Source organism: Thermobia domestica, chromosome 7 (genome assembly GCF_964235325.1).
Source record: "Thermobia domestica chromosome 7, izTheDome1.hap1.1, whole genome shotgun sequence".
NCBI classification, from domain to species: Eukaryota; Metazoa; Arthropoda; class Insecta; order Zygentoma; family Lepismatidae; genus Thermobia; species Thermobia domestica.
In genome coordinates this window covers 274,652,182-274,722,061 of record NC_137460.1, presented here as the reverse complement: position 1 = coordinate 274,722,061, position 69,880 = coordinate 274,652,182, and the positions used below count along the sequence as shown (strand labels likewise).

The following is a 69,880-nucleotide window of genomic DNA, read 5'->3' as shown; positions in this document are numbered from 1 at the left end:
TATCTTTCTGCTCTGAGACATTGAATGTAACTTCATTTTAATCGCAATGTTGCTGTTGTAGTGCTACTAAAGGAGAATAAGATTAGGATTTGATTTTTATTGACTGCATAGGATTGCTTAATTTTCAGGACCTGCATGTCAGAAGAAACACACAGTAGGTACTATGTTTAAACGCTTATTTAGTTCTACATTATCGTCTCTTAAACAAGGTACTAAAGCTGTAGGTTGTCAAGTATTTTAAATGAAAATTCAAGTTGCAAGTGGTGTGTGAGATTATCATACATGTAAAGAATCTGTTCTTGGACTTGTTAAGAGACGCTGGTGATAGTTTTCAAAAAAGCTATTAATTACGTGAAACAGCTGCTATTTGGTAGCGGTAAGAGACGGTCACGGAAATTGAAGCTTCTGCTGATGTTGTGATTGTTTACTTTAGACCATTAACGGACTGCAAACGTATAAGAAAGATATTTTCATAGTGGCTTTAGTGAATTCAAACAGTTCAGAACGTTTTATCAATGACTGATTTTTCTATACCGACAACATAATCTGCCATTGAAGTAACTACAAATGCTAAATATCGTCCAATTTTCGTATCGACTTTAAAATGACCAGTTGAATTTGTCATTTTTTGGAGAAACGGATGAATTTATTCATCCTGAATATCTTTATGTAACACAGGAAAAATATTCTTCAAATGACAAATTCTTTTCCCAATAACTCGGGAAAAAATAATCTGGATCTTTCTGTCGTTATCCTTAGAATAGTTATAATTCGATAACTTACCAAAATCGTTATCATAATAGTTTAATTTATACTTGAGTTATTAGCAAAAGAAATTTTGTCAACTGAAGAATACTTTCTTTCGTGACTGTACTGAGTTAATTTATGAAACTGATCATACAAGTTTGGTAATTATGTTGCACTGGTAAACAATTTCTTACGTGCACTATTTAGTGAAATTGATTTCAGTAAATGATAAAGTAAGTTTTAGTCAGCAGGATCTCATAGCACATACACTAAAATATTATTAAAGTGTTCTTATGATCCTTCTCAAATTATATTTACCGTGTGCCATGTGAATAAAGACACTGCGAATAAATTTAATACATAGATTATAATAATGTTTTAAACCGCAAGAATATGGTAAAAATAGTAAATCTCTTTAAATGTATGGACGTCTTCATGCTGATATTGTATGTTTAAATCGTATGCTACTCAATAAATTTGCTTATAATATTACACCGTAGTACACGTATTATGTTTAACTAACTCTATGGTCTATGAAACCCGGAGATTGAATGCCGCGTTCACAAAAGCTCTCCATTAACTCCTGTCCTTAGCCAACTGGATTAAGTGTCTACTTGTATCCCTATGGAACGTCTGATAAAAATACTACCTATAAAGGTGCACTTGAGGAAGTGATTCTTCATTCACGCTACATTGATGTTGCTGCAGATTTAGCTATACAATTAATTATTTAAATGGTGACTGAAATGGCTCGTATTTCGATTGCTGCGGCGCGAATTTCCGATACACCGGAAGTTGGCCGTACCAGGCAGTCTGTTATTAACCGATGTCACTTGTGCAATGCTGCTCATGGAGGAAAGTTTCAACACACACGCTGAATGTCTCGATGAATCTTTCTACGCATGCGCACAGAACATTGAGAGGCACATGACATATTCTACATATGCATCTGAAATATTTAGGGAGGTCATTGTACTTTGATGTAGGTCCATTTGAGACAACAGGTAGCTAGTACAATGCTGGTAGTAACGATGCTAATACTAACACTAATACTAAATACTAATACAATAATACATTTTTATTCGTATTCCTCACCATCTTCTTCTTCTTCTTCTTATTATTATTATTATTATTATTATCATTAGTAGTAGTAGTAGTAAATGCTTATCGAATTGCCCTTTCACTCTCCATGTGCAGAATCACACGTTGAATCTTGGATGCCAGTTCAAACTTTTGCTGTGCCTCGGCCTCGTGCAGTATTGTGTGAATCTCTTTACTCAGTTTTTCATTATTTTTGTTTGTATTGCAATTGTAGTAACCAGCTGCAGCTTGTCTTCTACGAGTACTATCACCGGAACCGGTTTCGGTTCCTCTATCGTGAACGTTGCACCACCTCCCCATTAGCACTTTTTAATTACACAACTGTCGACCCTATGTAGAGTGCTGTATGTCCCTATCCCACTGCCGGACTGCCGTTTGTGCTGCTCTGAGTAAACCTGTCGAAATTTTGCTTCTTTCCTGTACGATTATGCAACCACGCACTTTCCCCACCATCTTGAATACGCATACACACTTCAGCTATTCATTTCTATATGCATGGACACTTCACACACAACCTCTCACCTCACTTTGGCCTGACAACGTCCGAGGCATGCTTCACATCATTTGGGGAATCCCTTGCGCTCGCCTTATACACATCTAATCTTAGTATCTTTGGATAGTCCATGTTGAGAGTCTGTGTGGGCCGCCTAACACCGCCCTTCTATCTCTTGTCGTTTTGCCAGAATTAGACTTCATAGTTCATTTTCCTAATCTTTGATGACCTCCGTCATACACTAATACATATAATATGACATTACATATTGTGAACACTATCATAGTAAATCAATATTAATCGCTACCACTTAAAACTAAATTTATCATTCATTCCCTCACACGCACATACATATAGGACAGCGTATTGACATGGGTGAAAAGTTTAAAGAAACTATCTAACTACAATCTGGTGATAATTTATTACATCTATGAAGAAACCAAACACAGAATTTTATAAATATGCAATAAACATATGTCTAAATGTATCAATTCAGAAACAAAATTGAATAACAGCAATGTAATCGTGTATATTTATTAAGAGACAAATGAAAGGAAAGAAAAAATAATTATTTAACTGTTTCGTAAAATGATATGCAAATACGAGAATATCATTACGTTCCAAAATATTGCAAAAAAACTTGAGATAAAGGTTAGAATGATTCTGTATCTCATATATGCAAAGAAAATTAAATTAATTCCATGAGTTCTCTCTCGTACTTTCAGACGAGCTATAATATCACACGTGTTAGGGACGCACCTTCTTGGTGCCCCTGTACTTACCTTCCTTTTGTTTCAATGTACACACATGCGATCATGTTTATAGATCGTAGAAAACATATATTCAGTTTGTCGACACATTTGTTTATACATTTTCCCATTTCCTGGATTAAACGAACAAAGTTTTTTCACTCATAACACGGTGACTACGTCACTTATCGGTTCGTTTCGATTATTAACTAGTTCATTGACCACCTTTAAATCACTATCACCTTATATTCCAAGACGCACACATTTGCAGTTATATTCATACTACGTATAAAGAAAAAAATTCAAGGTCCAAAGGGATTTTTTTTTTATCGAAAGCACGATTACTGAGGTGGAGACACTGTTCAGATTTGCGGATTCCCACAAGAGGTATGGAATTGAAATGTAATTTCACAGAAGGATTTCAGTTTACTAACTTGAGGGTAGATTTAATACCACATTAGGGTTACGATGACCCGCCTTAATACCATGCTACATGCAGTTAATGTAATACAGATGATGTTAGGTGTTACATATGTTACTTAATAATATCACAAAGATTGAAGAGAATATCTAACATACGGCGGTATCTTCTAACATTAAAATTTTACATTTATGGGATATTTCGGTACTATGGCAACCGAAGACCGTTCGGGGTAAGGTACCAAGACCCTTTAGACATATTTATCGACTCAATTAAACATTATAAAAATCACTTTAATATCATATTTATATTCAATTAGCATTAGTATCTCAAATTACATATACACAATAAACATTTAAGCTTTCAAATTAATAACCCCGACAAATTAAATTTTTAGGTTGCAACACTTTACATAGGAAAAATCTGACATATCACAAGTTCGACTAATTCCCCACTCATAACAACACTATTCATATTGTCAAACATCATGGTTAGGAAAGTGAACATTTGATGTGCAAAACAGGCACGTAAACACAGAATATGTTTAAATATATGATTCTAAAATTGTTAATACTACTTTTGGGCCCAAACTACTATGAAATTACGTCTATGGTTAAAAATGGAAACAAAAGTAGAAATAACTGATAGTCTAATGCGGAATTCTGAACGGATAATGATAAAAAGAAACAAAGTAAAATTTAATTTGTACAGGACCATCTCTCGCTATTGCAGTGGGTCAAAATATGATGGGAAACGGTCCCTTGATATTCAACATCGACGAATACCTCCACGAATCGTGTTTCGCTACATCTCAGTTTTTAATTCAGGTTCAAACGATATATGTTGAATGGTTGATATACGTCAAGTTCAAAACTTGGGGGGGGGAAGGTTAAAAATAAAAAAAAAATATTGAAGAAGAGAATAAAGGAATAGAAAAAGAAGACAAAAGAAAAGGAAAAGCAAAAGCGTCGCCAAATTAATAAGCTAGGACACTTAAACTACAAAGATAAATAGTAGAATTTAGACATTGCCAATCCTCAGCAAAATATACTTTCATATGCAGGAAAAGGTGGCCTACTATAATGTGTGGTCCAACGGGGTCTCTGATTGCCTAAGTACGAGTCCGTGCCTTCTAGGCAACCATCTTACAAGGAACAAGCCTTGTGGAATGATTGACTATTAACTGTTTCCGGTACCAATTCACTCAGATTACGGCCGGTCTAGTCGGAAGTCAGTATGGTCTCTAATTTGGAAGTTCTGAAAAAATATCTGACCCCTCACAAACTGAAAGAAGTTTCGAGTAAAGTGTAAAAAAACTAAATAACCAAAAATCTAACAGGGATTTGCAAAATTTCAAAAAATAAATAAAATAAATTTTGTACTAGTAAGTTGTTTTGCCAGATCTTACTAGTAGCTCCCAAATCCGCAAGGGCGCAAACCTTGAGGCGTCAACTAATTTCAAACACTATATACTAGAAATAAAAAAGCGAAATTCATGGCTATTGGGGTTTAGACACACCTTTACGGTAATACAAGATTCTACTGTAATAAATCTACTATGTTATTCAATCCTATCCACTCGGTCACCTCTGCGGACAACAGTGAACTTACCTTGATCGGGTAATGTGGAAAAGTCATGGTTTCAGAGTAGTATCGCAAATGTAAGCTGAACGCTATATTTAAATTGTACCAATTCTACGAACGGTTATACTGTTTTGTGATTGACTGGAAAATATCCGGAATCATTTGCTATATGGCTACCGTTTGTCATCAGGCTGGATCATTAGTTACTATCTAATGTCAAGCCACGAATTGAAAATACAATCCATCACTTTTACTTGACACACTATCTTCACAAAATTTCTGACGTAATGGCCAGTGCACCAAATATTTATTATTAATATTATACATATACATAATCAATATATTGTGGCAAAACTCCAACTGGGCACATATATGCGCAAGCGTCCTATTATTTGCTTACACTTATTATCATATACTATACACACACACACACACACACACACACACACACACACATATATATATATATATATATATATATATATATATATATATATATATATATATATATATATATATATATATATATGTATATTAAATCACCAAGCCACCGCATAATCGTTTGTACATTGATCAACACGCGAGAATTTGTATGAACTGAGACTAGATTCTTTCAGTACAAACCAAAGGATATTTCACTTCACGGCTTTATATTATTTTTATATGCGATGAGAATGTAATATCATTAACTATCCTCTTAGTTAAATGCAATTATTTTTTACAAGTGACAACAATCCAGTCGTTCACAGAAAGCAACGGAGATAGAGAATTTATAACCGCAGCCTGACAACAAAAATAATGGCATATAAACAAACTTCAAGTTAAAAAGAGCAAAGTTCACTATCATTAATAATTTAATTACCGGACTATATAAATGATTATGCTTTTCAGTAACGTTCATTTATAATGTAAATCGTCTAAATACTTATTCATATGGGCCAGAACTAATATTTACAAATAATTAATAACAAAAGAAGGGGCATTTTCATGTTGAACAGTTCACTAATTATAGGAGTAAAAAAACTAGCAGCGAATAGTTCCTAACCGAGCGAGAAATGGTGTTGGTAGAATGAAAACAACCTTTGCACCACTAGTCACGTTTTGCACCGTCATCGTTAAATATAAGCAATCTAATGAGTAATTACGGTACACTATTACTATGAATTGGAGTTGCGAATTGGTTTATCCGTTTCAACTGATTACAAGAGATGACTAGTTAAAAATACACTGTCCATAAAGAAATAAACCACATTTTCACTCACATATCACTAGGGTCAAAATACTAAAATTACACTCACATGCATGCTATTTCCCACATACAACTAGGAAAACAAATATTAATACATATCACTACACATGTAAATACATAATATTATACAACTCACATATATGTGAATCAAACAAATCACCAAATTTCACCATATTGAACGGGCTCTATAAACTAGGGGAAAGGAAACGGAATAATCAGGGCCCAATGGCCCTACTACTAATTAAATCATGGCTTTCCTATTACAAAAAACGCTTTCAATGCCCCAGAAAGGACATATTGAAACTACTAATGGTAAGAATTCCTTTACTAAAGGGAAAAGAACCTTGCCAAATATATCATTCAACCCATTTCTGTTTTAAGCTTTGGTCAATTTAGGAATAAATGAGAGTACCTGTGCTAACTTACACTGACATTATGAGAATCAACTTATCTACAAAGAAGCCTACGAATACCGCCATGTTAATAATAAAAAAATCACATTACTACATACACAAATATATACACTACCCAGACATATAAATGGACAGGCTGCCACAACCCTAAACTGACTTTGAGAGGGGTGAAATTGAGATTTTAAATGTTTTAAATCACTAAATCTTAGTTCGCAGGATCACACAAAGTCAGAAAACTAGTACATTATTTCTTCCTGCCTGTCCTTGGACGATTTCAGCACCAGACATGGTGATCCTAACATGAACCTTCATATTCCACAGATTTTCTCACTGTTTTAGCTGGCAATTCTATATTCTTAGGACTCTGTCTACTCCCAACGGATTTATTTCTTAAGCCCGTCTCACATGGATCTGAACTAAGGCCTCAGCCCAGGCTACAACTTAACAGTGGAAGTTAACTCAAACTTCCATGCAATTTCTTTTATTTTGAGGTGATGTAGGGGTCTCAGACGATCCTTAAAACTAATAGCTTAACCAGCATAGCCGCTCGTGGTCGCTGTATTAAACAGACGAAAAACCTGTTACGCACAGAGCAATCAACTGTCGTACTAAAAAAAAATCTACAGAATGGATTATTCAGAATTTCATATGCTATTGAAATTAGTAGCTCCGAAAATTCAGCAGCGAGATACGAACATGCGAGAGTTTGTATCAGCTCAAAAGTGGTCTGTAGACCCTTTGGGTCCACCAGATTGTAGAACTGAAAATCAAATGACGTCCAAATATGTAAATGAGGACAGTTATCAGCCGGGGAAACCTAAAATAAAGAAGAAAGCAATTTTCTAGTATAGGTACTGAGTGCATCCGCTCAGCTCAGTACCCACAAAAAATGACCACATAGCCCATAAAATAAACTTATACCGCGCCGGGAACCTATCTCATGCACTACACTTGGAATTTTAGTATTGTGCCACCATTGTGGAACTGTTCCCTAAAATTTCACGAAAGCCACATAACACTGGTGACAATTAATTCCCATTGTTCGTTTTTGGCGCTGCTTTACTTTTGGCGCATCACAGGTGTAGGATTACTAGTCTAAAATTATTACAATTGCTTTACGACGGATAAAATAAGTGAGTTGATATGAAAAATGCCTGTATAGAAACTATTTTCCACCAGAGGTGAATTTTTGCACAGAAGTTGTATTTTGTTTATAATGGAACGCTACTAGTAATGAACCATGACAAATGCTATTGAAACTAGTATCATTGTCAAAACCCAGTTGTTTTCACTATCAGCGCTTATGCGGATACTCACCTTCTTTGACGCGCCTGTTCCCTTCAGACGCAACCACTTGCTAACGCTCTGGCCCTACAGCTTCGCTCTGCTATGACTCGGTTAGATAGCATTCGTGCTTTTTAGTGGTGACCTAGCGCAGGTTCTTTTGTGTTTTTTTGGGCTGTAATTTTTATGCATGCACCTGGACGCTGTATTTATACGCAAATCGTAAAAGAATTATAAATATTCAACAATTGCTTATGATACCCCCTTGAGTTTTAAATATACCATATGGATATTTTCATGTAGCGCAGTATAAATCATGTAGAAAACAATCAGAAGGTAATTACTGAAAGAAGTCTAATTTTTGAACAATTATTTCGAGTGGTGCGCAAAAAGTAAACATGCACGCTTTGTTAAACATGTTACATTTTTGGGTATACAAATTGCATAATATACTTAAATCACCTATTGCTATTCTTTTAAAAGATGTAATTACATTTGTTCACACCTGTAGTGTTCGGGCGGATACCTTCACTGCATACCTTCTCTAAGGTCTTTATTCTTGCATTTTTAAATAATATAAAACCTACTTCATGTTATACAAAAAAATCCTATTTTTCGTATGACCCTATTAATATTATTAATGCTTCTCTTGTCCAGGCAGCATTGTTTTGAAATTACATCGAGAAATAAAGTTGAATGTCATCAGGCGCTACTCTTTTCTTATTCGTAGTTGTATGGAAGTCAAGAAGAAAATAGAAACTGCTTCTATTTCATTCAAGTCAGGATCCAAGTAAAGATAGCAGAAAATTTCGACCTGAACTAAGCGCAAGTTACTTCTCACACGATCGTTAAGTAAGGTCGTGAATTTTAGATCGTGAATCGCAGCCTTACTTCAGTCCTGTCTGAGACAGGCTTTAAATGCTACAATTAATTTTTATCTGTTTTCACTGTTTTTTTCGTACAGATCAAAATATTTATCCGAAGCCAACTAGTACGTTGTTGCTCGCTGCTTTCCAGGTAGAGAATGACAAAAATCGCGCCTTAATACTAGCGTTTCGGAAATAGTTCAGATTGGTGTATAATTTCAAGAATTTCTGTCCAATTGCGGGCCTATGTTTTCGTATAGCATTAAAGTGTATAATTTTAATACTCATCCATTTTAAATGCCCATATACAGGATTTACATTCAGATAATGTATAAATAAAGATATTGTTCTTCGAAATATAATCCCTACTGAGTTATTCAAAGCTTCCACGTTAATTTTGGTTTGAATAAGGAACACGTGAATATACTACATGGACCGAAGAATATATATATTGAAAAATCTATAGTACATAGTACGTTCAAAAAATATTGGACCCCTCCAAACAAAAATTTCATTACCTCACCTGCAATGGTACATTACATGATACCAAATCTATGATACGGACGATTCATTCGTTATGAACTTTTTTAAGAAGAAGACATTCCTCATCTCTTTGTAATGAACTGCCTCGGTTACTCATTTGCATTGTATGCATCGTATGCGTATCTGAAACTTCCACGTGGCATTGAAGATCATGGGAGAGATGTACATATTTTTTTTCAATGCAGCCCAAACGTCTAGGACAACTTGCAGAATTTCAGACTTTCGTTAATGTAAAAACACAATTTACCAGAAGTGAGTCAAACACCCTGACTTTCCTTGTCTGTAGTTCTTCATGGGCTTCTGGAACAATATGAGGTATTGAGTTTATATTTTACAAATGCTGTTCTCAACAAACATCTTTCAGCGTATGAAAATATTTTGACCAAATTAAATGACCCTGTGACAAAATTATGCTCTTTTAGAGTACCCTTTCCTTTGTTTAATAAATGTGATTCACAAATGCAGTCAGAATTGTCTAAAATAGATTTACTGTACTCGGAAATTGAATCAACACTAAAAATGACTAAAAGCGATTCTACATTGTTACATTCAAAATGACCACTTATCATTTACGCCCCTGAAAGATATTCAGTACAGAAACCCAAATAAATTTAAACCATGGGATGAAATATATTTAGATGGAAAAGTGGAAATGACTATTTTGAGAAGTGAACAGATAAATCCATCCCACATCAAGGATTTTAAGGTACGACGTTTGGAGTTTCTGATTGAAAGTGTGAACCAAACCAAATTTACAACATTTTTAGTTTAAAGACGATACAATGAGATATCTTGCAGCACTTAACACAACAGTTGTGAAAAACAAATCATTTGGCTCAATCGCGTCTCTCGCGCCCGCCTTCCCGCTGAATATCATATGCAGGAATTAGACACAGAGTGGCGAGTATTAAGAAACAATGCTAGTGTAATTACTGATACATCTCCAAATGAAATTTTGCTTTCAGTAGGAACTTTACAAATGGGCGAAGGATCACAAATGTTCCCCAGACTTTCGACTTTCATAATGCAACATTTGTGCATGTGACATTTCTCGGTTTGTGGAATGAAGATTAAGCAAAGAGATCGAATTTGATTAAATTGTGGCACTCTGAAAGACTTTGGGGATTCATGTTACGATTTCCCCATTACGAAAATTTGGAGCAGAAGATAAATAACAAAATATACAATCATGAATCATTCGACAATGATTAAATTACCACCTCTCACTGATGTGTATAATAAATCCATATATATATATATATATATATATATATATATATATATATATATATATATATATATATATATATATATATATATATATTAGCATCGTGTTGTATATCACAAGCAGCCATATAAACTTAAACTCTCAGATATATAAGAACATTGCTTTGTGTTAGTTAGTTTTGTAATGCCTTTTAATGCTATTATAGAAATCTTTTCACTTGTTTCGTTTGAACATTGTCTATTAAATACCCAAGCTGTGTTGAAGGTGTAGCAGTAAACTGAGGTAAGTACAAAAATTATTGGAGATATTCTATAGAGTAGCTAGAGTTCTCTTTTAGTTTGAACTAGTGAGGAAGCAACTAAATGTTTGAGAACACAGAGAAAAAAGTAAAAAAAAAATAATTAAAGCTGACACTGTATGTATACACCAGCTAATTGCGCCGAAGTATTAGAGCGGAAAATACTTTACGTTTTTCCTCCTGCACTTTGCATACACAATTCATCTGAAATCGAAATATTGCACGAAATTTGAATACATCGTATAAGCAACCTAGTGAACCACCCACACAACTTTGCCTTCCCTTCTAGACTAAATATCAAAAAGCACCGAAAGACTTGTTTAATTACTTCAAATGAAGAGTACAATTAACAAATTTCATGTAACCCTTTCGGGTACCTGGGTTTTGGGGGTATTGTTTACACTTTCAGTCAAGCAGCTACTGCATCGTCACTATTTATCCTAGATCATGGTTCATACCTCATTCTGTTCAGAATTGAGCTCGCTTTCAAATGGTACTACTTGCATGCCAATACCATATATCAGGAGAGGGAAAAGTGATGTTAAAGGGAAAATTCCGGGGGGGGGGGTTCACACTTTGGGCCCCTCTGGAACGGCCCTGTGTGAACGTAGAGATCTCAAAAAAATCTGATAAATAGTACTTCGTAGATTGAATGTTTGTGCCGAATTTCAAGTTTCTATCTTGAATACTAAGGGCGGGAGAAATTTGATCAAGAATCCTTACAATGCCCCAAATTACCGCAAAAGACCATGATCTCAGGTAAAAAATTTTCTGAGACATCTCTATTTATCCTAAGACTATAATCCGCCAATCATTCTCTTCAAAATAGAACTGCTTTTCAGGCGGTACCATTCACATGTCTCCATCATGTATCTAAGGCGAAAAAATCCCGAAAAAATGATTTTTTGGTCAAAATACCCCTTTTTAAAACTTTTTGCCCATTTGGACCCCCCTGTTTTAACGCAGAGATCTGAAGAAATCTGTTAAATACTATTCCGCGAACTGAAAGTTTGTACACAATTTCAATCCTCTAGGTGCAAAAATAAGCCCGCAAAAAAATACCGAAAATGTCCAATATATCCCTATACAGAAGTATATTTTGATAAAAATTCCCTAAGACATCCCTAATTACCCTAGGGTTATGTTTCGCCCATCATTCTCTTCAGAATAGAACTGCCTTTCAGACGGTATGACTCACGTGTCTCCATCATGTATTTAAGGCGGGAAAATCCTAAAGAAAAGGATTTTTTAGTCAAAATATCCCTTCTTTAACTTTTAACCCCTCTGGATCCCCCTGTTTTAACGCAGAGATCTGAAAGAAATCTGTTAAATACTACTGGGTAGCTGAATGTTTATGCACAATTTCTATCTTCTAGGTGCAAAAGTAAGCCCGCCAAAAAATATATACCGACAATGTCCATATTCCCGTATAGGAAAGGGGGGCAAGAGTACGCAAATTTTAATTAAACTTATATATTTTGGTAAAAAATAGTTACAACGGAAAACTTTTACATGGAAAACAAAACTTGAACTCTCCTTTACAAAATGTGAACTCAACTTTTAAATACCTTTATCCTTGGAGGAACTACAATTCGTAAAATGAAAACATTCAAATTCGTACTCTTGCCCCTATATGTGGGGCAAGAGTACGAAATCAAAGGGGCAAGAGTACGCGCCCAAAAGAGCATTAACAATTATCACAGATGAAGGTGCCTACTCCTTTATATGATGTGCATTGTTCATGTCACCATTCATGGCATCTTGCGCACTTGATCCAGTCTTCTATTGGTGGATAACTGTAGATGATATTGCATAATGGACACTCGTACACTACTTCATCACTGACCTGAGGAGTTGTACTTACAACTTCGGTTGTAGCTTTCTTGGTGCAAGATGATGTTTGCCTTTGCTCTTTGGAGGACGCCGTTTCGGAAGTAAGTTCTGCTTAAAAGGAGAGGATGTCAGAATCTCTGATTGGCCTCGAGAAGATCAAGATTTTTTGGTTGAGTCGGAGGAGGACTGACAACCACAAAAGGAGTGCATGATGTGGACGGTCAACATGGGCCCCTGCTTACCTCCAGTGAAGATCCAGCTTTACTGGTTGGAGGTTTGGTAACCGATGAACGAGCAGCCGGCAGATAAGTGTTTGATGTGGGCAGTCCGCATGAGTTCTTGCTTGTTTTTAGTGAGGATCTAGCGTTACTGGTTGAAGGTTTGGTAACAGATGAATGAAAACGAGCAACCGGCAGAAGAGTGTTTGAAGTGGAAAGTCCGCATGAGATCTTGCTTGCTTCTAGTGAGGATTTAGCGTTACTGGTTGAAGATTTGGTAACAGATGGATGAGAACGAGCAACCGGCAGAAAAGTGTTTGAAGTGGACAGTCCGCATGAGCTCTTACTTGCTTCTAGTGAGGATCTAGCGTTTGTTTAAAGGTTTGGTAACATATGGAGGAGGCGAGCCACTGGTAAAGGAGTGTTTAATCTGGATGCGCCGCATCGGTCCCTTTTTACTTCCAGTGAATCATCCGATGAACGATTTTGGGCTCTATTCAGGTCTGATGCTTGATTTGTTGCTTCAGGAATGCTTTCGTCTTCAGACCTGGCTTCTACATTTAAGTCTACCACATCCACAATAGAAGAATGAAAATCTTCTTCAGTGAACACATCTGGATTCAGTGGGACAACTTTAGATTCTTGAAGGCTGGATACTAATGGTTGCAGCTTTGTAGTAAGCCTCAGTAAACAAACTCGCAACTTGGAATTAGGCGGTATGGATGATTCCTCATCCATTTATCACACACTGTTGAATACCAGGATTTCAGCGGGTCAAAAAAGGAGCGATCTAATGGTTTCAAATTATGACTGGGATTTGGTGGTAAACTCAACATCACTATCCCATTTTTCCTGCAGAAATCAATCACTTCGATTGAAATGTGAGAGGTCTGATTATCAACAAGTAACAATGCCTTTTTTCGTAACCGAATTTGATCGCACATATTGGTGTAAATAATATAACCATTCTACGAAAAGTTGTGAGTTAATGAACCAGAATTAGATATTCCCACAGAACCCGGCGGCGAGCCATCGAATAATTCTTGTTTCATTTGTTTTGTGGGAAACATCTGGAGCATAAAGAAACCAGATGCACTCACCAGGAAACAGCTGTTATGTTAACTCCAAAATCACTAGATGCAGTTTTATTCAGAACTGATTTTTAGTCGACTTTTGTAACTTTATGAGGAACCGTATTTATCCGTTTCGTACATGTAGATATCCCATGGAGGAAAGCCGTTTTGTCTTACAAGATCTTTTAGACAATTAAAAAAGCATTCAACTTGTGGCTTGCTAAAATCACGAGCTCTCCCCAGACCAGTCTTTGAAGGCTGTCGCAAAGCAATTGTTAAATGTCTACGACGGAAAGACTCTGTCCAATCTCTTCCTGCCATTCGATTCACGTGGGTAAAGGATATAAGCAACTAGTTACGTTCAGCAAAATTGTATGCCATTCTTCTTAGATCTTTTAGAGTTAATTAGAAGAATTGATCCAGCAATGTGATATATTCCACTAATTCGTTCTCCATTTGTTCGGTTAATAGGCCTACTGGCTTTATTGTACCTAAAGACGTTGCAGATTCTCATTTAAAAAAAGAAAAGAAAAATCCCTAATTCTCCTTATATCGGTAATGGGAATGCATAGGATACCAAAAAAATCAGATAATATTTAGACCCTTTATTAAAATATATTTCCAAATTCAGCTTATTCCATCAGTTACAGAATGCTTGTCACCTACGAGGGTAACTTGAAAACTTCTCGACCTATCCTTGATGAAGTTACATATTGTCAAATGATAGGTTAGGTTAGCTTCATATATTTATAGGATCCCATACCAATCATTGGACTGATACCGCTCTATACAGAGTCGTTTTGACGTATGATTAGCGTCATAATAAAGGCCTGACTACTACAGGAAACATACGGTAGTCGAACTTTTTAGTATGGCACTATTCACGCGTCAGAACAACTCTGCATAAGGTCCATTGAAATTTATTACTGAAGACTACTGACATTTAAAATAAAATAGGACAAAGCGTAGTATTTCTGAAACCTGAATAAAATAAGCAAGCGTAACGTTATTCAATAACGGCAGATGTAACTATCTCACACGTTTATCTGTTTCGAAAACTCAAACACCACGTTAGATACTGTTATGTATGGAGTGGTATTTAGAATAAAAATTTATCCCTCGTACATAGGGATGCGCACGAGACGAGTCGAGACAGGATTTTCCTGACAAAATTCGAGTCGAGCCACGGTTCTTACAACAGAAAAATATACATTTTTTGAGTCGAGACATCACTTTTGCAGCTCATTTTCGAGACGAGACAGCCACAAATCTTGTCTCGTGCGCATCCCTACTCGTACATAAGAAAATATCAGGATTCTTCAGAATTCTTAACGTTAGAGGCTACATATGGGAAGCAGTATTCGTAAAGTTTGCCGTCACTCTCTATTACAACGGAATTTACATTCTTTTTGATTGTTAGATCTAAATCAAATTGGATTCATTTTTATAGAACAGAAGGGGCAAGAGTACGCACGCGTACCCTTGCCCCGTTGGTATCTGCGTACCCTTGCCCCCTCACTACACAATTGACTTTCCCGTGCTGTTGTACAGCCAACTGTTGGAAGAAAGTCAATTTATTCCATCCTGTCAAACAATGGGTATGTTGGAAACTAACGCTTTATAGTACTTTGAAATCGTTATAAAATTGTGTAAGTTATTCATTAACTACTTATGTCCCAATATTATATCAAACTATTAGAAAAAGAAATACTTATCTAGATAGCTTGTAGTTTGCCGCAGCACACTCAAACTTGTTTAGGTTCTAGACGCCATTAACATCAAACTCCACGTGACGCATTATTGCCATACGCGAATATATTCACCTGATTTTAGGGAATCGTATCCTTACCCCCACGTACTCTTGCCCCCCCTCTACTCTATATAGAAGGATATTTTTTAAAAAATCTTCTGAGACATCCCTAATTACCCTAGGATTATGGGTTGCACACCATTCTCTTTAGAATAGAACTGCCGTTCAGGCGGTACCATTCACATGTCTCCATCATGTATGTAAGGCGGGAAAATTCCGAAGAAACGGATTTTTTGGTTAAAATATCCCTTTTTTCAAATTTTTGCCCCTCTTGATCCCCTGTTTTAACACAGAAATCTGAAAAAATGTGGTAAATACTACTTAGTGGACTGAATGTTTGTGCAAAATTTCAATCTTCTACGTGCAACAGTAAGTCCGCCAAAAAATAATGAACATAGGCTTAATAAAAGAAAATATATATTTTAAAATTATGACGTCATCACCTTCAATATCTCGACGCAGGAAGTTGTGAAACCATATGTAAGGTCTTCTACAATGCCTCTGGACTTGAAAAACAAACAAAAAACCCGGATGGAAAAGCTCAAATAGGAGAGTTATAACGGAATGTACCATGAAACACCCGTATGGTACAAACCATGAGTTCCCCAAAGGGGTAATCAACTTCAAGGTATTCTGAAACATCAATATATGATTATAATAGTTGCTGTCCATATTATGCCCTTCCAACCACTAATTACGTATGAATTGATTACATATGTATTATTGTAATGATTTTGCAAAGTTTTGCCATTATTTTAATGTATTCATCCACAGCAATCTTTAATGCGTGACTTTTTCTCCAAAATATTAATTGGAAAAAAATTCCCTCGTCCCATGCTGAAATAACACTCGTTTAGTTATTAATACTGTACATACGCTGTAAAAAGTGAGCTGTTGGAGCAACACAAAATGACTACCACTTTAGCGTGTTACTTGTGTGTTTATTCAGCACCAAGCGCATCTCCTTCTGAGCATATGAGGAATAACTCGTCACTACCTGAGAGAATTTGCATTTGTATTTATCGTTTAATATGAGCAAAGCTTTGCGAAATATGTTTAGCACTTGTGCCAAGTAACGAATAATGTTCTATGTTTTCTGTTATCGATCACAATAATGTTGTAAACCTGTCAATCGTCTGACAACAGTTAAATAAGTAATAGTTCTGCCATCTTCTGTTCATACGTGCTAAGACGCAAGAATAATAAATAAAGAAAATAGATGGAAGCATTGCTACCTGTGTAACTGATTCAAGGTTTACAACAATATTATTGTGACTGATTACAGCAAAAATAGAATGTTATTAGTTATTACAAATGCGAAATATATTTCGCAAAGCTTTGCTCATACCAAACAGTAAAAACGATGCAAATACTCACAGCCAGTAACAAGGTATTTTTGATATGCTCTGAAGGCGATGTTTGGTGTTAAATTGACACACAAGTAACACGCTAAAATGACAGTCATTTTTTGTGGATTCAACACGTCATTTTTTTGCTGTGTAGTTGCAATTTCATTATTTTAACATTCTAACCCTGTTGTTAACGTTAATTGTTGTAATATTATTTGATCTCTTAATCACTGCTCCTGCCCCTTCCTCGCTACGTTATTGGCTCTGAATATCATAGGAAAATTATTCATTGATTTAATTGTCTTCCAGAAATCCTGTTTTACAATTTACAAATATTCTGTATCTTTCTGTTTTGTCTTTTTTAATGTTGCCTAATTTTAATAACCGTCTCAATGAATTTACGTGAATATAAGTATACTTATTCATTTAAAAGTATTTAAAAATATATTTAAAAAGTATTTGATTTATATCTATCTCTTCATTTCTATAAACTTTTTGACTCTACCCTTCTAACTTCCGTCCGTTGATACACTCCTTGCAGAGTAGCACTAGTATATTGTCACATTTTTTCTTATTGAGGAGAAGGTAGGTGAATGACCGCTCAAGACGTGGCCAATTTCAGTCATCTGCATCTGTCCATCAATCTCTTTTTTCGGAAACGATCGCGGAGCCCAGGAGAGTAGGTATAAGATCGGCTGTTTTGTCAGTTGTTTTGATCGAAACAGCGCCCGAAACAATGAGGTCATGTGGTCCTCGAAGCAGTACATGAGAACGAGATGACTTCATATTTTGAAGTGAAATAAATAAATAAGAATATTGCCTTTTTTCCTAAACGCTAAACGTTTTTTAACTTGATGTAATAAATAACCGATATGATACAGATTGATACAATTGGATTTGGGGGGATATTCCTTTTCCATCCAGGGGTCTGTGTAAAGAAATTTGGACGGTGTTAGTGGGGTGTTGGGGGTGTAGATTACTCCCTGTTTTCAAGTCCATTCTTATATTTGATTTTGGTTTAGCGTCTCTTTAGATTAACGTGGTATTCGAGCAACCACTCGGGATTGAACCAGATCCAAAGAGGTATACGCTAACCATTTAGCATAGTTTTGAAAAGAATGCATGTGAAATTTTGAAAACTACGCATGAGAATAATATTGCTAACTACCGAAAACTTTTGACAGCTCCCCGACGTGGAAAGCAAACCCACCAAGGATTGAACCAAAATCTTTCATATCAGATGCCCGTACGCTATCCGCCTTGCTATGAGGAAAAAGAGTGCTTGAATATTTGGTTTGAAAGTTTTACACTATACAGATTTTGTTTTGACAATTACATATGTGTAACGTTAATGTTTGATGGGTCACTTAAGCTTGCAAGCATCATTTTAAATTTCATTGTGAGCGGAAAAAATGCTTACGCGTACTCTTTCGCATCTAACAGCAGTGGAAAGATTCATTCATTCATGCATTCTTTTTGTCACTACAGAATCGCAGATCAGTTACATGCTGACGTAATGTTTATCACTTGGTCTCGAGTTTGATTTCCAGTACGGCAATAATAAAATGTTCATTTCAGCAACGGGATTATTTAAAACAAGGAGTTAAAAACATGTTTCAGGTTTGATTTCTACTACGTGTGCTTTAATAATGGGAATCTGAGCACCCCGCTGGGAATCAATCTCATGACCTTCTCATGAATTGCTTAATTAAGAATTTATCATGAATGTTATAATTTCCTGTTTATCACGATATCAGGTGATTAAGATTTTTCTTTCTTCTTTGTTTGCAGAAAAAATTACGCTGCTCAATTACTTTTCACGCCTACATATTTTTATTTCAATTGTACCTGTTCGTTTGCTTTTCCTTTTCTCAGCCATGGCCGAATCGGGTTTCGCCATTCGCAATGAAGTCACTCGTCATTATAGGAGATTTAATATAGAGGGCAGAATCACGGAAATTCAATTTAACGCACCACCCGCAGCAACGGATATTATTCAATACGTACGCAACAGTTTTGAATCAATGCTGAATCATTTATCAGCTAATGTCCACGATGAGTCGATGGTTGGTTTATCGGTAACATCTTCACGAAATACCAATAAGTCATTTTGGATAAGCTGTCGCAGACACAAAATCTGACACTGGAGACGATGTGCGCCTCGTTCAAAAGAGTTTTGCAGAGCAGCAATTCGTTTCTCCTTCACGAGCCATTCACCGTTTATTTTCATCGTGTGGATATATCACGTGGCTATGGTCGTCTGCGGCAAGGAGTACTAGAGAATGAAGAATAGCTATGAAGCAAACGAGGGATTGCACTCGCAAAAAAATCAAGATTCAAGATGTCTGGCGTACGCCCTTTTCATTTGCTATTGGCCTTAAGAAATACAAGAATGTAAATATGAAACGATATACACAGTATCAACATCAGGGAAAATGTGTCGTAGACCAAGAAGTTAATCCCTTATGTACAAAAGCAGAAGTGAATTTGAACCATGGTACCCGTGTATATAAAATTCGACAATTTAAGTCTTACCTGAAAGAATATAAAAGTACAGTATATATTAGTTTCTCAGGTCATGATATCATATTCGAATGACCCAACAATGAAAATCGCACCCCCATAAATTTGATTTGTTTCGCTGGACATTTTAATACTATTCAATCTTTAACTGCTTGTTTTGCCTCCAATTTTTACTGTGGAGCATGCCACAAAAAGTAACAAGCACGTGAAAAATTGTCCTGTAACGTGTTCGAAATATTTACAAAGACCTCTATGTGACAAGAAGTAAACGCTGATATTGTGCAACGAGTGTAATCGGCAATTTTACGGCGAAGAATGATTCAATAATAATCGGAATGCTATATATCATCAATGGGCACTGTAAAATGATGAAACAATGTACTAGATGTTACAGAGTATATTCTTTTGTACGAGGTTGACAACGCATTCATGAGTGCAATGAGATCTTTTGTAATGTTTGTAAGAAGATTGTTCTAGGATCGCATCAATGCTTCATACTCCCTGATCGACAATGTTTGAAACCTGTGTTTCTTCACTCATGCATGCAAAGAAAGAAAGCCTTATTGATTTTCTCGATATAGAATTCATGCATGACAAGAACATTGACGATAACATGTAAGTGCACGTTCCAAATTTATTGGTTGCAAAACAGGTATGTTCTGCATGATTTGAAAATGATATTATCTAGCAGTCTTGCAGTACGTGTGGTCAGCGCTAGCTTATTTTTCAAGGAGAGGATACAATTTATGATTTTCTTCAGTATTTACGGGAAAGTCGACCCAACATAAATAAGGTTTTCTGCCTCGCTCACAATTTGAAGGGTTCCGATGGATATTTTAATCTAAACACTATGGTAGAGCAATGTCAATGGAGATCTGACGTCATATTAAATGGAACCAAGATACTGAGTTTAACGCTAAATAACCTACATTCATTGACTCTTTGTACTTCCAGCCTATGACATTAAGCAAATTATCGAAAGTATTCAATTTACGAACAACCAAAAACTACTTTCCACACTTTTTCAACACCAAGGAAAGTCAATCGTATATTGGACCACTTGCTTAAACGAAGTATTATGGTGCAAATGAAATGTCCGTTGAAAACAGGTACAAGTTGATGTAGTAGTACAACGACCAGCGTAATGACACGTTCCATTTCCAGAATGAAATTATAAACTATTGCATTCAAGATGTCAATGTACTGCGACAAGCATGTGTTTCGTTTATGACGTCTTATGAAGCAGAACCCAAAGTGAACCCTTTCTTGGAGACGAAATCAATTGCAATTGCTTCCAATTTAGTATTCCGTCGAAAGTTCTTCGAGCCCAATACCATTGGAATTCTACCGGCACATAGTTATCAGTGGGCAAGTACGTAATCAATCGCTGCAATGCAATGGCTGGCCTACGTTGAAAAACCGAAGGAAAACCAGTCTTACATGCGACTCGACAAAAAGAAGTGTTTGTTGCGAGATTCCGAGTTGATGGTTATTACCAAGATCCTGAGACATTAGAAGAGCACGTCTATGAGCATGCCGGATGTTTGTATCATTGTTGCAAAGTGTGTGTTATTACAGGCCGTAATCAGCCCCTTTACGGCAATCCGGAAGACACCATGGAATTCCGTTATGAGGGCACGCAACAAAAAATGCAAGACTGCATGAATTGGGGTACATTGTACATGAATTGTGGAAGTGCGAATTTAAACAGTTCTTGAAACAAAATCCAGCAATGGCGACATATCTCAAGAATCACCCATACATGAACCACAGTCCCTTAAATCCAAGATATAGCCTTTTTGGAGGCACGACCAATTGTGTGAAATTGTACCACCAACTCGACGAAAAAGCAGGAGAAAAATCAATATATTTGGATATTGTTTCTTTGTTTTCGTACATCAATAAGTGCGCTAAATACCCTGTAGGACACCCTATAATTTATCTACAGGGAGATGAAAATATACCACAAACAAGTAAAGTCAATAGTCTGATCAAAATGATGATAATGCCATGTCACCACCTTTATCATGGTCTCCTCTCATATCGATGCAATAAGAAATTACAGTTTCACTGTGTGCTGCATGTGCCGAAGAAATGAATACTGACCTTATAGCAACGTGTACGGACAACGATCAGGAGCGAAACCTCACCGGAACATGGGTATCGTACGAAATACAAAAGGCAATAGAATTGGGATATCAACCGGTGGAAATCTTTGAAATATAGGATTTTGACATTGAACAATATGACCCCATCACGAAAACAGGAGGTTTGTTCACTGAATACATCAACACGTTTTTAAAATCGAAAATGGAAGCTTCTGCATGACCAAATTCATGTGTCACCAAAGAAGAGGAAACGGAATTTATACAAGACGTCCTGGAGCGTGGAGGTATTCCTTTGGGTCCTACCAAAATTGAAAATAATTCTGCAGGAAGAAGTTTATCTAAGCTATGTCTTAACTCTCTATGGGGAATCTATCGCAACGTACAAACTTTAGCCAGACCACTATTATTGATATGCCTGAAGAATTTTATGAAAAACTCACTTCTCCCGACATTGAACTTCATCAAATTGTACCGATCAATCATATCATGTTGTATGCGTTCTGGGAGTTCAATAAACATATTCCTGTTCAAAATCGAAACAGAAATGTTGTTTTAGGAGCCTTTACAACATGTCAGGCAAGTCTGGAGTTGTACAAGTACCTGGAAATGTTGCCGGAACATGTTTTATATTTTGGTATAGATTCTGTGGTATGCACAGAAAAGCCAGGGAAGCCAATCATTGAACCCTCCACTTATTTGGGATGTTTATGAGACTTGTCAGATTCTTATGGACAACGAGCATCGATCAACACATATGTTAGTGGAGGGTCGAAAAATTACAGTTTAGAAATATACAATTCAGACACCAACGTCACCAGCTATATATGCAAGACTATAGGATTTACCTTAAACTACGATGCAGAACAACGTTCAAATTCAACACTTTAAAAGAAATGACTTCGAATCAATGCCATGGACAAGTCACCATTACCATCTCCCATAAAATATGCTGGACCAAAGATCATACCAGGGTCACTCCCAAAGAACAAAAAATATACAGCATCCAGTACACAAACCGACGACTCAGAGTACTCAATTCATATGATACGGTTCCGTACGGGTACGTTAAAAAACGAAAACTGGAGCAAGAAAAAGAAGGTGAAGAAAAACTGTAAATACCTGATGGGGCCATTGTAACAAAGTCTTATTTCCTTTCTCCCGTTGATCATAAAGTAGCAGCACCAAGAAAAATGCAGTCATCTTGTACGCAGAGGAGTTCATAAAGCAGCAACACCATCAGCGGAAGAAATGCATTTTTTCTCATACCCAGATAGGGAGGGAACTAAACAGAGGCCGTGTCCAAAAGATACAAGTGCACATTTGAAGTACGCTTATTTCCGGAAGTGACGTCACCTAGTGTGCGTCAAAAGGTCCAAGTTCACAAGTGTGCGAGTGCATAGTGCGTAGTGTGCGAGGATGTACACTACGTTAGTATACTTGTGTGCTTAATATGGCGATTTCTCGTAGAATGACCTAATAAAATTTTAATAGGCATATTCTTAATATTTTTGTTTAAGTAAATATATTTGTGGACTGATTTTATAATAATTTACTTGATAAACATACAAGTTAGTGATTTTACAAGTCGAATATAAAAATATTACGCAAATAACAAATGTATTTACATTATGTTCTTTGAGTATGCAATAGAATTTAAAATAGTATAGGGAAAACAAACAAATAGTTTCTTTAATAATGCTATAAAGACATTTGTGCTTAAATATTACATGGTTTATGTAGCTTAATTGAAATAGTTGCACTATCGGTAATGCGGCTATTTGTACGTAAATGACAAATTTTAATGGTGTATGAATATATTAAGTTCTAGCATAGTATACATAGATTATTCATTTCTCTATAGCTACAGCTACAGCCGCAGCCGCAAATGTTAATTCATAGACACATAAGCCTAATTTTATAGTTTTGATTCTAAACGAATTCCTTTCAACGATACCATATTTCCTTGCACTTGAGAGAGACTGTAATATACCAATTACCATACATTGTGTATTTTTGACAGGTACCGAAAAGTGAAATACAGATCAAAAATTCCTTTCTCCACATTTATCAAAGATTTCACAAATTACTCCTGGTAAGTCTTTACTATTGCCATTTCAATTTTTTTATTCTTCGATTTAGCGATTTGATCTCTTGGTTCCGGTTTTAACAACTTGCCTCTTCACCCATATACTGTATATAAGGTAGTAGGTAGGTTGGTTCCTTTTTGTACCAAAGTATAATATTTAATTCACATAATATTGACGAGCGAGTGTTAGCGAGTGAAGGCTGGTTGGAACCCCGCAGAGCACTTTCTTTTCCGTCTTCGTTACGAATCGGATCATTGAACGATTCATTGAAAGAAATGTCCAAAGTAAAGACTTGCCTTCCTCTTAATTCATATAATCCCATTACTGTACCCAGTACTAAAAGATTATGAACAATAATTTCTTCCGTATAGTTGAACAATGAGAGCCATTACATTACATACTGTATTTTTTCATAAAACCGTCTCTTAATTTTCATAAAATTCTTATATTTTTAGTAGTTTATTTTACGTTTATATTTGGACGAGGGGATTTGTTTCGTTAATGAATAACCATTTTCGCAGTGGGAAGCATGTAGGAGAGTATATTTCAAGAGAGATGTAGGGCGCCGAAAGCGTAGTAAAATGCACGTAAATGTTGAAGTGTATACAATATACAGAACTCCATTCAAGCAGGCTTATAAGATAGTAATCTCACTTTTTTTTTTGTTATTTTTACCATACTACTTTCATTAGGGTTATTCGCCTTGAGTATGCATTATCCTTATAAATTGGTATTTCATAGCGACATAATAGCTTTTTTCTGTAATTTTGGTCCTCATGTTGTTCAACTTTACCATTTCTTTCCTTGTCATCCTTCTATGTGTTAACTTTTGCTGTAGATTAAGAATACGGAGACACTATTTCGATGATTTCCAGGTAAAATCAATAAATTCACAGTGAAAGAATAACATCTAAGGAACTTCAATATTAGCGCAATATGGTAGAAAGAGTTCAATCAGTATGCCTGAACTGAAAGAATACAGTAGAACTACAACAATTATACTGTCATTGTTGTGAAATCTACCGTACAGGAAGCAATTATACTCAGTATCAACCCTCTCCCAAAGTAGTTTTGTGCCACATTATTGTAAAAACCGCTCCCCTCGGTGTCCTAACGCTCTTGCACGTTGCCTACTTTCAGTTGCAATAAGATTCCTAAACTAATTCGCAAAAGTGTCTTCAGCGCCCTAATCACCAGTGCTACTCTTCTTTCGGGAGATTATTAAATATTCCCTCCGCAAGCATGCCTAATAAAGTAGAATATCCCCAATAGTTTAGTGTTTTTTATGCTGTTACGAGTTTATTGTGCACATAAGACAACGCACACATATATTATATATGTATTGCATTTATGCTCCGCTCTTGTTAATCTGCGCGTGAAATACCCAAAATGACAAATATTTGCAGGCACGGCAAAGCTGAAGCTGTTGGCATACATGAAAAAAACTCTTAAATCATTTTATGGTTACCCCATATAGTCAATCTGTACGGTTTATTTATCTTTAATATAACTGGAAAGTCATTCATCTAAAGAAAAAAAAGCATGCTAATTTTTTCTAGTACGCGTAATTCTCCCTTCTTTTGTCATCAATGTTCCATATTCCACCACAACGAGGCGCTGTAAGCAAGTGCTGATCAAAAGCTAATTTTACGAAGTGTACACTATTTAGTGTGCACTCCATTTGTAGACTTCGAGTGTGCATCCTCGAAGTGTGCACTATGCACTTTTGGACACGGCCAGAGAGTGATCATATCCTTCTTTTAGGAGTAAGTTTTATTTCTCTCTTATCAATATTTACTCGTTTTTATCTCTCAGGAAAACAAAATCATAAAGTAATCTATTGCACCTTCTTTTTCTTTACAGGATACGTCTACAAGATTCGAGAATGACACGTTCAACGTATTCATTGACCCAGATTCTGTACTTATCGTATTTATAAAAATGTACGAGAAAAGCAAACCTTTTGTTAAAATACAAGTTGAAAAAATGTTTTGTTATTTCTTCAAACCCCGAACACTCGTTATCAAGTAATGTTAATCTTGAAAATTTAGTTTGATAATTTGAAGTTGAAAATTTTTCCAAGATTTGTCCAAATGATTAATTTGAAAATATTTCCTTCTGAAAACTAATTGAAGAATGTTAATTTAAGATTTTATTTTATAAAATTTGGTTCTTAATTTTTAGTTCGAAAATTTTAAAAGTTTAGTTCCAGAGAAAGTTTGATTTGGAAATTATCAGATTTGATTTAAATCTTTTAGTACAAAACTTTTTTAAATATTGGTTATTCGAAAAATTATGCTTAAAAAATTTTGTTCAAAACAAATTCTTTTGAAATTTTTTTAGTTTCAATTTCTTTGGTTCGAAAATTTTTAAAAATTGTTCGAAAAATTTTTGTTTTGAAATTTTTTTAGTTTCCAATTTTTAATTCGAAAAATTTGGTTTTAAAATTTAGTTCGAAAAATTTGTTTTGATTATTTTAGTTTCAATTTTTTGTTCGAAAAATCTTGTTTTGGAAATTTTAATTTCATTTTCTTTGTTCCAAAAATTTATAGTTTTGAAAATTTTGTTTAAATTTTTCTGTTCGAAAAGTTTTTAGTTTTTATAATTTTCATTATAATTGTTTGGTTCGAAACTTTTTTAATTTTGTAAATTTTGTTCAAATATTTTTTGGTTCGAGAAAGTTTTAATTTTGAAAATTTTAATCAATTTTTTGATTGAAAAAAATTTAATTTTCGAAACTTTTAGTTTGAAATTTCTTGCAGCTTGCACTAAGGAAAAGCGTTTTGAAAAGAATCGGAGCAGTTTAGATTTTAAAAATTTGGGAACACTGTCTCCATTAACAAAGCGCCTAGTAAGCAGCAAAATGTTTACCGTTTAAAAATCGCTCAATATCGCAACAGTGTTTTGTACAATATCATCTCTTTAGTTAATCTACAAACGGCTCCCTCTTTCACCATTGTTAGAGAATAAATGTATCCTTTCAGAGGCATACTAATTCAAGCACAAGATTCTGTACTCAATCTCCACACGTGAACATATAAGATGGGCTCATTCTCCATCACGGTAAGATAGAGGTTAACCATGTTACCCATAGAAAGAAAAGATAATATTGGAGGGGAACTTCAGTACATCATCGTACCAAAGGGTAACCATAAAAGGGAATATAAATCTAAAATCCAGAAGGGTAAATTTTCCCGCAATGTTAACTCATTATGTCATACCATGTGACCTAAAATTTGAATTTCCCACATGGTCGGGGGCCTAAGATCACATGACTTCTATCACCCAATCAGAATCTAGGTACCAAAGCACTCATCTATGAGAATAATCTTTAAAAGAAAACTTATTAAAAACCCCTGCCATGAAAGAAAGTGAGGGATTTTCCCCAAAGGTGAAACATGACATCATACCACGTGATCTGAAAATTTGAATTTCTCGCGTTGATGAGGCTAAGATCATGTGACGTCTATCAGCCAATCACAATCGTGGTACCAAAGTGCTCAACAAAGAGAATACCCATAAAAGGGAACGAATTTTAAAAAATCCCAGGACCTAAGGTCACGTGACATCTATCAACCAATCAGAATCTTACCCCTAAAAGGGAACGAATTTCGAAAAGCACAGGAACTAAAATCACGTGGCCTCTATCATCGAATCAAGTTGGGGGTATCATACCATTCATCTTCCCCGTAAAAGGGAACAAATTTCAAAAATTTCGAGTGAGGGATCTCCCAGCAGGGTGACTCATGACGTCATTCCACGTGACTTAAAATTCGAATTTTCCGCGTGGGCGGGGTCTAAAGTCACGTGACCTCAATCAGCCAATCAGAATCGAGAAAAATTTGCCGACTCGGCGCAATATTGTGCGGGGACGTTTACTTACAGCGTAATATCTATAATTTCGCGATATAAAAAAGTATTGCCGCTTATGTAATTCTTTTATATTTTACTATTACCTCACTAGCTTGTCGTTTCATGTCTTCCTCTTATGCATCCGTTGTTACCAGACTAAATTTCTTGTTGATTTCTAAGAAGTCCGCGAAAGGGTAATACTAGAATTATATATGCATACAAGTACAAGATTCCGTATTACTTTTACTATGGACTCTTATTAAAGTAGCTAAGTATAATGGTTGGGAAACAGGGTCCCTGTTACGAGCGGGACTCTGAAACACGGTCCCCATTACAACCAGAGGTGGGAAACAGGGGCTCCATTACAAGCAGTGCTTCAAAACGGAAGCCGCATTAAAAGCAGGACTGAGAAATAAGGGCCTCATTATAAGCGGGGCTGGGCAACAGATATCCAATTGAAAGCACGTCCGGAAACAGAGCCCCATTACTTGCTCCATAAGAGCCTAATACAGAAAAGTACAGAACACCGTCGCTGTATGTGCATTTTTTTCTTATTTGCTTCATCTTATTATTTGGAAATTACATTACAGCCAGCTTTTTCTTTTAATGTTTTGGGGCCCCCAAGAAAGTGCCGCTCTAGACCATAGCTTGTTTAGCTTATACGTAAATCCATCACTATATATACCTATATATAAGAATCACAAGACGTACACAAATTATTTATCAAACCATTTTCAATATTTTAGTTAGAAAATGACAACTACTGAAGAGGAGCTACTGATGGTGGGTTCGAATATTGGCCAGGCCTGCTATTGCTCCATCACTCCAGTTTTCTTTTTTTTAATAAGGATATTATCCGTACCATTTTTACCGATATTGTCCAGCATATCTACATATATTTAACCTTCTCTTGAATTCTAAAATTACTAAAGGATTGGTTTAGCAAGTTTGATTTTTTACAATTGTTATTATTAACTGCTCTCGAAAGTTGCTACTAACGATGGAAGGGCGCAATATCACTCAGAGATAATGTTTTAGTAGGTAATGAAAATAGAAAAGATCGTATGGAAGCATTTGTTTAGCAGGCGTTGGGAATCAGAAATAATGGAGAGTGAATTCAGGAGAAGTGTGGCCTGTGCATCAGATATTAATTGAACGGAGCATTTGCTCGCTGTTGCGACCAATGTAGAAGTTAAATAAAGAAGAATGAAAACAGAAAAGACGAGTTGAACAAAAAATCCGCCCTCATTCCCACCAGGCAAATGCCGGGATATAAATCATCCACTCTCCTTGCCATTGCCTACCTTATCTCTATGAACAGGAATTAAAATAACTTTTTAAAATACAGTCTCATCTGTTTCACTCTGAACGCTTGTTATTTTCTTTAGCTTATTTAAATTTTCAATACAGTTCTTGGTACTCTGTGTGTCTGTTATATTTTTTAATGCTTCTGGTAACAACTGTTTCATTATGTCAAAAATGTATATAAGTCACTCTATGGTATATTAAGTTTAACTACGGTATTTTCTAATCTTGTTGAGATCAATCTAGGAACCTAACTTTACGAACATGGCACATGTATAGAAAGTGAAGACATTCTGGGCAAGTGACAGTGAGCTAGGCAACTGAAGTGAAACGCTCATTTTCATTTTCTGGTCATATTAAAGTACAATGTGAAAGATACGTGCGTTATATTTGGAGTCTTGAACGCAGTTGTTACGAGGCTATTTCTGTCCAATACTTTTTGATGCTTTCTAGCAGTGAGTAGACAAAATGCAAATATTTTCTTTGTCCTTTGTGTTAACACAGTTAATGAACAGTCTTATATGTATTCAGACTACTATTTTTGTTAAGGCCGTCCAGAGTAGTTTCCATTTTAAACATCACTAATCACAAAATATGTATTTAAATTCGCCTCTCAAACACACAATACTTTAATTTTGGTGGGCGACACGTCGTAGATATTAAACACCCATACAAATAAAACCAATTAGTATTGGCGACTTCAAACATTTAATATTTGCGTACTGATAGCATCCTATAGTGTGAAGAAAAACAGCAACTTCATTTCGATCCCTTTCCTGGAAAACTTCTTGCAATGCCGAATGATTAATTTCTGTACATATTTTTTTTATTTTTTAAAATATAATTTCATTAAGCTGAAATCGTGTTTTTTTATCGTTGTTAGAATTTTGTAAATGTAACTGTAACGCTTATATTATTTTTTGCCTTTTCCCAAAAGTTTACGGATGCCTCTCTCTCTGTCACTTGTTTAGAGCATTTATCCAGCTTTACTACGGCAAATCACGATTTCTTCCATATCTACGTCTTTGTCGTAACCGAAGCTGGAAAGAACAGTAGACAAGAAAACGTAGATACCGTAAAAAATAGAAAAGTGTGCAAATGGTTAAATTAAGCACAGATATTATCAAAGTAAAATTATCTTGCAACGCACATCACTAAACCTGGTTAAACTGCATAGAAAATGTAATAATAAAATGTAATTAAAAGAACATCAAAAGATTACAAATGAGCAAACAACTTTTACTACATGTCCTTTCGACCGTGCTAACCTCTTTTATTTTCCACTTTAGTTTGTTTTTTTATTTTATTTATTTTTTTAAAAAATAAAGGTGGCTGTGTGGCACAATGGACATTTCCACTGATTTCTTTTTATCATACTGAAAAATACTATTACAATTGCTGATCACGGAAAGCACTTCCTTACGTCTCTGCGTGCATGCTAAGTAACCCAAAATAGCGATTAAAGTTTGGGCTCTAACTCGTGCGCTCAAAACAACGACGTCCATGTTGATGACGTTTGTAGTCGGTAGTAGAAGAAGAAGGTTATATAGTTTACGTTGAGTGGTTTGTTTGCAAGTTATAGAAAATAACATATGGTTTGTTTGGTCATTGTATTTATTGCTGATTGGATTTAAATGTTTATGCCATCGCAGTGAAAACGAGAGAACATGGAAACATCAAAAACATCCTATAAGTGGTGTATAGTACCATTGTGTACGAATACCTCCATAAGAACACCGGAAAAACTTTTCATCACCGTTCCAAAGGATGAAAAGCGAAGGCAGGCATGGATAAAAGCTGTTCGACGTGATGTAAACAGCATCGGAAAAAAGACTGTGTGTTTTGTTTGTGAAGATCATTTCAATGTAAGTATAGTTATAGTATTTATTCAATTATTAAAATATAATTTCGTAGTAGTAGATTAATTTCAAATGCACCACAATTTCGAACATTTACAAGGAAATTGAGTATATGGGAACTTACAACGTATTTATAAGGATCAATGTACAGGCGGCAGAAATAGACTTAAATAATGTGTGATAGCTTAAGATTAAGGGTAGCCTGTCAAATTAAAAATAAATAAATAAATGTTCTTGCTTTAAACGATTCCCTACAGCGTTCTGGTCTGTGTCTTGCTTTTCGAATTATTTCCTATAGCTTTCTGGACGTTATATCCTAGCGCATGACCAAATAGTTGAACAGATTAATATTATGGCTGTTAATGACGTGCTGTGGAAACTATACCTGATACTTTAAGTGCAATTATGTCACCATAGAATTTACTTGCAGTGCCTTAGATTTAATTCTAGGCTACGAGTTGCATTCATGGGTGCAGTTTCTCTTTACGAGGACTCCCCCTTACGGGTTGCCAGGCATTAGTGCTATATCGCCGAACCAATTTGAAAATCGAAAAGAAGTACCAAAATGTAATGCATTTGATTATATTTATTTGAATTAGATTACGTTACATTAGGTTAGGAGCACATAAAGACTAGTGTAAAAACACAAACCAACCTGTACTAGGTGACCACTAAAAAGCACGAACGATATCTAACGGAGTCAAGCTGGGCGAAGCTAGTGGGCCCGCGTCCAAAGGGAGCAGGCGCTTTGGCGACGGTGGGTATACGCATAAGAGAGGGTAGTGAAAACATGTGGCTTTTGGCAATCTTACAAATTTTAATACCACTTATCATGGTTTCATACTAGCAACGCTTCACTTGTAACCATAAAATACAGCTTCTGTATACTGTGCAGAAATATATTGCCGTTGAGTTAGAAGTCACTTACTTTCAAAACTGAGGCTTTTAAACTTTTGTAATTTCAAGAAGAAAATCGTGTACAGTAGTTTATCGGGTAATTAGTAATATTAAGAAAGTTTACCTCACTTTTCTTTAATCATTATTAGGACTCAGGCCCGTAGCCAGCCCCAAAACTTAGGGGCGGATCCAACCATATGATAGTTCATCACCATATTATACTTATTTTGCAAGCCTACTGTAAAACTTTTAGGGGGCCACGAAAATTTTAGGGGGGCCCGGCCCCTTTAGACGCCCCTGGATACGGGCCTGTTAGGACTATGTATAGTATAGTATGTAACACAATAAAGTAAATTTTTCACATTTGTTAAGGATTTATACAACTTCATTTTAAACTGCCCACCACAAAGTCGATATATCGATGACATTTCTAAGTAAGAAAGTTAGAAGCTACACGCTTTCAAATTGGAAATGTATACGTATTTTGGTTTGGTTTGATGTAAGTTAACGTTCCTTTCAGGAGCAAGGCTGAATGAGACGTGGCTTCACAGCTTAACGTAGAATCCAAAATAAAAGAGCTTCCACCGGGAAATCGAACCAAGTCTTTCGCTCCAAAGAAAATAAGTGTGATATTCATAATTATATAGTTAATCCGGTTATGATTCGGTATGACTTTAGTGTAGCTAAATAGTTCAAAAGTAACCAACCCAGAATATTTATATTGCAGATTAATAAATATTTAGTGAGGTATATATGAAGAAAAGATCATATTTTGTGGACTATCGGTCCAGTTTCCAAACAATATTAAACCTGAAATGTGTCATTTTGAGTAGTATGTAAAAAAAAAAAAAAATCTAAGTTAGTGTAATGATACATTTAAATCAGCCTCAACCTCTTCATTAACCGTAACGATTTTGTACAGTATTAATGTAGTAATGCGTAGAGATCAAATTTAATTTTCACCAATCTTTTAATGTAAGTTAATAACTCTGAATGAAAGACATTAAGAATTGATTCTGTAGCTTATTATCCCAACTTATGTTTCTTGAAAATCTGAAACTGATACTCACCATATTTCAAAATTCGTCTGCTTGCCATATGGATTTTCAGTTTGCTGTTCCCGATCGGGGTAGAAAATGGGATAATGGTATAAAAATTGTATTTACACGTTTTTCAATAAAATTGTACATTGAAAGTTTTCGATTTTTTTGTTTCAGTTGGAAGAAAATATGGAAAATTACGTACGATATAAGTTAATGAAACATGTGATTATTAAAATGAGAAGTGATGTTGTGCCACATATATTCGATTGCCAGCCCAGGACACCACTCTTTTCTCTAAAACCTAGAGGAGCGTCATTAAAGAGGCAAAGAATTAGACTTGTTGAAGAAGCTTTATCTAGTGAAGTAGAATTAACCACCAAAGATAACGATCAAGGTAAGAAGCTATGAATATTAATTAATTTCGCGTATTTATTTACCATACTCACATACACGGTAATGAATTCAATTCAACACTTAATTATTGAAAACAGTAACGTCTATAAATACAATACTCGGTTCGTTAATAATTTGCATGTTATCCCCCCCATTTTTTTTTTCAAAAAAGCGTATATATTAACTGTACAAAAATTGTCAATAAGTTACCTGACTTTCTTAAGCAAAACAAAACATATTCTATGTTTAAATCTGATCTTCACGAGTTTTTAGTAGATAAGTGTTTCTACTCGGTAAATGAGTTTTTTGAAGGCAATGTATAAGTGTTTTTTTGTTAATTATGCTATGAATGTGTAAGCTTATAAAAGCCATAGTTATGTATGTGTTACTCTATTTGTAAGTTTTTTAATAGCATATATGTAATTATTTTGTAATTTTGACAACTGTATGCGTACTCGAGAATATTCTCATTTGTATGCAAAACAGGCAAATAAGTAAAAATAAAAATACTATAATTCGCTGATTCAAAAATCACTGCTGCATTGAAATGTCCGACTTTACGTCTGGTGGGCAACTTCAGCTTTCCTCTGTAATGCAACATGGATGAAGCAAGGGGTATGACGTTACAGACTTCGTACTTGTACAGGAACAGGCTGAGGTACCCACTTCAAGACAGTGTGTTGTTGAGCAGCTCATTCTTAAGTAAGATAAAGAAGTATTGTAAGTTCATTTTGAATATATTTTCATAAGAACAAGACTTGGTGCTTATTCAAACCCACTTTACTTAATAGCGTTCTTACTTAGTAATGTGGTTGACATGTACAGAAGGCTGTTTCAGCCTTATGGCAGTGAAGTACAGACACGTGCCCTAGGGCGTAAAAGCCCGTTTCCACCAGCGATCATGTTCGATGTGAGAGCCCCGTTGGTGAACGATTGCACGCCACGTAGTTTCCACTGAAGGAGTCCTCTATTGAGCACTGCCTGATCCAATTTCGCCCACTCCTCCTCGACCACACTTTTCAAAGGCCACCAAGTGTGGTCGGACGACGCTTATTGATGTTCCGTTTGAGGAGGCCGAAAGCACAGAAGTCCATACAAGATGCATCTGGTGACTTGAAGGGGATGTCTCGAAATGAGATAGCCTTTACACCTGTCTTTGTTCCATACGTGTCATGTAGGCCACCGTTCGTTTGGCAGTATGGCTGCTGGTTTTGTCCTGGTGGATGAACACTCTGTCAGTGTCATTGCCATACAAAGCCGGGGCATGTTGGCGATAGATGTGTTCCAGTACATGGCTCGATATAATACGCTGCATTCACCTTGACATTTGATGACACCCGGTGTATCGGAAGCTTTCCTTTTACACAGAAACCAATCACTACCATAAATCCCTTTGGAAAACTCTCCTTGCAGGAGGGAACCCACTTTGCATGATCGGTTCGTTCACTGCGGCGGTAGTAAATTGCACGCATCTGCTGGGATCCTGTCAAGTAGACCTATGCTTCATCGAAGGTGATCACATAACGCCATTTGTCACCTGCCAGGTAACCTTCATACAGCCTTTTGCATGCCACCCGCCGTTCTGCGATGTGCGTTGGCTTCAGAACATGGGCCCGCCGCTTGTGTGCACTTCTGAGTCCCAAATTGTCGCGTATGATTCGGTGTACAGTTGCAGTTGACCGTCCAACACGCCTCGCTATGTCACGTTGGGTGGGTGGATTCTCCTGGGTCACAAACTGGCAAACCTTAGCAATGACGTCTTGACTGCGTTCTGGAGCCGGTTGCTTCTTTTGCTCCTTTTGACGACGCATGGCAATGGTTTGCTCTGGGTTTGCATTGCGATGGATGGCTGTATTAATTCTCTTATCAGACACTGTGAAACCTTTCTTCTTGTAGTGTTCTTATTCGCTATAGCTGTAGCCTATATCAGAAAGTGCTATGATGTAGCCCTCCCCCCCCAAAAAAAAAGTCGATTTTCGGTGGCATTCTGATCACACACGTCTCTCCTCTGCACGGCTTGTACACAAGTGTCTGGCTTCTCCGTACTGCGTGCGTCACTATGCTGACGCGAAACAACGCCTCTGGTGGTGACTGCAAATTGCTACCATAAGGATGAAACAGCCTTCTGTATACTTTCTAGTAGAGTTCTCTGGTTTCATTTCTGAGTTTCCAAATTTGTTCTTAGTTTCCACATTTCCTCAGTAGCTATTTATTTGCTGATATTATTGACCTACTAATAGTCATCTGTTTTTATTTTGCAGATGTTCTGGAAACGCGAGAAACACAGAAAGAGGATGCTTCCATAAACCAACTGAATATTCGTCACATAGCTGTGCAAGCCAAGCCTGTTCGTTATTTGAGTAAAAGCACAATGTGTACACCTGCAACATTGGGTACAGTAAACAGTGTGAAATGTTCACCGATAAAGCAGCCGCTAAGAGATACTAGTTCGTCTCCAGTTAAGTTCGCAGTTTTAGGCGTAGATGATGTTTACACTTCCAGCTCTAGTGAATTACACGAGAATGATGTGTGTTCTGAATGGGAAAAGGATGATAACTTATCAATGGACTACGAAAACAGTGAAGAAGAACAAGACCAAAATATGAAAGAAATCAGTTTGAATAGAGCTCGCACCCTTTTCACGAGAAACCCAATGCAGTATTTAGGGATTTCACAAAAAGACTTATATGTTGTGGATTTATTAGCCCAAGATATTGGAAATGTTACCCATAGATTATCTCCTAAAGATATTGTCTTTCTTGTTCTTAAAAAAATACGATTAAATGATACGTTCGCAGTATTGGCTGATGATTTTGGAGTGTCGCGTTCATATGCAAACTTTCTATTTAGAAAATACTTGCCAGTTGTTGCACATAACTTCAAACAATTAATCATATGGCCGCCATCAGAAATGATAAAACGACAACTTCCACATTCTTTTCTGGCTCGATACATAAATGTGGAAAGTATAATAGATTGCTTCGAAATCGAGATAGAAAAACCATCAGATCCAGTACATCAAGCATTGACTTGGTCTGAATATAAGAAGTGTAATACTTTAAAGTATTTAATATCAGCAACTCCGGATGGGTTAATCAATTTTGTATCTAAAGGTTATGGTGGAAGAATATCAGATACCATCCTTCTAGAAGAAAGTGGGTACTTAATAAACCATGTGAGAGATGGGACAACCGTAATGGCTGATAGAGGCTTCAAGCATATTGAAACCTTACTAGCTCAAAAAAATTGCAAACTTGTACGGCCTCCACGTCTTCCAGCTAACAACGTTTTTACTAAAGAAAATTGTAAGGAAACTAAAAGAATTGCAAGCTTAAGAATAAACATTGAACGAGTTATTCGTCGTCTGAGAGATTTTAAGTTACTAACTCCCCATTCGTGCTTACAAATACGCTCGTTGGGGAATATTGATAATTGCGTATATGTAGCTGCTGGGTTATGCAATATGCAGGGGGCACTGCATATGTAATACACTAATGTATCTGCCATCCCCAAAGGTCACACTTTAAATGAACTGTTTTAGGTTTATCTGTGTTTTTGATGTTCCTGGGCAAAGTGAAAACCCCAACAAAACTAATCGAAAAGCTACAGTGATTTCCAAATGAGATTAGTTATTATTTTTATTTGCAATCCTCACACATCTCTGCTGACTTTCCCGAAATTTCAAAAACCCACAGAAATTAAAGTAACTACTGTATAGTATATTCATATTTAGTATATATAAAAGTCTGCTTTGCTTGTGCTTATTTCGCTTGTAAATACTTATGATATATAACATATTTATTAAGGATTGTCTACATGTTACAAAAATCATAATTTCTATACATATAAAAAGTCTGTCCAGACAGTAATCATATTGATTTTCTTGGGCTGCTCACAAGGGCCGGATGACTAAGTTTTCTTGGGCTACTCACAAGGGCCGGATGACTAAATTTCATGGCGTGATACTTGGTGGAAAATGTTAGATAAACGATCGATTTCTCGTCAGTTGTCTGTGGAATTTAACTGAACATGGATAGCTTGCGAAGTGGATAGCTGTTTGAGCGTCGCGTAACGGTCAAAATACAGGACTGTCGATTTTGGGTTAAACTTTAAACATCCAACAGCGAGATGCAAATACAGAATGCCTACGGGAAGGATACTCTACCGAAATCACAAGAGTGTGGCACAAAATGTTCGGAGAATGAGAAAAGAGCGTCGACAATAAATTGTCTTTTTTGGTTTTTACTTGGCAAACGATCAGTGTTGTATTACGTAGAAGTGCTTAAGTGGGTGTAAAACATAGACATGATTTCCGCCCGCAGATCGCCAACACCTGGGTGCTTAATCATACTACTACTTGTTTCCTTGCTCGAACTTAGCTCAAAAGGATACAATTTTTAACAGTTATATAACATGCAAGTCGCTGTGACGAAGGCTTTAAAGATCCTTTGCAAGGCTTCCAGGCAAAATACGACCTATGGCAGAACCGGTGGCAAGGATATGGTTATGTTCAATAATGTAATTTCGAAGATTACTGAATGTAAGCATATCTCAGAATAAATTTTATGCAGTCAATTTCATTACTTTCAGTCAGATCTTGTATATGTTTACAAACTTGACTGAGATCAATACATTTTCTGGTATATATGTATATAATCAAAAAATTACAAGTGTATGTATAAAGTGTCTAATTTAGCTTACTTTGCTTATATATATCTATTTGAAAAAGTACATAAATGCTATATTTTAATAAATGTGTGAATTTAGAAACTCATAATTTAATTATACGATCGGGATGATTAAACTTAACTGTTATAATTGGGTGACTATTATGTGTTCTTTTGTCCAGGTGTTCCAACTCACAATACTCAGAAGTATTTTATTAACTTTATTTCTTAAGCATTTGTAATTTTGCATTTGTTGTAAATCGATTATGTGACTTTTACTATGTTTTTCTCCTAATCTTATTCAGATTTTTTTAAAGGTTGAAACCGATGTATTATGTTAAAAGGAGCAAATCTACTTTAAATATTGAATTAGTTATACTTTTCACAGATTTGTATATAAATATAAAAACATGTTTCAGAGTAATAATATATTGATTTGAAAATAAAGTTTTGTTTTAAAACAGGTAGTTTTTTTTTAAAAATACCAAACCTATACAAACTTGGTTTCAGAATCTGCGTTGTTCACTTATTTCCATTAAAACTTCGTAAATGTTTACAATAACTTTAATAGTGTACAAGAAGTGTTACGAAGAATACAAAGTAAAACCAAATTTATCTGTAATAAAAATACCGATCTTGACCAGCGTTAATGTTATGTTTAGTTATCAAATATGTTTTGTTGAATACGATAACTGTGTGCAAACGTTTGATCTGATTCTTCACTAATTACACAGAAAGAAAAAAAAGTATGAAAGAATTTAAATATTAAATTTTAACTTGGAACTACTATATAAAAATTGTTGTAAGCTATTCTTTTCCTTCTTTCTTAATGTTTTTTTTTTCTCATTTTATGTCAAAAAGAGAAAATGTAAATTCAAGATAGTTTTTGCTAAACTATTAATTTCACAAATTTTCTAATGAACATCTATTGGCATTTAGCATAACTATTCCTCGTCTAAAGAGCGTAAGCGATAAACAGAATATTTTAAAAACAGAAGAAGTAAGACTAGAACCTAAACTAATATGAATTAAAGTAAAAATATTATTTTAAATTTACAGCTGCAATGCTTATCAATTTATAGAAAAAAGTATTTTTAAAAATGCTATTATTGTTATTGCATGAGAACATTAAGCCATGAAGCAGAGAAACGAATAATTCAGCGAACGATATTGATAGTATGCGAAAACAGAAAAAAAAAAGATGCCCACCACCAGCGTAGGCCAGAAGTTCTTACCCTCATCATGAAAAAGATGTGCTAGCAATGTAAAGATCTGTACAATGACAGGTTTCCTCAACTCCGCAGGTGGTATTACAGATTTATTGATAGATGTAAAATGTAAGTAATACGAGGTGAATAGGTAGAGAAGGGCGCATCCGTGGACCAAATTGCGGATCCTTATCTTATCTTTATCAATGAATGTAAGAACTTCCTTGCCTTTCCTTATACAAACCTCACATGGCGTGGCGTCTAATCAGGGATCTCTCACTAAGGGTAAGTACACTTTCTTTTCTAATAACTAGACTTCGGAATTTTAGGCACCAAAAAGTTTAATTTTAGGCGCCTAAAATAGGTACTAAAAATAGGAAAATAGGCGCTAAAAATTAAAAATAGGCTCTAAAAATAATAGTATAAATTATTACATACCCCTTTTTATTAACATCTTTTGTTTTCAGTGAATCAGGTGATTCATTCAGTACACAACTTGCTCATTCGTAATTTTGGAAACAGTAAATTACCAACAGTTTCTCAAAGTTTTCGACTGTCAATCTCTCTCTTTTGTCTGTAAGGATCATCTTTGCTGCCGAAAACGATCTTTCCACTGAGACAGATGTTACAGGAGCATACTTAAATTTCGATACATTTTTCATTTCCACTTCGTCGGGGATGGTTTCATCCTCTCCCATCAAAACTTTCCCTATACGAGCCAACACAAGAAATCTCTCATTCTTCTTCACTACACTTTCCCACTTACACTGCACTTTTTCCCCAACTTTCCCCGTAGCACTTTGGATTTTCTTTTCGGCTTCGTTAACTACTGACACCTGTTCACTAAGTGGCTTTCCCGTAGCTTCCAACTTAGTGATCGTCGTAGGTAAGAATGAAAAATTTGACTTGATATATACAAGATCTCTTTTGAGAATGGGATCTTTGAAAAGTTCCTTCAAAACTGAAACACTTGCAATGTTTTCCACACCAGGAAGTTCGCCAACAACACCAGCAATAGCGTCCAAGTTCTCTGCGTAATACAAAGCTGCTTCAAGCCATGTTCCCCAGCGCGTTAGGACAGGTTGTGGAGGAAGAGAAATGCCAGGCAGTTTTTCTTTAAAGACAGCGATTCTCGATGGGGCTTTGCAAAAAGTTTTTTTCATGTTAGAAATGAGGGCATTGACTTGAGGAAATTCGTTCCTGATTGTTTCAGAAATTCTATGAAAAGCATGTGCTACACAGGTAACATGGATGAGGTTGGGGTAGAAAGGTTTTAGGTTCTTAAACGCAGCAATCATGTAAGAAGCTGCATCTGTGCAAAGAAGAAGAATTTTAGAATCATCCACACCACTAGGATACAGAAGTTGCAAACTTTTGTTCACGGTGTAAGCAATTGTCTGGGCACTCACTTTCTTAATTTCCTTGCTACTTAACAAGTGAGGAGTTGAAGGTCCATCTTCATCAAGTTTTCCTACAACAACATTCACTATGTATCTATTGCATGCATCAGTAGTCTCATCGACGCCTACCCAAATGCTGGAATCGCCAATATCCTTTCTGATTGTATCAAGTGTATTGTTGTATTCAGAATCCAAACACGTTTTCCTGAGTGTTGACTCACACGGTATCGATTGCTGGCACCACTTCTGTAAAAACTGTCGGAATGTTTCATTTTGAAGTGTGTTCCATGGGATGTTGGCAGCGACAAGGGCTCTAGCAAGATCCGCATTAAATGTGTTCGCAGTTCCAGATTCAGATCCAGATCCAGAAGGCTGAGTTAACTGTGTCTGTTTCTGTTGTTTCTTCGCTTTAGATTTGGCAAGATGTCCAGCACCATCAATGTGTTGCTTTAAGTGGCACTTCTTTTCCTGAGAAACCTTAAAAAAAAAAAAAAAAAAAAAAACGCTTAGAAATATATTTTCAAATGCTTCTTACAAAACTAGTGAAGATGGTGGCGTTTTAACTTTAATTTCGGTTTCAAATTCTCTAATTTTCTTCGTGTACATTGCGACTAGTATTTTCAAACGGGTCAGTTCGGGTCAGCTTATTGTTGGACACCCTCAGTAACGGGTCGGGTCAGGTCAGCCTAACTCGGGTCACGAGTCTGGTATCGTTAGACCAACTCAGTTCACCAGTCGGGTCGGGTCAAACTATCTCGGGTGACCCGACTCGACCGGTGAACTGAGTTGGTCTAACGCTACCCGACCCGTGACCCGAGTTAGGCTGACCTGACCCGACCCGTTACTCGAGGGTGTCCAACCAAAAGTCGACCCGAACTGACCCGATTGAGAGCACTAATTGCGACAACTACCATCACTGTTTGCTTGCCTTTCTGGTCGTAATGTGCTTTTTTTTTTTTTTTTTAATCGGTGAACGTTACATTATTGATTTAAAGTTGACAAAAAGGCAAACTTGTTGGTCTACCTCGTTAAAGACCAATATACCCCAGTCCCATTTCGAATCAGAACAGATCAAATAAAAGACTAATCGATGAGCATTTTACTTCAGAATAATCCCCAATTTACAGACAGAAGCAATAAAATTGTATATCAATATCTGAGAAATAATATTTAATTTTAAGCACTGTAACTAATTTAATTTTAAGCACTATATTTTATTTAATTTCGAATGCTGACACACTCCAGCTTGGCAAAAATTAAAACATAATTTGGCAATATTTTGTTTGAGATTTGGATGCCAAAATAATTGCATGAAAAATTTCAAAATATCGTCCCTTTAAAATTTTCTTTAAAACTGTAATTTACAAAATTTTTAACTGATTTGAACCAAATTTTCCCCAAAATATGATTAAAATGTTTCAGTGTGAAAATCAGTGACCTGTCAAAAATTTAAAATAAGGGCCGTTTTAAAATTTCAAAAATTCAAAATTTTTGCAACTATCAACTGACAGAAACCAAAGTTAGAACGAAAATAAAGTATTAGCAATGCCTTAGTTGAGCGTGAACATCAGCATGATACAATAAATAAAATTGGCGTTTTTTAATTTTTTTTTTTTGGAAATTAGTTGTCTCTTGCGGCCCTGCGACAAAAGGTGTATGGATATTCTTCATCAGGAGAGAGAGAGAGAGCAATCGATTAGAATTCCTTTTTTTTTTTTTTTTTGGGCTTTGGGGAGAGAACATCAGAGACAAATTCTTCCTTTCTTAAGATCTGTCCTAAAATAAAATTATCCGCAATTGTAATTCTTGTTAGACGAGTGTCAGACTGTTCTTTTCTTGCCCCTGTGTGGAATTTATTTGTCTGTAACTATGGATGGAAATCAATAGCATCTTAAGACAATAGACAGTAGCACCTCGAGCAAAATTGATAAATAAAAAAACAAAGAGACAAACAAGTTTCTGCTTCGTAAAACAAGTTCTGAGACAATCTATGAACCTCAAACGCCGTTATTTAACTATTAACAGATCTTTTCTTTCTTTTTCGAGAAAAATAACAAAAAAAAAAAAAAAAAAATGGCCTTTAAACATTTTTCCTATCTTTTATGCTTTTCAAGATATTGACATTTCTAGTTTTTCTTTCAAACTGAAATCCTCGTTTTTAGATATTTTCGGGATGAAAGGATATATCCAGTTTCCTTAACTTTTTAAAGATAATCAATATTGGCATTGCACATTTCTTCTTTCAAACTTTTGGAACTGTTGGCATTTAAAAAAAATTGAATCCCGCCTTTCTTAACTTCTTTCGTATTTTTTTTTTCTTTTGAAAAACGAGATAGCAAAAATATGTTTTCTTAAGCTCCTGAAACTGTCGAGTAATTGCTGGCATTAAACATTTTTCTCCGAAAAGAGGACCCCTTTTGGAGTTACTGACACAATATGTCAACTTTAACTTACATTGTTTTTAACCTTTACCGCTTTTTTTCGGGGGGGGGGGGGAGTCCTTCGGAAAGAACCGAGAATGCCATGTCCGCTTTTCTCAAGATCCCCGAGAATCCCTAAAACTGTTGAATGTGTAAGTCTAGACACTTTCTTCCATTAGCACTTTCAAAACCATCGTTCATATATTTCATTTAAGCAGGCTGCTAGAAGTCTTTACATTTTAAAGATTTTCCTGTGTTACAGGATTATTTTTATGTTTTTTCTTAACTGATCTAAATTCCATGTAAATTAGATTTTCACGAGTTCAGCAGCTCAGTAACGTTGTCTCTTAAAATAGTTAACCTCCCATTGATAAAGGTTTTACTTTAGCTAGCTATACAGAAACAAGGAGGGGGGGGTGTACAATTGATTTAATTAAATTTATAAATTCTGTAAATAAGAATAGCTTTTCTTACCTGCTTGCTGCACAATGGACAAAAGATTATTCTTCCATCGTATGTTAGATCTGGAAATTCTTGCAACCACTGGCGAATCAAGGTACTTTTTGAAGACTTCTCCTTTGGCATTGTTGCGTATGATACAAAACTTCTTTTTAAGAATCCTCAAGATCTGTGACTGGGCTGTAAGCCGTTGAGTCCAATTGTTCATGCGTTGTAGAGACGATGTATCGTTCTTGAACTACGTGTTTAAGATAAATCACTGCACTGACCCGAAAATGATACATGGATGGATACTCCAGTCAACTGAACCGCGTCACTTCATGAATCGTTTCTGTTCGTGGACTTTGGTTTTTCCCAAATATTGAAAGCGAAGACCCGAAGAGATTCTTGCTTCAATAGAGCTGTGTGTTGATTTGTGAATGTGTGTGTGTAAACTATTGTCCAAATTCCAGAGAGCTGAACGGATCACAGAAGAGCTGAAGTGAGCCGCTACAGAAGAGAAAAGGTGGAATAGTTCCAAGAATGCAGAACGGCAGGGAGGGGAATATTGGTTACTGCGATATGCACTTAGCAATAGCTTTGGTTTTGCCCCTGGGGAAAGAGAGACAGACAGAAAGAGATAGAGATCTTTCAGTACAGTGTCTGCAGGATGCAAAGGGATGGTTTGTCTTTGTCTTTCACAAATGGGCTTGACCTTGAGCAGAAATAGCTCAACTTTTAGAAACAATTTTTTACATACAACCACCCTCTGCGTTTCACTTCTTCATACGAGTTAGACTAAAATTAGCCTCGACAAACACACTCACTCTGCCTTCAGATTTGTCAATTAAATTTCACTCAACACTAAAAAAAAAGTTTATTTAAAAAATACAGGAATTTTGTATTTTTTGCAGTTTTAGGCATTTTTAGGCCAAAACGGCCAAAATAGGCGCTAAACTCCATTTTAGGCATTTTTGGGGCACTTATAAAGTGTTTTAATAGGCTTAATTCCTCATGATTCGTAAAGATCCGAAGTATTTTTTACTTCCTATAAAGGGAACAAAATAGGCATTTGCCTTAAAATCCGAAGTCTACTAATAACGTACCAATTTTGAAAGAAGATGGTAATGAAACTGCAGAAATGATTTCTATTAGTATAATATACCATTTCAGTTTAGGTATAAAGGGTCCTGACTTAAAGAGTATTATAATTAACCAACATGTGCTTTTATACCATTTTAGATTCTATTTTATATGTATTGAGTTACGGTATTGTTGAGGTATGATGTTCAATGTACGTACCATTTGTTCAGCCCTATTTTGAAAACTGACAACCCAACAGATGTTCTTCAGAGCAATTTGGATTAATTATGAAACATGGGATGGATGTTATCGTATTGGAGGAAGAGGCTTGCTTGTTCTGCTGCATGTCACTTGTGCAGGTTTTTGTCGACAATGATGCTATACCTCTCTGAGACACACCATGCTTTCCTCGGCTATTGTGTGTGTTCAGCCATGTCGCAGAGTAGTTATGCTTGAAAAGACGTCTATAACTATTTTGCGAGCCCTCACCGTTGCTACTAGCTAGCACGTATGCCTTTTGTGTGCACCTAGTCCCGTGTTCGATATCCGCCGAGAAAGCACTTTTTTCTCAATCATTTTTTTCATTAATCAGCTGTCTCCTTTAGACCAAAAAGTATAGAGAGAGAAGTAAAAAAAAAAAGTCTGCAACATAGCTGAACATACCATAATGCCGGAGGACAGCACCGTATATCTCAGAGATAGGTGATAACCATATAAGCTACCACTGGAAATCGAAATTACATCTTCCACGCCCAAGACGAGAACGCTAACCATTTAATTAGGATGGAGCTCTATCCAGTCACTGGATTGCTATTGCATTTGTAGAATTTCTAAAACATTAATACCAATTACTATATAATGGATCTTCAGCAAGGGATGATGGTATAGTGGCTATGAAAAACCATTTTTTTAAACTAGTCTAATGGGTTTTGTTGAGGAAAATTGAGCTTTTAAATTTGCACATATATTTAAAGCCATTTTCCTATTTAAAATGCCATTTAAGCATTCATGTTCTATTGTACATATGAAACTATAGAATTCCCTTGTAGGCCGTGGTGACTCACTTCTAACGCGGGTTCCTGGTTTGAACTCAGCTCCCATTAAGTGGGCTTTGTGGTGGACAAACACCGTGTTAATGGTTTTTTTTTCGAGGTTCTCCTAGTGATGGGTAAATTCCCGGGAAGATATTTTTCGGGAATATTCCCTGGGAATATTCCCGGGAAGATTCCCAAAATGGGAATTTATCCGGGAATTTATGTACAATCAGAAAGAAAATTGCATTTTATTACTGTATTATGATTTCAGAGTTGAATTAATTTTTATATCACAGCATATTATTACTGTTCTCCACAAAGGATTCTTTAAAATGTTATATTCTGAACGGTACTGTGTTACTTTATTAACACTTTATTATATTTAGAGAGTACGCATAAATGTATATTTACGGGTATTTACAAACAGTTCTATCAATTAAAAATGTGCGAAAAAAATATATAGTAACAGTTTAAATTTCTATGTAAGTGTATTTGCTCAACTTGACTCTATTACTGTTATTATAAACACATTAAATTTATAAATGTTATAAACCAATTAGATGGGATAAATGCTAGAAGATACATGTCTCACCAATTTATCAACATTTTCGCATACATATTTATGTTCACAAAATTTGGAAGATACTTACTTATCTTTATATTTTAGCACGTAATATTGCCATACACGACCTTTCATTCTACCTGTTTCTTGAAATTCCATGCGTTAATTCACATGTAAAAGAAGTCCGAGTACCTCTTCAGAAATTCGAGTCAGAGAGTGGAGACAGACCGACGTCTATTACTAATGATGGTTCAGGGTTTATTAATAGTATTTTATCTCTATTTCTACATAATTCTAAATTACTTTACAAAATGGTTCCTTTTCCTCATTTCTTAATTAGTACTTTGCTAATTTTGGCTGTTCTTTAGCATTGGGGGCAAGCTTTTGCACCTACTTTTTGGCGATATTCTATTCCGATGTGGTTCTTTTATGGTTTCATACGTTAAATTACGTTACCAACATTAAATTCAGACAGCATTGCGGAGCGTTAGCGAATGAAAACGGGTTAGAGCCCCGCATGGCACGTTCTTTTCTATCATCGTTGCTAACAATTGACTTTCTTTTCTCAAATAAATCACTTCCACTTACCTTTCCGTTTTATATAAATCCCTTACTGCCTTAAAAAAAAATATGGTTGATACTTTTTTGACTACTTGAACATCACTATCAACTCATTTCTTCCGTAAATCATCCTACTTTTTGCTATTTTTGGCTTCCAATACTAAACAATTACCCGACTTTTTAGTGGAAATGCAAATGGAACTTTAAAAATCATATTATTAGTTATATAAAATACCGTCAAATAATTTTAAATTTTTTAATCTCCAATTTCTTTAAAACCTAGAAGTAAATCATAATATATTAAAATAAAGTAATTTGTCATATGGTTCTTATAATTTGGAGGATAAAGTAAAAAAATGAAAATAAATTCCTTCCCGGGAATTTATAGGCCAGGGAAAAAACCTGGGAATATTCCCATTTTTAAATTCCTTCCCACCGGGAATATTCCCACTGCCCATCACTAGGTTCTCCCGTTTCTTTCCTCTCGTCACGTCACCATTATCATTCATCTCATCATCATCTACCTTAGCTTCAGCGCATAATTGTGAGACATCGGACTAGACTTTAAAAAAATCGCACAAGGGAATCAGTGAATTCCCATCCGCGTTTCGTGGAACACATTTTGCACCATTGACACAATTCGACCTCGAGAAAGCATGGGGAGGTACTAAATTTTTGCATAGATTTTGACCCTCCGTTTCCCCGTTAGAATACGCATTTCAGTAAGAGGAACATAATACACACCCTCTTTGAGGTACGTGGTAACTACATTCAAAAATTCACTTCAAACGGCTTAGCCGTTTTCTCGTGATCCAATCACAGAATCCTTTTCATTTTTACATAGTAAATTTCAGCTTAACACCCAAAGCGAATTTGATCAAGCGCAAACAAAATTAGTTATGTATGATTCACAAAGTTATATTTTTTCGATTATTTTCTGCTGAAGTTCTCTTGAATACATATTTTGACCCAACTCTGAAACTAGGAGTATATTGAGAAACACGATTGAAGAAGGTAATTATATTCACGTTATGCTTATTATTTCAATCCAAGATCTGGAGCATATTTTTTCAGGTAGGGTTTTCGTGTGATAAATAAATACAAATAAAAAAAAAGCTGGGGAAAATTCCAACATCCCTAAATGTATTTTCTTTTCACATACTTCTGCACATTACTGACTCCATGGCCATAAACCCGTCATGTCTGAGGAATGACGAGCAGCACACTATCCGGGAAAGGGGGGAGGAAGTTGACTGGAACGTGTATGTTACGTACTATACTGTGAATGAGTAAAACCAGGAAAAACTTCACTAAGGATGACTGGCCGAAAAAGTTGTTATACCTTTTCCCCCAGTGCCTCTACCGGAAATCGAACCCAAGGCCGCTTGCACCAAAGTGTCTGACAAAAAGCTTATCACTATTTGACATGGATTATGGGTAACATGTATGACTTGCAACTAGCGATCCATGTTCAAATACCACAACGGTTTCGCCCTTTTTTTTTTCCCAAGGCAAAATATTGCAAAGGAAAGTGAATGCAAACAATGAACCACCTGGTTACCTGCCATACACGTAACCCTCACTTCACGATACAGTGGTATTTTTTTTTTTTTTTTTTTTGATACACACTTGCTTTATGCGGTCTTGTCACATCATATCTTTACCGAGCTCTACCGCCGAAATAAAATCATATTATGTTTTAATCTTCATTTTATATTTATCATCACCCCCTCTCCCCACTAAGCACGGGCACGAGTTTTAGACCATCCAACACACCACTAGGAAAATAAAGAAGATAATCAATTTCGCCTCATTTTGAAAAATCACATGTCACTCAAATCACATGTTAACCAGTAATAGAACTAATTTTATAACAAAGACATACAGAGTGATTATTTCGCTACTAGACTCAAGTAATTGCCATTATCTCCAAGACTATTGAGTACATTCTAAATATGCATACGTAACACACGCCTTGCAAGCATGTCGTTACTAGAGAAGATGCTGGTAATGTTTGTCACTACTGTCGAAGCACAGTTCAACGCAACACGTCATGTTTGGGGTTACGTCTTCTCTAGTCTTTTCGCGACATCTGCACTGGTTAGCTTTGATGTAACTTTCCGTCATATTTATTCAAACATTCGACATGCTACTGCTTAAAGGAACCTATCGCTGTAGTTACGAACTATAAAATCACGCCTCTGTTGTGTACATCGTTGCCCTTTGCCAGCACCAACACAATATCAGGTCAGTGTTCATATTGTAAATACGGCAATGCGTAATACGGCGCCAGTTGTCTCGACGACATAAGGACTCTTTCCCCTTCCTTCCCAAGGACCTATATTTGTTTGATGCATGCTTCATAATTATACGCTTCGGACTTGAAATATCTGCATTTTTGGGGCTAGTACCGAAAGAATCTCCCTGTGTATTTACACCAAAATTTATACAGATAATAGACAATTGAACTCATAACTTAAATCTAGAATTTTTAATGTTTAGTTCAAAGGAATGTTTTATGACATATTCTATTAGTAGTAAATAAACAGTTACATTTTATACAATATTCGCCATTGCAGAATACAATAGTACATAGTATCTTCAACAAAATAAATTTTGCAAAGTAAAAAGAGAATATAAAATACATTTCCAACGAACTGAATCAAAGTTTATTCTGAATATAATTGTTATAGTACTTGATTTTTTGGTTTCACGAAAATAAGCCTTCGTACTCAATTAAATTTACTTTCGTATACATTTCAATACACGCTGGTGTCTTCCTCAATATGCACACATTGTTGCATGCACTCAACGATGCATGGGTATTGAGAAAGATACCAGCATGTGTTGGAATATAAATGGAAGCTACATGTAATGAAATACAAAGAGTGTCTTCACTTTTCAATATGTAACCTATAACATCCTTCATATTCTTAGTTTTATTATTATCTCTTACTTGTTAGTTTGAATTATCCACAATAGTTTTTCTTTTCGTGTAAAAGTGAGAGAAACAATTTTCTACCGACACTTTTCTTGATACATGATTAAATACACTTAATTAAAGTAACGAATAAAACAATCATCAGTAGTTACATCTTTCTTGCAAATTGAAACTGATCCCAGAGAAATAAGAGGATACAGGGTGGCCCAAAAGTAGTTTTACACCCCTGCATTGATCAAGTATAACATTCTAGCCTATGGGTTTATTTGCTTCGGCTCTTCCGAGCTTAAGATGTAGATAAAATCACATTAAGAACAAATAATAAAGAAATTAAGTCTACCTGATGGATAAAAATAAGAAATGATACAGAATGCAATGAGCTGATTAGTATTTACTGAATACCTATTTTGGGCCATCCTGTATTTTTTTTATTATTATTATTATTAAAGAAAAAGCTTATTAACGATGCAATAATTTCGGACATATAGCAACCTCCCAGAATTTTTTTGATTGGAAAATAACTTCTGCAATGAAAGCCTCATTGTATTTAATAAGATGAATATCAACATTCTTTGTTTTTTCGAATTGTGGATCTGCAATGCACAACAGTGCTTCTCTCTTACCTGCAATATGCATCTGAAATTGAATCTGTGCTAGATATTTTGAAGCCGGACAGCCTGTATTGAGTATATATCTTTTTACAGATTTAGTGTTCTGGGGACACTTTATTTCCACAACACAATTATCGTCCACAGCATCAGGTGATGCACCAAAGAAAGGCAAATCTGGCCTCAAAACTAGTCCGCGCCTGGAAAATTTCCTACCAGTCAGTTCTTCGACCCTGTGAAGAACTGAAGATTCAAGTTTGCGTCCGCGTACCATAGCTTGAGTTTCGACACTGCGAGAACCCAATATGGTTTCCACAAGACTACCGTCAGTAGTCTGACACCGACTAGCTTCATAAATTCTTGAAGCAGTAATCCTTCCAAAGCGAAGTTTATGCCATAGCTCGGACTCACTTTGAGATGACGTCAGTTCTGAAGCTTTAATACAAGCGAAATCCTTCATCATACTGCTGCAGAACTCTTGAAACTCATTAAGAGTATTCTTTCCAGTGAAAGAAAACCAGCAACATAAGTTATGCAGCGATAGTTCATCTATTGGTGTAACTGGAGTAGAATGACTAATTAACAAGTTCTGTCGCCCTCTTCTTTTACCTTCTTCAATCACTGCTGACAAAAAGTCTGTTCTAGGGGGAACGAATGGTACATTAACGTCTGAAGAAACCAATGCACTACTACAAACAAATTTTCTTGCCCCACCAACACATGACAGAACAGACTTTTTCCAGTGGCATGTAGTGGACGTGGTTGCTGGCTCTTCACTCCGTCTATGTATCCACATTAAAAATGCTACAGCGTGTTTACAGCCGCCTGCAAAAATAAATAAGTAAATAATAAGACTTTTCTTTAAAAAGAAATAAGTATAAAAGATTATATTGCATATTAACACATATTTACGACACATTGATATAACATTATTTGTATTTTACCTAATAACATGACTGAGTCTCATTTATCTTACTTTACAACATTCTTATCTTTTAGCACCAGCAGCTGCACTACTGTCATTACGATTAAGTAAATTTAAATGCAGTGTATCAGCTGAAAATACACCAATAAGAGATGTAAGTATCTGGCAATTAACAATGAAAGAGTTGCGCGGTTTAATTTTTTGCACAAGTTTTATCTTCAGCACACGGAAGATCGCAAACAATATTAGTGGAGCGCATGCTGTTGATGATCGTTACATTGTTTACATTGCTGGTGATGATCGTTAACAAGACCATCGTTACATTGTTCGGTGACCTAAAAGAATTGCTGGAAACTTTCAGTGTTGAGGAAGAAAGGCAGTGACAAGAAACTGATGGATGAAGAGAAAGTTAAAGCAGTTCGGGAAGCTTTTCAGCAAAACTCACGCGAACCAGTCAGGAATATGAGTAAACAACTTCGGATCCCACGATGATGTACCACATTGATACATATGCTAACTACACAGATCCCTGCCGTATTACTCCCGTAATATCAGATTTCCTGGATAACCATTCCCTAAAGAGAGGCCCTATTGTATGACCCCAGAGGCTAGCCCGATTTTTTTAAGCGTACGTTGTATACCATACACCAGTGTTAGGATTAGATGATTTATTACAAGAAGTACTGCTGCCTGCAAGTCTGTAATACTTTAGAAAGATTCAACACTTCCTTGACGTTTGCCGAGCAACCAAAGCAACTCACGTGAAAATCTGAACTTATTGTATTATCGTTAGATTGTCGAACATAAAGCAATTGATTTTCATAGCAATTCGTAAATATTCTATACTCATTTCACAGATACAAATTCCATATACAGATACAAATTCCATTCTAACATACCCAACCTTAGAGCGGGAGACCCGAGTCAATGGAAGCTCATGTGGTTCGGTTTCCATGTTAAGCTGGTCCACGTCTCATATAGCTTTGATGCTGAAAGGTTGGTTTAATTGATAAACTCTGGTCAATTAAACCAACTAACCAAATTCAAAGTGCATCCGCGACTATTACATTCCGACAGCGTAAATATATTCTTTAAGGTCATAAACTTTAACTAACCTGCTGCAGCTGCACAATCTTCACATTTGGCCACTTCTACCTTTTCTTCTTTTTCATTTATAATTACACAAACGGTGTAATTTTTATTTTTAACCTTGTGTTCTGGCGTTACGCGGCCTTTAATAATGTAGCGATCATTTTCTCTCTTAAGCTGGACGTATCCTACAGCTTCATCTCCATATGAGGTCCTTGCTGATCTGAAACATTAAGAAAATAATTTATTAACAATCATATCTCGCAAACGGCGCGAGATATTCAAAAAATAATTTATAAACTCTCCACTTTATGATACCCTTTTGTCGATTTTCATTACGATACATTCATATATCAAATCTAACATACCTCCGACAATTCTAACTCCAACCGGAAGTAGGCTTAAATCTTGCAAACGATGCGAGATTTTGAAAAAAAAATATCGAAAATTAGCTCCTAATTATGATACCCATTGCCAATTTTTATCAACATGTCTTTCACTTGTGTCTGTAAAGGGACATGTACAGATGTTTTGAGGAATGATAAGGAGAGTCATGGTCATATGAGAATGATGCGCTGTGTAGAGAGTGCAGGGTCAACTAGTAATTTATTATTTTATTAACAAAAGGAATCGAATAATCTTGTATGCACATATTAATATTATTCGTTATGCAAGTGCATCTCCAATTACGCAACCATACATGAATTTATGGGTTACTTATTTCTTCACAAAATATACTAGTTGTATTGCATAAATTGTTTCTGACAGGAAACGTTGCATTTATGGATACAAATTCGCTGTAGGAGACCTTAATCATTATGGATATAAATACATATGGACATGCATCATAAAATCGATATAAACATAAACAACTTGTGCTAAGTGGCCGCTTAAAAGCACGAAATATATCTAACCCGTGTAAAGGTAGGGCGACGCTAGTGGATTGCCACGGATGCGTCCGTAGGAAGCAGGTGCGTCAGCGACGGTGGACATACACGAGTGCGCGAATATAACGGAAACACACTATATATATATATATATATCATGTTACTAAATGCCGTACCTGTAGGCCAGCTTCATCGTTATTAATCGTGATTTAATACACTGCATTGACATACGAATTTAGTTCACCACAGTTTCCTTACAGAGAACTACGTGTTTGAAAGCATTCCGATTACTTAAAAAAAGGGGGGGTGTAACAAGTAATATTCTCATATAGTTTGATTAATTATATGACCCTATTAAATTTTACAAATCTACTGTGCCTTAAAACAACGCCGGAACTAATCTTGCTTCAGTATGAAGAAACACGCGACAAAGTAAGTTGTTATTGTAACCGACCACGTTTACGGATCCATATATCGGTAATATTTGCAGAATAATATATAATTAAACAAATAGTAGGATGGCATTTAGTATCTTCCCCCAAATCTACACATAAGGTGTTTTATGCCATATACGGTTTAGTGGTATCCTCGTTAGTGTATACCCACCGTCGCTGATACGCTTGCTTTGAGTCAGTTAGGCGGCATTCATGCTTTTTAGTGGCCTCCTAGCACAATTGGTTAATACCTTTTGTACAATAGCTTCTATCGCGTACATACATTTAAGTCCTCCTAAAATGAATCTACACACAAATGCCAGTCCACACCTTCATAAACTGGTACAAGTATACTGAGCCGGTACTTCAGCCACAGTCACTACCACGTGATTTGGGGGAGACACAAAATAATACCCGAAAAAGTACTGCAATTTTACTCCTAATAACACTTATAATGTTGAGAAACGTAGTATAAAGTGTACGCTTCTAAGCACGTAATAGGCTATAAGCAAGACACGATGAAATGAATTTGTTTCCATGAATGTGTTAAGTCACGATCCGAACGACTAACATGAGGAACACAGTGTATCCTATCCTACGCGTATATTGACTGTAGTTGGCACAGCTGCTCATCAGCTTTGCCCTACGCTGACTCGGTTAAACAGTTTTTGCTTTTACTGGCCACCTAGAATAGATTGATTAGTATTTTTGTACGGCATTTAGTATCTCCTCCAACTAGTTTCATGGCTCGAAAACCGAGTACCTTGCTTCTGTCTAGATTGTGATAAAGGTGGAAAACTACGAGCCCTGCGTGGCTTCTAACCCCTTCGCTCGCTCAGCTATATTTTGTGAAATAAGTGAAAGTGGAGATTCTATATGTGTAAAATTGGGGGAGAAACTATCAGCCGTATTTTTTTCACTATATTTTTTATGGTATATATCGGATGCTGTATTTATATCCGTAACGATGGAGGATAATTGTTTAGTAATGGGGGCCAACATTAACGAGGACAGAAAACAACGTGCCCTGAGAGGCTGTAACCCGCCTTCACTCGCAAACGCTTGCTTGGCAACACTGTCTGAATTAAATGCTATTAACCTAACCAAACCGAATGTGAATTGAATATCGCAAAAAAAAAAGTTTAAAAATCTGGCCCCTCAAAGCAAACAATTAGCCCCATAGATTTCTCCCAATGTAAATCTGACCCGGAATGCAACTTAACCAGAAGAAAAAATTCATAACATAGAAGAACTGCATTTACTAATGAAAGGAGTCATTTACATGAATTCATGTACGGATTCGTAAATTTGGATAACATGATAAATTAATGTCGTGTTGTTATTACTATAAGCAACTTTGTTCGTGCAACTTGAACTTCTTTACATAAGGTTATTCATTTTTGTTTTTTTCATTCGGCTCATTAAACAGCGTAGAATTATACACGATTTTTCTTTATATTTGTAGTTTAACAAGGTTGTTTACGTCCATTCCAATATGCTTCTATCGTAAAAAATCATTTTTCCAAGTTTTCCAAATAGCTTCTCGCTTTTTAACATCTTAGTATTGTGTTACATTTGCTATGTAGATATCGTTTAAACATTAAATTACAACATATGGTTTAAATATAACAACATATGGCTTAAAATGTAATCATTACAGAAAAATAACACTAAAAATAAGTTTCAACTTACCGCGCTGTTTTCACGCCTCTTATTTCAGCTGCAATGTAGTCTTCATTATTAGCAAAAAATGAAGCAATCATAAATGAATCGACATAGGGAAGGTTCTTGGGGTTGGCTTTAATAAATCCTAAATCAGTCATTTTCCTTTTCTATGCGTCTTCAAACAAAATATTTGTTTTGTATCAACCCATCAACATACCGTAGCAGACATGCAAAGTAAGTGTTTACGAACTGATGACGTGAACCAATCAGAAAACGTTTCCATTGCTGTGACGTCAGTAGCGATTTTGAGTGATGTGTAAAGTGATTTTATTCCGTAACTAGAAAGTAATTCGCTGAGATATTTAGCATAGACAATATTCAAAGCTAGTTCTACATAAATAAAGCAATAAACATACGTTGTTGGTTAAAAAGGAAATGTCCATTAGTAAATTACATATTCACTTACTCACAATAATCTTACAATCATAGTCACACGTCTTGCAAATCAAATCAGAAAAACAAACACACTGCTGAAAAATACTACAGTTATTTAATATAAAAAAAACACATTTACACGTGAAGTTTCGATCTTCTAGCCAACATCCTCATCAGACGTACACTGAGAGATACAAAAAAACTACTCAAGTATATATACACCATTCATCTCCCTATATGTTCTCTCCTTGGCCCGTTCAAACAGCCAATCAGAAGTGTGGAAATTTATCTGCACTGACCAATGGGAAAACATAACATTCTACCGGAAAGAAACAACAAGGAGCAAACAACCATTGAATGCATTAATTCACATACATTTTTCTGTATTTATCAATAATATTTCTCCATTCTTTATTAATGCTTATACCTTAGGCCCAATTCATTAAGTTTACATCACTTTCTTTTTCTATCCACCAAGCCTCTTTTCACTTTCTCGGCCACAACCTTTTTTCTCTTTCCAGCACAATAACATCTTCCCAGTTCACATCATGTCCTTTTTCGTTTACGTGTTAAAAGATTGCGTTAGTTTCTCTGCCATATTTCACATCGCTTTTATGTTGTTTAATTCTTTCTTTCAATAATTTCCCTGTCACCCCAATATTTTTCAATTCAATATCCTTACAATTTATATCCATATCACAATCCTTCCTCCCTTCAAAAGCAGAAGGAGGAAGAAAGAAAAAAGAGATCAGAAAGGTGTCATTTATTGTATAAATTGTAAGAATTCCATTTAATTCCACACCAACTTTTATTAACTTCAACCAGTGTTGCCAGATCTACTGATTTTGCAGGAGATCTCCTGCTTTTTCTACGTTCTACTGATCTACTGCGAAAGAAAATAAAAAAACAACAATCTCCTGCTTTTTCCTTACTTCGAGAAGTTAAAGAAATATATTGTTATTAATATTGAATTTTCAATGTTTCCTCGCATAAAGAGACGAAATTTCTCTGTTATAATACACAAAGCTCTGTAGAGCATATAGTTATAGAGCTTTACTGTATATAACATGAATTCAAAGAATACAACTGTACGTCATCTTCTATATGCATTATGGTTAGCGTAAGTGTTGTTTAGATTGGGACTTGGGTTGGAAGAGTGGTTTAGATCGTTTCTCCACGATCGTCAGCAAGAAATCGTCTTACGCCACGATCACATGTGACTGCACAACACAGCTACGTTATTGACATTTTCCTACTCCACTTTGCTCTTTCACTACGGTTTACTTTGCAGATGTTTGTATCAAATAATATTAATATAAATCGCGACATTTCCCTTTCATTTGCTCAACGTAGTTCATCGGAAATAAATTCTGGACTGCTTCTTTTGACTACTTCCCCCTTTATAATGGCAAAGTTTATTGCCCCTCCCCGGATTTACATTCAAACGCCACCACTGTATGTGTCTACTGCTTTCTCCTGTTTTTGTCTTCGAATCTCCTGCTTTTCCAACTGGCTGGTCTGGGAACACTGACTTCAACATCCACACATATTGGGGCTTGTACAGAATTTGCATTGACATATGATTAGCAACATACTAAAAGGTTGACTACTGCAGGTAACGCATGTTAGTCAAACCGTTTAGTATGACACTAATCATGTTTCAGAACAACTCGGAATAAGGCCATTTAATTCCAGATTAATATTATATTTTATAAGTACCTATCCCAGTCTTCTTTTGATTATTATCATATACTTCATAAAAACTGAATCGTCTATATAACTTCTTCGTCTAGATCATTAATTTAAACAATACCAAACTTTTACGTATCTACGCCTTTCTTTTGTTTTTCAATTATCATCAGCGTTGCCAGAGTGTACGATAATTATCAAAACATACGATAATTTTGTGCTCCTGTTGATAGAAAATAATAATTATCAAACGTACGATAATTTTAGGATTAGATAGAATATATTTTTTCCGTTGGTATTTTCTTTGTGCAAAAGGAAGAACAGCTGTTTGTGCGGAGATAGGAAGAAAAAAAATCGACTGTAAAACGAAAGAGGAAACAAAATGACACCCTTTTCTTTTTGAATCCCTTACCGCTTCAGCGGACCAATTTTTAGGTCAGGAAGATGACCATAAAATCACAATGAAACTCGCTTGTCTTTTTGGTGGGCAAGGGGAACAAGTGTAGCGTTGTTCTTCCTTGTTTGTACCTCTACACAAGAAACAGAGAGCAGGCTTTCTGGTAAATCCACCACCCGCTGGAGTCACCCGTCTCCTCTTACTCTCTATAGAGGATGGAGCGGGCGGTGGGCAAATCCAACAGAATAGCGGTACATCAAATATTGCGAATTGACGATCCTAACTGCTTTTTCAGTTTTCCCTCCCGTTATGCAGCTTTACAAGTCATATGTTGAGAGCAGAGAGGAAAAAAAAAGGGATGCTAATACCAAATGTTGATGTAGTCATGGTGGGAATACTTAATTCGCAAACAGAGTTCTTTTTATTTTCCGCCTTATTTCCCCAACTTGAAAAGATCAATTTGAAGGAAAGGAAAGTTCGAAATATTTTAGGTAGTAAACCAATAACAAAGAACATTTGTTCAATACGTGCTTTAGCAAGGGAAATAAACAGCCTGTTGAAAGAAAAAGATTGGTCAGACGACGCCATATCAAATATCAAAAGAAACTTTTCCAATCAGTCCCAACATATGTTTAAAATTACTGTGGACTGTGTAGTGCATTGTTGTATCGTGAGTTTAGAAGAACGTAGTTGTCTAGTTAATCTCGTGGCGTTCATTACATATTTTACAGTGCTCGAGCGAACGTCGTAGTGTCATTGTAACATCGGGCTTACAATGAAATATTGAATGCGTTTTGTGAATGTGCGTTTTTTCTCGCGCGCGAGTGTGTTTATATAAACTCTTTGCTTTCAAGGATGGAGAGGAAACGAGGAGCTTGTGAAAGCAGGTGTAGTACACCTGAAAAGAAAAAGCGGTTACGTGGGGAATCTTCTACTAAAATAGAACATCGCACTCAACATTACAAAACACAGTGGGAAAGTGTGGCGGAATTCAAAGGTTGGCTTACTCCTGTCAAAGACGATACAACGAAAGCTAGGTGTACAGTTTGTAATTATGAATTTTTAGCAGAACTGACCGTGATTAAAAACCACGCTAAAGGGAAGAAACATCTCGAACGTAAGCGTACGGTTTCGTTTCAAAGAAGTGTTACTACTTGTTTTCGTGAGTCGAATGAAGAAGCCAATCTGGACAAAAAGATAAAATCCGCAGAAATTAGACTCAGTGCTTTTATTGCCGAGCATAATTTACCCCTTCGTGTGTCAGAGCATTTAGCGTCAGTTAATAAAGTATGTTACCCGGATTCTAAAATTGCCCAGGGCGTAACATTAGGAAGAACAAAGGCCACTTCTATTATTAAAAATGTATTAGCTAAAGGAGCTAGTGACGAACTAAATGGTGTTCTTGCGCGGAACAAATTTTCTATACTAATAGATGAATCTACAGATGTAAGTGCTGTAAAGACTCTCTGTATTTGTGTCCGATATGCGTCCGATAATGGAGTTTTGACTAAGTTTTGGAAACTATTACAAGTGTTTCCCACGGGTAAAACTGCGGTTGGAGCCACAGCCCAACATCTGTTCGAACTAATAATTACAGCTTTCAATGAAGACAATATTCCTGTCGAAAATATAGTTGGTTTCGGTAGTGATGGGTGTAACACTATGATGGGTGGAGATAATTCTGTGTCCCAGAAATTGAAGCAACTTTTACCTGGTATAGTTATCCAAAAATGTATATGTCACTCTTTACATCTCTGTGCCAGTGAAGCTTGCAAAATGCTACCTATTAGATGCGAACACGTTGTGCGAAATATTTACGCTTACTTTTCGCACAGTAGTAAAAGGCAAGCAGAGTTTCGTGACTTCCAAGATTTTTGCGGGGTCGAACCACACAAAATGCTGCGACCATCACAGACTCGTTGGCTGTCACTCGTCAACGTTATCACGCGCATTGTTGAACAGTGGCCAGCTCTTAAATTGTACTTTTCTGCATCCTTATTAAGTGACAAACTTGGGACAGCGAAAGTTATATTTGACACGATGAATGATCTTGATGTAGAGCTGTACTTTTTATTTTTGGAGTGGATACTTCCGAAATTCTCTAAATTAAATGAGTTGTTTCAAAGTGATAAGTCGCTTGTGACAGTTGTTCACCAGAAGATATGTTGCGCTTATAAAGAGTTCCTTTACATATACATGAAGAGGGACTATATCGAAAGAACAGACATAGAAAAAATTGACCCCGAAAACGAAGACGTATTTTCTACCCTGACCAACATATATTTGGGGGTGAAAGTACATAAAAAAATCAACTGCCACACATCAAACATGCTGAACAACCAACAGCTAAATGCTTTTAGGCGTCGATGTCGCGACTTTGTCATTGTTGCTTGTAAAGAACTTAAAAAGCGATTTGATTTTGCGCAGAATTCGCCTTTTGCGAAAATGTCTACTTTACACCCGTCAAGTGCTCTCTCGCAAGGAGAAATGAGAGCAGCTTCACTAGCCCCCCTTGCTTCTTTGGTGCCAAGAATTTTACCCCCAACTGATGTAGAAACTCTGCAGCTCCTAGATGATCAGTGGCGTAGGATGGCTTTAACTACTTTTCCGTCCGATATGATTACCTTAGACCCCGAAGAGTTCTATGTGAAGTTAGGAGAATTCGAAAGTCTTGATGGAACACGTGAATTTATAGAACTATCGCGCTTTTGCCTTGAAGTTCTGGCATTGCCCCATGCAAATGCAGCTTGTGAAAGAGTTTTCTCTAAAGTAAATTTAGTGAAAACAAAAACAAGAAACAAACTTGTGTCTGAGACAATAACATCATTACTACTGACGTCGCATTTAGTAGCTTCGCAAGGGGGCTGTTCTGCATTCGCTCCTTCGGAAGCAATGCTATCTTATATGAATTCTGCGAACTTGTACAAAAGTGGATCTCCAGTTAGTGGGTCACAAAATTCGAACCAGTTGCAAGAAAGTGAACTGGAGGAAGTGGCTTTCGAAGAAATCAACTGAACAATCTTGGTGCTGTATATAGTGTACATATTGTTTTTTAAAAACAGTTATTATTTTTAGTTTAACACATCAGATTTATTGAAACAAGTATTCTTCATCAACTTCTGGACAATGTCATTGACATCTTACAAGGTACGTATAGATAATTTATTTTTCCTTTGTCGGTGTTAATGAAATTATTTAACATTCATGTCTTTACATTTATGCTGTACTTTCATGGAAACAGAGTATGCAGTGAGAACACACACACACACACACACACACACACACACACACACACACATATATATATATATATATATATATATATATATATATATATATATATATATATATATATATATATATATATATATATATATATATATATATAGTATTTGTACGAAAAATACGATAATTTCTTCCGATATTCGATAATTTTTAGTTATTGTGACGATAAATTTGTTTCTGTAGTCTGGCAACGCTGATTATCATTTTATTCTTAAAAACACTCTTATCCCAAGCTGTTAGCTGATCCCCCAACACATTCCTGACCTGGCAACTCTGAGTGGGTGACTAATTTAATTTTATATTCTTATGGTGAATGTATAAATAATTGCTGGAATGAAATACGTAAAGATAGATTGGTTCTGAAGATTAAATATTTGGCTTCCGAGATATTGTTGTTTAGTTCGTGCCTGAACTCTTTACGTGCGTGCATGATTATAATACATGTGGAAATATTGAATGCGTACTGATTGAGAATAAAAGACCATGTAGGTATTCATCGCATATTACCTGAGTTTTTAATAACACTGGGTGAACTTTACAATGCACCTCAGCTGTGAATCGATAAGTAGGGTCGCTTTAGAAGGGTATAGAGTGTAGGACAAAATCCAAGATGAAAAAATCGAAGCGGACAAAATCCAAGCTAAATTCTGGTAAGACGAACAAAATCCAAGTAACAGTATCATGTGCATAGCTGTGGTATGTGCCTATGAACTAGTGATGGGCAGTGGGAATATTCCCGCCGGGAAGGAATTTAAAAATGGGAATATTCCCGGGTTTTTTTCCCTGGCCTATAAATTCCCGGGAAGGAATTTATTTTCGTTTCTTTACTTTATCCTCCAAATTAAAAAAAAAAAAACATATGACTAATTACTTCATTTTAATATATTATGATTTACTTCTAGGTTTTAAAGAATTTGGATGTTAAAAAATTTAAAATTATTTGACGATACTTTATATAACTAATAATTTGATTTTTTAAGTTCTATTTCCGTTTGCACTAAAAAGTAGGGTAATTGTTTGGTATTGGAGGCCAAAACTAGCAAAAAGTAGGATGATTTACGGAAGAAATGAGTTGATAGTGATGTTCAAGTAGTCAAGAAAGTATCAGCCATATTTTTTTAAGGCAGTAAGGGATTTATACAAAACGGAAAGGTAAGTGGAAGTGATTAATTTGAGAAAAGAAAGTCAATTGTTGGCAACGAAGATAGAAAACAACGTGCCATGCGGGGCTCTTACCCGTCTTCATTCGCTAACGCTCGCCCAGCAACGCTGTCTGAATTTAATTTTGGTAACGTAATTTAACGTATGAAACAATAAAAAAAAATCGCATCGGAATAGAATATCGCAAAAAAGTAGGTGCGAAAGCTGGCCTCCAATGCTAAAGCACAGCCAAAATTAGCAAAGTACTAATTTACAAATGATGAAAAGAAACCATTTTGTAATGTAATTTAGAATTACGTAGAAATAGAGATGAAGTACTATTAATAAACCCTGAACCACCATGTCGGTCTGTCTCTTCTAGCTGACTCGAATTTCTGAAGAGGTACTCGGACCTCTTTTACATGTGAATTAACGCATGGAATTTCAAGAAACAGGTAGAATGAAAGGTGTATGGCAGTGTTACGTGCTAAAATATAAAGATAAGTAAGTATCTTGCAAATTTTGTGAACATAAATATGTATGCGGAAATGTTGATAAAATGGTGAGACATGTATCTTCTAGCATTTATCCAATCTAATTGGTTTATAACATTTATAAATTTAATGTGTTTATAATATCAGAAATAGAGTCAAGTTCAGCAAATCCACTTACATATAAATTTAAACTGTTACTATATAATTTTTTCGCACATACAGTATGTCACATTCTTATTCGTACACACATTAATTTGAAAGAAAACCACTATGTATTAAACATACTAGTGGTAAAATTGACAGCAGATTGCTGAAGGAGTGAGGTAGGACAATGATAGACAAACCCAGTGCAGAAAGGGGCCAAAACAAGGACACCATAGAAAAGCAGAAAAGAAAACATATGAGAACTCCCAAATTTACTCCACATTGTTATCCGTACACTTGTACACAGGTTTACATTTCACATACTAAAAAGGAAAGAAAACAGCATTAGAAAACGAGCATAGCTAGTGTGGCGTACAGGAAAAGGACATATTAACAGCTGGTCTTAATCGCGGTGTACACAGGTAAATAAACCTTCAAGAATGGGGAAGAGTAAGGAGCTAGGAGAGAAAGTCAAGGAGACAATCGTAACGCTAGCATTACGGGGATGGTCGTTAAGAAAATAAGACAATTAATAGTAAAAAGGCACACAACAGTTCAATGTGTAGTAAATAAGTTTAAGTATAATGGTTCAATGAGAAATAAACCAAGAAATTCGATGAATAAGAAGTTGTGAGAAGGACGAGAGAGTGATTGTGAGACAGATGAAAACAAATCCCTGACTAAGTGCTCCAAAAGTCCAAAAGATAATAGAATGTGCTACAGGGAACAAAGTAAGCACTGAGACGATTCATCGAGTGCTACACAAATACGCTTACCATGGTCGAATATCTCGGAAGAGGCCATTCATAAGCCGTAAGAATCCTAAGTTACGACTTCAGTTTGCAAAAGAACATGTTAACAAGAGTCAGAAATTTTGGAACAATGTCTTTTGGTCAGATGAGACTGAAATTAATCTCTTTGGGTTTGATGGGGTCCACAGGGTGATGCGAAAACCCAATTTGGACAACAATATTGTCAATACCATACCCACGTAAAACATGGAGATGGTTCTATTATGTTTTGGGGGTGCATATCGGCAAAACGGGTTGCTAAAGTTTAGTTTATTAATGGTACAATGGACAAGGTTATGTACCTTGACATTTTGAGGAAGAATGTTAATCAAACTGCAGAAAAATTGGGCATGCTACCAACTTTTATGTTCCAACATGATCACGATCCCAAATATAGGCAGGTATAAATAGGGACTGGTTAATATGGAATGTAAGCAAACAATTGCACACCCCTCACCAATCCGCTTACCTTAACCCTATTGAACACTTATGGGTTTATCTGAAACCTAGGGTTCACAATAAAAATGTTAATTGAAAAGAAGACTTAAAACGGGTCGTGACGGAAGAATGGGGCCAATATCAGCCCTGCCACGTGTACTGCTTTTCTCTATTGTATACAGCAGCGATGTATGGCAGTTATTAAAGCCAAAGGCTACGCTGCAAAGTATTAATTATTTTGTTCTTTCATAAAATTGTTTCTTACGTTAATGTTTATATATAACTACGAATAACAATGCGGCGAAATATTGCGTATCTTAATTTAGTTACGCACGCATTTTATATTATATCGATTTGTAGATTGTTTCTTTGTATCTGTAACAACAAACAAGTGTTTCAAATGTATTTATGTTCAATCAGAAATAAATGTCCTTCATTTGTTTACGCGCATCTCTCTATTTTCTTTATGATCACCATGTGTACGAATATAATTGTGACATACTGTATTTAATTGATAGAACATATTGTAAATAAATATACATTTATGCGTACTCTCTAAATATAATAAAGTGTTAATAAAGTAACATAGTACCGTTCAAAATATACATTTTAAAGAATCCTCTGTGGACAACAGTAATAATATGCTGTGATATAAAAATTAATTCCATTTTAAAATCATAATATAGTAATAGAATGCAATTTTCTTTCTGATTGAACATAAATTCCCGGATAAATTCCCATTTTGGGAATCTTCCCGGGAATATTCCCGAAAAATATCTTCCCGGGAATTTACCCATCATTACTGTGAACACCCTAATTAAATTGTGTGTTTGTTTCTTTCTTCAATTGTCATGCATTCTAAAGTTTTATCTGTAATTCTTCAATGTATTGAAATAACATTTCATTTGCTTTTAAAAAACTGAAAATGCAATAAAATATGAAAGATTGACACAGTAAGTGCAGATGCAGATTATTCATAAAATATTCTGGCTACTGCTAGGACATGCCCAGTTGGATCCAATTTAGGATGATCAGAAATATTTTGACTGAAAAGAGTATAGTCACATAAATAACCAGAAAATAAAAACACTGACTTGCTAAATCAGAGATAACAAATAACAGCAAAGCAGCCCAGTCTTAAAAAGAGTACACTTACGTAATTCTATTCTATTCATTGAGAATTAAAGTAGAAATAAACTTAAAAAGATAAACTTAATTTAGATAAAAAAAAAAATACTTCTCTACTCTTAAAGTATTTACATCAGTTACACTTTTGAAAATAACCAATAATATATAAATTTTCATTTAGTTGGTCTAGACACATTTACACATTTCGATTTTGTAGATAACGCTTTTATATTATTTAATTCACACACATTATTACATTATTAAAAATACACACGTCAATAGCATTCAAGTATAATAAATGGTGGGTGGCAACGAGTAAAAAACATACTCAGTATTCTACCATTATCATATTCACATTTTGATCTTGATAAAAACATCTTTATTTCACTTATTTACAATATATAGACGAAACAGGAGAATACAAAAAGAAAAACTCAGCATTCTACAACTACCGTAAATATTTCACATATTGATCATTTCTGACGAAAATTTGATCAGTATATCAACATTATTTGTTTCAAAATACTGTGTATAATACTTTTACATACTTTCATATGGACATGATAAAAAATTAAAGCCCATCTGCACTCTTACTGTGACAATCTTATATGTTTTATTGGATTTTCAGTTCGTTAAAAGTAAATGAGATGTTATTTCAATAAATTGAAGAATTACAGATAAAACTTTAGAATGCATGACAATAGAAGAAAGAAAAAAAAATGAAATGAAATCTTTAAGTTTTACGTCCCACGCTTATGCCGGTTAGGCTAAAGGAGACGGTGATAATGAGAGATGAGTGAAATGGTGGAATGAAGAAAGTGGGAGGAAACGGGAGAACCCCGAGAAAACCCACGAGCACGGTTTTGTCCACCACAAAGTTCACTTGGAGGGGGCTGGGATCGAACCCGGGACCCCAAGCACCAGAGGTGAACGCTCTACCACTGAGCCACCGCGCCCCCACAATAGAAGAGAGAAACAAACACACAATTTAATTAGAGTGTTCATAGGCACTTCGCACATTATACTGTTCCTTGGATTTTGTCCGCGCCCCACAGAACAGTAGTTTAGGGTAGAATAGAGTAATATGACGACAACTAGGGTAGGAGTACAATCGATTTACCTTAAGGTTTTGATCCATTTTCGTAAAATTAGTAGACCGTAATTTCTCCTTTCTGAGTGAGTATACCAACTGGAATGGGCATTGTAAAGTTAACCCAACACTTCTACTTATTATCTTCAGCAGTTGTAAATTTTAAGTCATGTTTCATTTTGAGTGCAATATTTTAAGTTTAGGATGGTGTAATATTTTGGCTGTAAGAAACTCTTTCGCGGCAAAATTCAACGGAAACCGTGAAAAATTCTCCATCCTCGTAAATTGGGGTGCAGTTGAAATTATGAGGACCGTTTCCTTGTAGGTACAGAGATAAAATATTCTACTTCGCAGAGGAAAAGTAATATGCAAGTGAAGCATTTATATAGACGGTCAGTAAGACTATTACGAGAGAACCGCATGGTCGATTTGCATTATATTCAGGGGTGGATAACTTAACGTAACTGTAACGTAACGAAAATAGTTCTCTGTAACAAAATTATTGGTTATTTAATGTAGGTAGGTACAAGGTATACCACCAATTTTTGTTACGACACCGTAACGTTATTCGAACATGTAACGTTATTGTACCGTAACTAATTGAAGGAACAAATCTGTTTCGGGTATTCCTTTCACGCTTGGTGGGAGAAAATCAACAACTGGTACCAGCTGAATGAGATTCTTTCCTCTGCGGGTATCTAATGGAACGAAAATGTGTGGAACAGAAGCTATTTCGTTACAAATACTATTTGCCACATGAGTAACACAGTTGACCAGACAGGTTTGGTAAAGATATTGTGTTCATCAGTTACAGATCTTATCAGATCTTTGGAGAGTTCCTCGGACATGGTATCTATTGTATTTTTCTTCAGAGGGTCACATTGAATTTCGTTCTTCAGGTGGTGAAACAGAATGAATATTTCACTTTCATATGTTGTTATTGCAAATATGAAGTAGAGACAGGGAGAAAAAAGAGATCGATTTCTGTGAATATCATAGGAGGAAGTCAGTCACATACAAGGAAAAAGGCAGGTGGAAGGGGATAGCAGGGTCAGGGGGAAGCACAGAGTGAGACAAAAGTAGCAAAGGGGAGGGAAAATAGACAATCTCTTTCATTCTTCATCTTGCTTTGTTTTCATAGCGCTCTTCGCTGTCCACAACAAGAGTAGGATTAATTCATGTAAGAACTGTTCCATGAATGGTGGGCGCAAGCCTGTGAAAATCATATTATTATTATTATTATTAAAACAAAGCCCACAAAATAGCTAGGAAATTGTGTGATGCATGGCCACGTCATTGGCTATCAATCTGCACTATTTTTGGAATATTTCACCGTTGTTTGCTGATTCTTAATCCAGGCACATCCCCAATTTGTTCACTATATTGAATCAAACTATATTATTATTATTATTATTATTATTATTATTATTATTATTATTATTATTATGTCTAGCGAGCATAGCATAGTGGCTAGCGTTCTTCTTTCGCAAAAGGGAGATCCTGGGTTCAAAGCATGTGGCCTGCTACCCTGACCGGTTTTACCAGCTTTTTCGTTGTTCCACAAAGTGAATGTCGGGATGTTATCTTTAAGCATAAATCCTGCCTGATTTTCTCCATTATTGATGTTAAAATATTCTGTTGTAAATTGGCCTTAGAAGCTGCATTTGAAATATTTTACATAAATAAATGAATGTTTAGAGCACGCCAGGCACGCGCCCAGATTTTCTTTTGTTTGGAGGGATCCGAAGATTTTTGCAGGTCTAATACTATATGTAGTATTTAACCTGTGTTATTCAACACCCGAAAAGACGACAAGTAATTGTTAATTAGTGCCTCTTATTAAACATAATAGAGCTAAAGATATTAAAATTTTTAGGCTATGTCAATCATTTCGATGACAAAGAAGTATACTTATAGTAAGAAAGTTCACAAATGTTCGTCGACTTGCGAAGTTTTGTGGGGAGGAATCTGAATCCTGTGGATCCCCACATAGGCCTTGGTTTCAATTCCCAGTGGGAGCTAAAGTACTTTTCCGGCGTTGATTCAGTATCTTGAGACAATGGAAAAGCTTACGGTAGACTAGCGAAGTCCGGTTACGTGTTATGTGCCTTCCTTTTACTTAAGGAATAATGCTGTTGTTTGAGGTTGCAATTCATCAAGTATAAAAGGGGGAAGGGAGTTAGTAAAATCAATCTCATGATGAAAGTTTACACATGTAGGCCACATGGAAAACAATATGTCAATATACACTATGTAAAATATTTATAAGTCAAAATTTGGTGTATATTTTCGGGTCGCGGACATAAGCTCACCTATGTTAGTGCAAAAGCGGACAAAAGATCCCCGGACATAAGCTCACCACTAATAAAATATTTGTATTATAAGATAATTTACGAAATAAAGAATACAATAATGATAAGTAATTACATTTATAGATTAACTAATTTAATTGCAAAGGAAAATAAACCTGAATAAAATAAATAAGCAACGGAAAAATGACAAACGGAAAATATGACAGAAATGAAACTAGACTTTGCATATTAATATGAAGTAGATTTTTAATATTAAAATATAAACTGAAAATAGATCTGGACAAACAAAAAAGAATACTACTTCCTCTTACTGAAGAAAGCAATCCAACTCCCTCCCCTGTGCTGATACTTTCGTGCAGGAAATTTTGCAGCACACAAATATCGGTAAACGAAACTTTGGTGAAAGGATATCTCCTTGTTATTTTTTTCCACACTGGCTGAAAGTATCTCAGATATATCTCATTTTGCTTTAGAAAAACGTATGCTGGGTATGAAGATTTATTAAAATATAGACTTTGACTAGTAGTAGGCCTAAGTCAGTAGAAAATAGCCCGAATATTTAAATGTGGGCTTTGACTACTAGTAGCCCTAGTTCCTCAATAGAAAGTAGGCTATATAACTAATGTCATATAGGAGTTATCAGACATCAGAATAAAATATTAAGATGTTGCAGAGTTCAAATCTTAAGGCTGTCATCATACTTGCAGTAAAATCATAAAATCATACTTGTACACTTTCTCAATAAAACTGTATTTGTTCAACATGGAAATGATTGATATAGCACAAAAATTTGATTTTACACTTCATCTGTACTCTTTCTCTTATAAGAGGCCGCAGTGGTTCAGTAGCAGAGCGTTCACTTCTGGTGCATGGGGCCCTGGTTCGATTTCCGCTCACGCTAAGTGAACTTTGTGGTGGACAAACACCGTGTACGTGGGTTTTCTCGGGGTTCTCCCGTTTCCTCCTACTTTCTTCATTCCACCATTTCATTCATTTCTCACCATCATCACCGTATCTTTTAGCCTAGCCAGTATAGCCGTGGGAGGTAAAACTGATAGATTTCATTTCATTTCTTTTTCTTCTTCTTCTTCTTCTTCTTTATTATTATTATTATTATTATTATTATTATTATTATTATTATTTGCTTGTTTGTTCGAAAGCAGTGTTCCCAGAGCTACACTGACATCCTTCCGGTGTAGCACCGAGACTACAGGAGATGTAGACCAACAGTCTAAGGTAGGATCTAAACCATCGTAATGCCTTCAACCTCTTCCACCAAAAATCGTCCC

The 69,880-nt window shown here is 35.8% G+C and overlaps 4 protein-coding genes across 4 annotated transcripts in view; 3 read left to right on the top strand and 1 right to left on the bottom strand.

The window, feature by feature from the left end:
* The first annotated feature begins 30,676 nt into the window (after nt 1-30,676).
* On the top strand, nt 30,677-38,429 carry LOC145689073 (uncharacterized). The gene is made up of 3 exons (XM_081763200.1): nt 30,677-30,999; nt 33,108-33,327; nt 35,588-38,429. The coding sequence occupies exons 1-3, from the start codon at nt 30,802-30,804 to the stop codon at nt 36,811-36,813; spliced, it is 1,644 nt and encodes a 547-aa protein (XP_081619326.1). The 5' UTR covers nt 30,677-30,801; the 3' UTR covers nt 36,814-38,429.
* Nucleotides 38,430-45,792: 7,363 nt separating this feature from the next.
* Nucleotides 45,793-55,781, bottom strand: LOC145689072 (uncharacterized). The gene is made up of 3 exons (XM_081763199.1): nt 55,276-55,781; nt 52,289-52,485; nt 45,793-51,073 (listed from the first exon to the last, which is right to left on the bottom strand). Exons 1-3 carry the CDS (start codon nt 55,404-55,406, stop codon nt 50,100-50,102), a joined length of 1,302 nt encoding a protein of 433 aa, XP_081619325.1. The 5' UTR covers nt 55,407-55,781; the 3' UTR covers nt 45,793-50,099.
* Nucleotides 55,782-58,624: 2,843 nt separating this feature from the next.
* LOC145689732 (zinc finger protein 862-like) lies at nt 58,625-60,260 on the top strand. The gene is made up of 2 exons (XM_081763933.1): nt 58,625-59,832; nt 60,197-60,260. Exons 1-2 carry the CDS (start codon nt 58,625-58,627, stop codon nt 60,258-60,260), a joined length of 1,272 nt encoding a protein of 423 aa, XP_081620059.1.
* A 1,033-nt stretch (nt 60,261-61,293) lies between these two features.
* Nucleotides 61,294-69,880, top strand: part of LOC145689731 (uncharacterized) — a 133,276-nt gene continuing 124,689 nt past the window's right edge. The window contains exon 1 of the mRNA XM_081763932.1: nt 61,294-61,539. The gene's annotated coding sequence lies outside the window, so the exon portion shown is untranslated. The remainder of the gene's footprint in view (nt 61,540-69,880) is intronic.

What these genes read in the sequence shown, in the direction of transcription:
- LOC145689073 (XM_081763200.1), top strand. Translation starts at nt 30,802, where the DNA reads ATGGAAACATCAAAAACATCCTATAAGTGGTGTATAGTACCATTGTGT. An exon ending in TTTGTGAAGATCATTTCAAT is followed by an intron (nt 31,000 to 33,107) that starts GTAAGTATAGTT and finishes TTTTTGTTTCAG; the next exon opens with TTGGAAGAAAATATGGAAAA. An exon ending in CACCAAAGATAACGATCAAG is followed by an intron (nt 33,328 to 35,587) that starts GTAAGAAGCTAT and finishes TTTATTTTGCAG; the next exon opens with ATGTTCTGGAAACGCGAGAA.
- LOC145689072 (XM_081763199.1), bottom strand. Translation starts at nt 55,406, where the DNA reads ATGACTGATTTAGGATTTATTAAAGCCAACCCCAAGAACCTTCCCTAT. An exon ending in AGAGGCGTGAAAACAGCGCG is followed by an intron (nt 52,486 to 55,275) that starts GTAAGTTGAAAC and finishes TTAATGTTTCAG; the next exon opens with ATCAGCAAGGACCTCATATG. An exon ending in AGATTGTGCAGCTGCAGCAG is followed by an intron (nt 51,074 to 52,288) that starts GTTAGTTAAAGT and finishes TTATTTTTGCAG; the next exon opens with GCGGCTGTAAACACGCTGTA.
- LOC145689732 (XM_081763933.1), top strand. Translation starts at nt 58,625, where the DNA reads ATGGAGAGGAAACGAGGAGCTTGTGAAAGCAGGTGTAGTACACCTGAA. An exon ending in AATGATCTTGATGTAGAGCT is followed by an intron (nt 59,833 to 60,196) that starts GTACTTTTTATT and finishes GATTTTGCGCAG; the next exon opens with AATTCGCCTTTTGCGAAAAT.